The 64,387-nt window shown below is 37.7% G+C and overlaps 3 protein-coding genes across 4 annotated transcripts; all 3 read right to left on the reverse strand.

Moving 5' to 3' along the window:
* Positions 1-15,900: 15,900 nt before the first annotated feature.
* On the reverse strand, positions 15,901-27,166 carry LOC127179112 (terminal nucleotidyltransferase 4A-like). Of its 2 annotated transcripts, XM_051132406.1 has the most exons (13): positions 26,346-27,166; positions 25,330-25,453; positions 25,169-25,215; positions 24,956-25,076; positions 24,391-24,498; positions 24,028-24,156; positions 23,583-23,796; positions 23,181-23,307; positions 20,219-20,325; positions 19,973-20,118; positions 19,542-19,670; positions 19,111-19,224; positions 15,901-17,453 (listed from the first exon to the last, which is right to left on the reverse strand). In XM_051132406.1, the coding sequence occupies exons 1-13, from the start codon at positions 26,969-26,971 to the stop codon at positions 17,307-17,309; spliced, it is 2,139 nt and encodes a 712-aa protein (XP_050988363.1). In that variant the 5' UTR covers positions 26,972-27,166; the 3' UTR covers positions 15,901-17,306. The 2 variants fall into 2 exon arrangements, with proteins under 2 accessions (XP_050988363.1, XP_050988364.1); XM_051132407.1 differs by lacking the exon at positions 19,111-19,224.
* A 1,237-nt stretch (positions 27,167-28,403) lies between these two features.
* Positions 28,404-45,698, reverse strand: ice1 (KIAA0947-like (H. sapiens)). Its single transcript, XM_051132393.1, has 22 exons — positions 45,488-45,698; positions 44,990-45,048; positions 43,833-43,868; positions 42,504-42,521; positions 41,553-41,664; positions 41,126-41,202; positions 40,996-41,033; positions 39,118-39,200; positions 38,836-38,912; positions 36,793-36,830; positions 36,458-36,540; positions 36,289-36,325; positions 36,145-36,195; positions 35,927-36,001; positions 35,383-35,819; positions 31,926-34,265; positions 31,665-31,833; positions 31,340-31,500; positions 29,589-29,779; positions 29,404-29,504; positions 28,996-29,094; positions 28,404-28,822 (listed from the first exon to the last, which is right to left on the reverse strand). Exons 1-22 carry the CDS (start codon positions 45,575-45,577, stop codon positions 28,641-28,643), a joined length of 4,554 nt encoding a protein of 1,517 aa, XP_050988350.1. The 5' UTR covers positions 45,578-45,698; the 3' UTR covers positions 28,404-28,640.
* A 12,198-nt stretch (positions 45,699-57,896) lies between these two features.
* LOC127179126 (uncharacterized) lies at positions 57,897-59,681 on the reverse strand. The gene has a single exon (XM_051132425.1). The coding sequence runs from the start codon at positions 59,237-59,239 to the stop codon at positions 58,370-58,372; it is 870 nt and encodes a 289-aa protein (XP_050988382.1). The 5' UTR covers positions 59,240-59,681; the 3' UTR covers positions 57,897-58,369.
* Between the last annotated feature and the right edge of the window lie 4,706 nt (positions 59,682-64,387).

Below are 64,387 nucleotides of genomic sequence, written 5' to 3' on the forward strand. Positions count from 1 at the left end.
CTTACATATTTGTCCTCACTAGAAGAGGTACTTCTTGGTCTTCCACTCCTCTTTCTGTCTTTGCCTTTCGTTCCAAGCAATAGTGGACACCTTTCAGTGGAATTTTCAACTTTTTGGCTATATCTCACATTTTTCCTCTTCCCCACAACTACACTTTCAGAACAAAACACCAGACTAAAGTATTTCAGCCCTGCCTATCATTTCATAATGCAGATTGATATTTTTAATATTCTATCATCACTTTTGTCTAACTATTGAAAGTTTATGCAACCAACATTTTCAAGCTATAAAAAGTATATAAATCAGGGGTGGTTCTGGAGGGCCACTGTCCTGCAGAGTTTAGTTCCAACTTGGCTCAACACACCTGCTTAGAAGTTTCTAGTATGCGTAGTAAGACTAGCCAGTCCAGATGTGTTTAATTGGGGTTGGAGCTAAACTCTACAGGACATTGGCCTTCCAGGAGCAGGATTGAACACCCCTGATATAAAGACTTAAGTAGTTTAATCCAAGTCTTCTGAAGAGGCACAATGGCTTTAGCTGGTCCTGGCATGATACGCTAATAGTTGGCCATAAGGCATCTGTGGCGAGGGCTCATCTAGTCATTACATTTTTTGCTGAGGGTCTGTTTTAAGGGGTTTATCTCATCAAGATCTTTGCTAGCTATGAAGGATTGTGTTTTGGTCGTTCCTAGGTCAAGATCCACCATCTCGTCTGGATACAAACTGGATCCAGGGCCATAGCTAGTGGGGTGAAAGGTGATGACGATATAGGGCCCCCAACAATTTCAACCAACTGCCCAAGGTCAGCATGAAAGACGCTCAGGACAGTTGACAGGGACTGCTGTACATTGTCACAAACACACTGCATTTGCATTTATTTTTAAGCCTTGCCAATTTAAACATTCAAAAGATTTTAAAGCATTCAAGCAAGACGTAGAAGAACTTACTCAACACAGAGAGCTGAGTCTCAGACACAAGGAAAAACACTTAAAATAAATTCAATTAAATTCTCTTTCAGATCTTGCATTTGAACGAACAAATAAATCTCGCCAATTTCAACATGCAAGCACTTAAAAGAGCTTAATTCAGCACCCACGCACAATCGCACACACTTTAAATATGAGGCATGAACCACTGTTCAGGGCCGAGTATTGTCTGCATTTATCTTTCTCCTAGCGATAGCAACATTATGGAGCCACTTTGAGTTTCCTAAATTTAAGTCTAGTTTAGTCCTGTTCATTTCCTGTTTCATTTGTGATCCTAGCCTGGTTATCTCTTCTTGCCTGTTTCTCTGACTGCCCTGGAATTATCACCTGTCTGTTGGATTGCCCGTCTGCCTCATCCTTGGGTTCTGTTCACCGTCGATTGACACACCTGTGTTAGGATTACTCTTTTGTCTCGTCTGTGTCATACCTGTTTGTTGGTGTTCAACCCTGCCTGTGTTTTGACCATGTCTTTCAATAAAGCTATGCATATGGATCTGCATGTCTCATGTCACCCTCATTCCGTAACAACAGCCCTTGAACACCAAATTGAGTTTTGCCTCTTCTTGTGATGAACGGACAAATACATACAAAATGATGTCAAAATACTTATCTTGGTGAGGATCCTTAAAAAAATGTTAGTTATGTTTTAAGTGAACTTAAACAGTTGACAAAGAAATCAGATGTGTATTATTGTGTTGGATCCATGCATTTTCTCTTAAAGTGGCTGCTTCTAATTTACTAGCTGCTGTCGGTGTCTTTAATGTTAATCCAAGAAAATAAATGAGAGAAAATCACTCAATGCTCTTGACTGAATTACTTTGTAGTTTTAACAAGAATTAATCTATATTAATCTATACTGCGTCGGGACCCTCAGTAGCCCATGAAATAGAGTCCCCCCATGATTACTCGAAGCAGACAATGAAGCAAGATGGTTTGAAAAACATCAATGACACTCCTCTTTTTCAAAACTCAAAACTTATAAACCTCATTGGCAAAAAACTTATGGTTCACTGTTTGCTAGATGGAATCCCTGCGGAAGTGTTGTGGGACACGGTTGCACAGCAACTGTTATCAATGAGGAATGGAGAAAAGAAAACATACCTCATCGAACAGTGAGACCTCTCCACGAACTGCTGGAGTCCAGTACCCTGGTTGGGTTAGCTGTAAACCAGACTGTTATACCATTCCTGGGCTGGATTGAAGCTGAGTTTAGTTTTGGCCAAGACTCAAATGCTATATCACCGTTCCTGGTTCCGCTGACCCATATGTAGCAGAACAGCCTATCATTGGATTCAATGTAATTAAAGCAGTTCTCAGTCAAGAGAGGGTCAGAGAGAGATACCATCTGCGAAGTAAGTAGAGGTTTCTCTGTGCCATTTAAGACTGCGAAGTTGGTGCTCAAACTAATTCAGTCCAAAGATTCTGGAAGTGAAGCAGGTATTGTGCAGACAGGAAGAGCACAAATTAATTTAGCAGCTAACCAAGTCAGGACTGCATTGGCTAAGATCAATACAGGATCTCACTTTAAAGGTCACAGTCTACACTTAGTTCCAAACAAAGAGCCCTCACTGCCAGAAGGGGTCACTGCTGAAGAAGGATTAGTTACTGTTCCCACTCACAGATTTGCAGTTGTACCAGTGCCGATTGCTAATACCAATAATTATGCTGTTACCTTAGATCGTCGAGTAGTCCTGGGTCAGCTTCAAGTCATTAAATCTGCTTTATCTGTGGCTACGGAACCGGCAAACAGGGATAATTCCACTGACCGCAGAGACCCAGACAACATTCACAACAGAAAGAAAGAGGAGACGATGAATAAAGGTGATTCTGTGAAACAAAAACCTAACCAGTGGGATCCTCCAGTCTCCTTGGATCACCTGAGTGGAACACAGAAGGAGATTGTGAGATGACTGTTAAGGGAGGAATGTCATGCATTCGCATTTTGATGAAGATGACATCAGCTGTATTCCATCACTAAACCTGCACATTACACTTCACAACACCACTCCTGTGAAAAAGACATATGTGTCGGTCACGGTCACCCTATGCTTCACCAGTGGAAAGAAAGATGGGACATTGAGACTCTGCTGTGATTACAGAGAACTAAACAGAAAATCAGTACCTCATCAACATCCAATTCCATGAATCCAGGACATGCTGGACTCTTTAATCGGTAGCTCCTGGTTTTCAGTATTGGACCAGGGAAAAGCACACCACCAGGGGTGGGGAAAGAAAGTAGACCCTTGACTGCCTTCGTAACCCTGGGGGGTTTATACCATTGGGTGCGGGTCCCCTTTGGTCTCAGTTCGGCACCAGCTGTATTTTAGCGGAGCATGGAGGAGTGTCTGGCAGGTCTTAGGAATGTTGTTTGTCAATCCTACCTTGACGATAATCTCGTCCATAGCCCTGGTTTTGAAGACTATGTCAATCACCTATGAGCTGTGTTACAGAGATATCAGCAGCATGGTGTAAAGCTCAGTCCTCGTAAATGTGAGATCTTTAAGAGGAAGGTGAGATTCCTTGGACGCTTAGTGTCAGAAGATGGATGTACCATGGATCCTGCTGAAGTGGCTCCCATGCAGGCCTTGAAAGATCAAATTCCTGCTACTGTTGGTGATTTGAGGAAGCTGCTTGGATTCATCTCATACTACCGGGCATATATACCTGATTTTTCCAGACTGGCGAAACCCCTTTACCAGCTATTGTCCTCACCTCCTGAGGAAGCATCACCTGTGGAGAAAAGAGTGAGAGGAAAAGGTATCAGTGGACGATGCAAAGGTGGTCTCCTATCAAACATACCGATACAGTGGACTCAAAGCCATCAAGAGACATTGAACTTTCTCATTGACAAACTGACCTCCCCACCAATATTGGGATATCTAGATCTCACCCAACCGTTCATTCTGCACTGTGATGCATCACAGAGGGGCTGGGAGCTGTGTTGTACCAGAAGCAGAACAGCAAATTGGTGGTGATTGGTTATGCCAAGCATGAAAATATGTGAGACTAAGTGTATTAATGTTTATAACGTCTGTGTGTATATTTCCCGATACGTTTGAATAGTAAGTGAAGCAAGTATCTGTGGTATTAACCTTGTTATGCATTGATTTATAAGTTTGCACATGTTCATGTGATAACACGAATGTTGTTTTTTAAAAATATAGCAGAAATATTGTTCTAATCAATTTTGGTTTGCTGCAATAGACCTGAAGGATGCGTACATTTATGTCTCGATCCTTCCAGAGAGAGGGTGGACCCAGAGCCAGCTGTAAGACCGAAGGGGAGGCAGTTCCGGTACCCGAGAAAGATGGGACTCCGCCCTTCCAGTGTTGTACCAGATCCAAAGCAGCATTCCTGACTGGGGTGGTCTGAGGGGGAAGCAATTTTGTCTTGCTGTGTTTCACCTGCCTGTTCCCTCGCATGTTGCAGGTGACCGGAAATATTTATAATGAATAAATCAATAATCAACCCCTCTCTCACTATTTGGACGCATGTCACACACTTCCAGGTGTGTCAGAATGGGTGCTGAACATGCAGACCACCCGCTTTAGTGGCATGTTTATGTCCAGTGTGCAGGACAGGGATGCACCGGTTTTGCGGGCAGAAATTTGTTCTCTCCTTGCAAAACAGGCAATAGAAGTTGTTCCCCCAAAAAGGACGGCCGTTTTCACCCTATTCTGGATTTGAGACTGCTGAACCAAAATGGTAACAGTATTCAGCCCGGGGACTGGTTTATCTGGATGGACCTAAAAGACGTATATTTTTACATCCAAATAGCCCCTCGTTACAGGTGCTTTCTGAGATTTGCGTTCAAGGACAGAGCTTATCAATTCAAAGTTCTCCCGTTTGGCTTGGCTTTGGCTCCAGCTCCAGATGCTAGCCCCCTGTATTAACACGAGGATGTTTAAGCAGGGAGTCTCGATGGGCAGAGTGGTCAGCAAAAAAAATCGTCACTACGGATGCCTCATTGGCGGGCTGGGGAGCCCTTTGCGACAGCAGACTGGCTTATGGCGCGTGGACAAGTGCGCAAGCGAAGTGACATTTAAACTGCCTACAGCTACAGGCAGTAATTTTAGCTTTGCAGGGCTTTCCTCCACTGATTAAGCATTGACACATCCTGGTCTGGATTGCTTTCTGGAGAGATCTCTTATCTCAGGCAAAAGGCTCTGTGTGGCACCCCAGGCCGGAGCTATGGAACCTGCATGTTTGTCAGGTCAGCGCAGAGGGCAGACGCTAAACATATCTCAGCGAGTCTTGGATACAATTGCATAAGTGAGAGCTACCAGACATCTGTACAATCTGAAATGGAAAGTTTTCTCATCATGATGAATTACAAAAGATAAGGACACAGCCAGCTGTGATGTGTCTGTCATTCTGTCGTTTTGGATGCTGGGTGCACGCCATCTACTCTAAAAGTGTATGTGGCCGCTATTTCAGCTTTCCATTTGATTCAATGTTCATTCGGTCAGTAGGCATCATCTGGTGACAAGTTTTTTAAGAGGAGCACGGAGATTGTGCTCATTTCGCCCTGATATGGTACCAGTTTGGGATCTGTATCAGTGATGTATCAACAACTTGGTAATTGGCTGTTGCCCTCACCTGGCCACACCCCCCACGCGACCAGGGTGGTTTCCGACTAGGTCCAGTAGACCCAGGATATGACTATAATGGAAAAATATAGTCATTGCTCTCTACATGCGTTCAAGCTGTTCCGACAGCGGTACGTGCCCTGTTTTTCTTATGTATTGAGTAGTTGTAAACTGTATATATACATGGCTCCAGCAGCGCTGCAGCCAGTCAATATCTAGTGTTGTGCTGTATTACTGTGCTTAGTCCCGCTCGGCTAGAGCTGGAGGGCATTGTTTTCCCTAAGTGTTCTATGAAGCAGTTAATGGGCTCGGCTCTATTTGGTCTGGCTCATTAGAATCTTGTCACCAAATATGGGGAATACAACACAGCGGGATTGTATGCTTTCCCCAAGCGTAAACCCTGTGCAAAGTCAGGGAGAAGAGGGAACAGGTCTTGTTTGTGGTGAGCTTGGAGTTTCTCTGAGCTTGTGCTGTTGGCATCAGTTTGGCTAAGGCTAGAAGGAATACAGCTGTAGCTACTGGGCATGTGCACATCAATCTAACGTTATTTTTGTCACACTGTACAACAATAAAACTGTTTTTGTATTATAGTAAGGGCTAAGTTTAGGGTTGGGGTAGGTGTAGACGTTAAAAAAACACAGTCCAATAGGTAGAACAATTCATTTCACATTGTTAGTTTCCGGTAGGTTTGTTTACAGCGGTAACCATAGAAACGTAATATCACTCATATTCCATAAGCGCCACCTGGTGGCAAAGAGTTTGCATTCTTTTTGCTGTTTTTCCCATAAGCATCTTTTCATTTTTAATTAAATATTAATAATAAACATTTTTTTTGAACAAACAAATAATGTTTGGACTTCAGTTAAGCTAGTAGGTTTAGGTGTGGCATCATAATTAGAATCGAGAATTGTACAGTTTTATTTGGTATGTAAAATTTTGGTGTCATATAAGCTTATTTATTAAAATAAAAGATAACATGAGTCAAAAACAATGATAACAGCAACTATTTAATTTTTTTGTGGTAGGGCCAGTGAAAATTTTGACAGGGCAAGTAAAAATTTGAACCACTGGCCTGACCGGGCCAGTAGAAAAAATCCTTAGCGCTGAGCCCTGATTAAATATATTTTGTATGTGCTTACTAGGGATTTTTAAACAATCCAACCTTGCAACATGCACGATAGTACAGCATACAGTAACAAAGATGTTTACTATGGTCAAGAAAATACAATTTCTTATATTCTATAGAGAATTACACTGAGTGGACCATGGACGAACAGATTTAATAATAATATTTATTCTACTACATCAAATAATTCTTATAGCTAATGCAGAAAAAAATAAAATAAATAAATAAAAATAAAAAAATAACCTCCATTGTTTCAATGCCAGAGCAGGGATGTAAGTTAGATAAGAATATCGCAGATTGAGGTGTTGTGTTGCTGGATGTAATAATGAACGCAGTGGTCGTCATTTATTCCCGACATCTGAGCCGCTAAAGATGCAGTGAATTATGTCTGTTTGTGAATGGAATGCGCCTCCCGATCTGTACACAATTCCTGGAAGCTGAAAACATCCCAGTTCTTGCATGGCCAGCATACTCACCAGACATGTCACCTATTGAACATGTTTGGGATGCTCTGGATTGGCGTATATGACAGCGTGTTCCAGTTCCTGCTAATATTCAGCAACTTCGCACAGCCATTGAAGAGGAGTGGACACACCTGTGAGGTGGATGGATTATCTCAGCAAAGGAGAAGTGCTCACTAACACAGATTTAGACAGAGTTTTTGTTCTGTTTCAGAATGATATTTGAGAGAAATAGGCCTTTTGTGTACATAGAAAAGATGAGTTCAGCTCATGAAAAATGGGGGCAAAAACAAAAGTGTTGTGTTTATAATTTTTGGTCAGTGTATATGTATATATATATATATATATATATATATATATATATATATATATATATATATATATATAAAGTTAAATCCACTATTTTTGTTCTCTATTCAGTGATTAAATGAAAAGTTTATAGATCATTTACAGACCATGCTCACAAATTAGTTGCTAAACCATCTTGTCAAACTTTCTGATTTGCTGACTCTGCTGTTCTTGATTTTGTTCAAATTTAAACTTCCCTCATTAGATCTCCTCTGGGAAAATGGAAGTCTGTGCAGAAACTATGAACAGAGCAGCTGAAAAACACCTTTGAAGTAAACTGGTGCACACACAGACTGCCAAAACATTCCCTTATTACTACGCCTTGCAGTATTTTGTAAAATGATCAATTTAATCATCATTGTATGATAAAAGTTTTAGATTAAAGATTAAAGTTTATGTGCACTTGGGAGTTTGTGCTGCTGGTTATTTTTCTGTTATGTTTTGGGGAATCAGTGACATGAAATATGCCATAAATACAGTATTTGATACATGAAACTGAATTATATTAATTACTAGATTTTTACATTTTCTGAAGAAAGCAGTTGCCAAAGCATTGGTATATGATTTCTAAGATGTTATGAGTGTATTTAGGCATGTTGTTTTGCAATTTCCTGGGCAAATTCTAGGGTGTCATTGGTGGTTGCTTACTAGCAGGGGAACCCAATTATGTATTATGGACCCTCATGATTCAGGGTCTCTACAATTTACAAGAGAACTTTTTGCCCATTTATCATACACCGGGACAAAATTGTCATTTTGTAATAGCACAACTTTTTTCAATGAGTCACATGATTTTAGGTTTCATGCATGTCCAGCACAAATATTGTATTCGAATCAAATGTTAATAATGACCAATAATTTTGCAACTAATGAATAAAAACAAACTCATCACTGTGTGATGAATGTGAGCTAAAAGCTTGAAAATTGCATGGATTATGTGTGTACCATTATTGGGAATCTGTTCCTATTGAAAAATGAGTGTTGTCTAGGAGCAAACTACAAACTGACCGTAAACAGAAGCAAAAGGCAGATATTTCTTCCAAAACTTCCACAGGACAGCTGTGTGCCAAGAGCTTGCTCAGGTTAGTTGTAATTTCCTTAAATACAGAAGAAGAGAGGTAATTTACTCACTCAATTTATGACTTTATTTTCAGGCATCTGATTGCTAGTGTGACTCATTACATTTGCCATGTTGCTAATGCAAGTAAACAGTGACAGCTGTTTTTTAGCTTTTTATATTTTAAAAATAAGTCAGCATTCATTAGTACATTCATAAATGTTAAAAGACCCCATATATGTACACAGCCTTTCATCAGCCCACAATGAAAGTACATTAGTGCTCAAGGATGATTGGATTTATCATGTATGGTGCTAAAATATAATGCCCTGCTGAACTGAAATCATGTACTGCTCAATTCAGTTTGTTTGAGAAGAGAAGACAAAGAAAGCTGCATTCAGAATATAAAAAGAAACAGTTTTTGAAAGGCATAAATTTCAATTAATTGTTTCTTTTTCTTGGTATTTCAGGTAAATTTGGCTATTTAAGCCTAATTATTCTGTAAACTTTGCATTTAAACACATTAGATCCTTTGCTTGGGTTGAAATAAGTTTGTGTTGATGATTCACTTTTTTCATGTTTCCAAAGATAACACAAGGGCAAATTATTAAGGAGCTGAAGGTCAGTGGTATCACCATGACTACTTTATTCTAATCCAAATCTAATGCAAATTATGTTAAATCTCTACAACTGTGGTCATAGGTTTTCAAATTATCCTTACAGAATCTGTAAGATGTTTATTAATATTATTATTATCGTTATTATTATTATTATTATTATTATTTGGGTTTGGTTTGTGGGTAGGGGTGTTTGCTGGGGCAGGCGAACCTTGTGAAATTACGAACATTATTCTGTTTGAAACCTTACAGATCATTGGTACCCTGACAGTGTGTTATTTCCCTTATTCACATAAGGCACTTTCCTAGAAAACACCTTTATTGGAAAGTAGTCACATCTTATGGTTTCATAGAACATGCTTTTTAATGTGCTTAATTATCCAGTGTAAAGAGAGCTAATGATAGACTTGAGATCAATGCTTCCAGGGAGATGAGACAGCACTATAACACTAAAGCCTACCTGTGTGCTTTGGTCTGACTAATGTTCAGTTTGATTACACTCTAAAGTTCTGTGATACGGGCTGAAATTTTAAAAGCTTTAAGTGTGGCTTTAAGTATATATATAGAGAGAGAGAGAGAGAGAGAGAGAGAGAGAACAATTTATAGTATACTATAGAATAAAGGCCATTGCAGCACATAACTCAAATAAGTAAACAGATGTAATAGAGGAAGGATAATGCTTTAACTTTTATTTAGGTGATTTCACGATCACTGTGATTAAGGGCAATTCAAATACATTGAACTGAGTTCATACTATAGCTTACATTTAAAGACTTGTGGCCACATTGACGAGGAGAAAAACCTGAAGTGTGGTCACACTGGTCTCAGTTGCATGGTATAAGCAGTGCTTCAAACTGCATAGCAAGAGCGCCTCTGTGTGGTTCTCAGACAAAGTGCAAGACAACGGATAGTTTAAACAGCTCTGTGCTTGTTATGGAAAGGTTAACATTACTATTAATTCTTTTAAGAATCTATATTAATTTATTTAAAATGTAATTTATTTCTATTAAGCTGTATTTTCAGCAGTCAGTACTCCATTATTATATTGTGCATTGCCTCTTGTTCAGTTTAATTAGGGCTAATTAAAATGAGCTAAAGTAACACGATAACATGGAACTTTTTGTACCAACTTAATTTCATTGTGTACACTCTACTTAATATATTTAAAATTGAAGTTTACTTAATTCATTTGTATTAAACCTAAATAAATTATTTTTGTTGACATAAGTAACTGGGCAGTGGATCTGTAGTTCCCATCATGCTTTGCAATGAATGCATTAGGAGAGTAAATTTAGTGTTATTTTTAAGTGTTTTTTTTTTTTTTTTTTTAGTAAAGGGAAAGACATGTTAGTGTTTAATGCTCAGTTATGTTGGACATTAAGAGGAGTTTCTGTAATGTTTTGAATTTTGTCTTTAGCATTATGCAGAAGAGTTGCCTGTGCTTAGGCTGTGGGCACTGAACCTGCTTGTTTTCATGATTGTGTGCTACTTGTTTAAATATAAGAATAATGTAACTTCAATGAAGTACCTGAAAAAATTTTTTTTTGATTCTCTATAAGATGTTTTGATAAATGGTAAATTAAACATACTAGATTAAAGTAATTTGTGTACTAAATAAAATTGTAAAACTTCTACACTAAATCATCAGTGTAGAATAATTGGGGGATGTGTCCCCCGTAAATTCATTTCCTGCTCTTTTTCGGGCAAGTGTATTCACATAGAAGTTTTCAGGGGCCAGTGAAAATAAATCTAGATTTAAATTCAAAGAGAAAAGATAGTCTATGCATGCCTGGCATTTTATTAGTATCCAAATGAGATGTGAACATAATGGAACGCTAAACACTTTCATGCAGTGTAGAATATGTGTGTTTTTCAAGTCTGAATAATGCAGAGCTAACTGCCATAGCATTTATTACAGTAGAGAAACTATAAAATATATTTTCATCCTTATTCTGTGATAAAAATTGAAAAAAGTGTAGTCTATGAACAAACCATATAATTGCTATAAGGAAACACAGGGAAAAATTGTCCAGCAGTGTATTTGGTTTCTTAGTCAATTAAAAGAAAGAGATAAGGGAAAATAAATAACTAAATAAATAAATATAACAAATAATAAAACCTATCAGACTATCAGACTACATTTGACATTTTGGTCTAAGACCACAATGTGTAATTAACATCAGAAACAGTATGTAGCTTACTCCTTTTTATCATTTACTTACTCATTTTTGGAATGCAATACTTTTACCCAATGCATTACAGTTATAACACATTTTCCCAGTTGTGCTACTTAAATACACTTAATATAAATAAAGTAATTAACACTAACACTTAAATTGATTTTAAGTGTAGTCAGATAAAATACACCAGAAATGTTTTACAACTGCATTGCTTAAAAGTGTGCTACTATCGCTTTACTTAAAATTTTAGTGGATTTGTATACTATCACTAAGGTTTGTTTGGATTTTTATTCAAAATACAGTAGAAATGCATTACTTAAGGTCCGTTTGGATTTGTGTGGTGTGTGTCAAGGCATTTCTCTTTTGACTAAAGAGATACTGCTATGTTTGTTTGTACATTAAATACCATAAATGGCTGTGAATTTGACGGTAAAGACTGTGCAAATGTTACAGTAGAACCTGTTAAATGGTTAACGGTAAGTTCCCCTACTATATACGGTGAAAAAGTGTATTGACCTCTTTCCTGAGTGAACGATGAGCGCCGCCATTACGACTTATAACTTCCGATTGGATGCTCTTCTGTTCCGGTCTCCATAAGAACCCATTCAAATAGCGCCCATCTGTTTTAATGTAGATAACGTCGGCAGCTTTGTATGATCTACACACTCATTAAACTTTGAGGAGCGAGGCACTGACAAATGACGGTCATTGCGACAATGCAAAGTGATGGCGCTATGGAGCCGTGTGCTTTTTAAAAACATTTTAATAGGTTTAACATTAGATTATCGCTAATTTAACTAGAAACACTGGACACCGGAAAGGCACAGCATTCTTCAGGTTAAAAGTCAGGCTGACTTCCGCGTTCAGGAAAAATGTCTATTGGACATTGCATTTAATTTTCCAGTAGTATGCCATTTTTGGAAGTGTAAAAGAATGAAAAATTTACAGTGAATAACTGTAAACTGATATTCTCAGAATTCTCTGCGTTACATTTTTTAACTTTGATGTTTTTTTGTTGTTGTTGAAATAACTGTTTCTTTGTAGTTCTTCTTTGTGCATTATTTCAGTTTAGTATGGGTGTTTACATGAATTACATTTACAGTAATTTTATTTAAATGTATTATTTCTAACATTCAAATAGTTAATTTATTACTGATGGAAAACAACAGCTTCATGAAGTGACTCATAGTAATTTTACACAATAATAATTTTAGAATGTGTTTAGATGTGTACCAAAATTCACAATTTAAAGGAGTCCTATTATGCTCTTTCACAAAGTGTTGATTTTGTTTTGGGGATGTACTAGAACATGCTCTCATGCTTGGTGGTTTGAAAAACACATTATTTTTTTATAATTTACATTATTACAATACCTTTCTCCTGAGCCTGTCACAAATGGCTCGATTAGATCTGGGTTTGATGAAGGCCTGTCTTTCGAAAAACAAAATGTGTTGTGATTGGTTAGCTGTCCCTAATGTTTTTAATATGACTTAATTTGTATTTAACATGACAACAATTGAATAAAAACATTGTAAGTTTCTAATTATAATGCTTAAATTTCCTTAGTTATTCAAAAAGCAGCTACAGAAAATGAGCAAAGAACATTAACATTATCACTTATTAGCCTAGTCTAGTGCAAGTTTATGCATTTAAAAAAAAAACGAAAAGAAAAACACTTGCACTTGAAGCGTCTCTCTGTGCTGCATGGCTAGTTAGGCTAATCCCCCACCTCGTCCCTACCCACCTCCCAACCATTTAAATTTTTGTAGGCGTTACTTATTTTAATAATATTCTAATGATCTTTCTGACATCACAACACCCAGAAAACAACGCTGTAGTCCAAAGGAGCCATTCGTTGTAGTTCTTGACAAGGGATTTTTTAAAAACAAAATATCTCCCTTTGGTAAATCATAGGGATTGTTAACAGTTACAATACATTTGAATTGCATTATTCAGTCTATAAAATATGCAGACACAAGTTTAGGAATAAGACAATACATTGATTTGTGCATCGATTCTGAGATCTTCTGAATGCATCGCCATTCTCTTCAAGTATATATAACTGCAGACCAGAGATCTCCAAAATGGGGCAGGAACTCCAAAAGTAGGCAGAACCTCCAAAATGGGGCAGGCTCTCATCGCGCAAAGACTTTCCCCATTGGCTCTGGCTTCAGCCTATTGTTATTGCCTTACATTTCAAAACTAAACTTTATAAATAAACATTGTTTGTAGTCAATCTCAAATAAAATAAGCTATGCTATATAAATAAATATGCTCAGTGAGAGCAGAGCCCCAAAGCTCGTGGCCAGTGGTTAATGATATAAACGGGAATCACCCACGAGCTATCCCGCAAGCCGTCCCAGTGAAGTGCATGGGAAAAGTTTTACTCTATCGCCCGGGGCTTAAAATTCGCAGGGTAGGATGGTGTAGTGATGCTGGATGTAAAAAAAAAAAAAAAAAGGGATTGTGCATGCATGTCATGTGCCTGTCTGTAAAAGGGAGGAAGCCATGCCCTATTTTGCAGCGCACACCCCATTTTGGAGTTCTCGCCCCCATTTGGAGATCTCCAGGCTGCAGTTATACACCTCTCATTCTCTTTGAAAACGAATCTGAGCTTAGATTTTAACAGCAGATGGTGCTCTAATCTAGTTTTTATCTGCACACTCAAATGCTCATTTAGAGTGCTGAAGAGAACTTGTGCCTTCGGCTGAGTCACGTAATTTCACCTCGGCTCAAAATGCTTTTATGACGCGAGATTATTGTAAACAGTCCACTGTGAAAACCCTTGTAATTCGCTTCAACCTTTTCAAATTGTATAAATGATTATTTTAGGTTCACGTGCGCGCAGGGGCGTCGTTAGGGATAATCATAATCAAAGTTTTTTACTCCAGCCCCGAATGTTTATTTGTATGGCCCTATGATTTCCACGGAATTTGACAATGTTTGAATTATTTAATCAAAAGTTGGTCATTAAACTTAAATCAAGTAGCGATATGGACTGGTATCTGTAAATATTATGCCGCAAAAGAGTATTTAAATATGAATCCTGCATGTTCTGCGTGTCTTTTTATGAATGAACGGCGCGGATGCGCGGTTTCGTTTTCTATAGATGTAATACTGACGCGCAGTCATTTCAGCGTCTGCCGTTTCACTAAATAAGGGCATAAACACGTTAACAACATCTCCAGAACTGCTCTGAGAGTTTCATTTGAGTAAAACAAGCGTCAAATATATACACAGAAATTTAAAGGATTTAAAGGTATTCGAGGCAAGTTGGCAACCCGTCAACATAAAAGTTCAGTTTAACTTTATTAATCATTCAGTATAATGTACGTGCCTACTACTACTACTATTAATTAATAAAAATGTATTTTTTTTTTTTTTTTCACACAATATTTCTTCCATGTTTAACATTTTAATATTAAATCCCCTTTATTTGCCAAAAATAAAATATAATTTTCTTTAAAACATCAATTAAATCAATATTTTAAACCTTCATCTGATAACCAGAAAAATACACAACACAGAATTCCATAAGACTATTGTAAAAATAAATAAAAGTTGTTTTTATGCACTCAAATAAACAGACATGCCAAAACATATTTGGTAACAATAAAACGTAAGGTGAAAAAAAATTAAACCTAGTTCCTAAACATGCTATTTTTCTTAACTTTTGATAAATTGACGGTAAATTGTATAAGATTCATGGTTTTAATTAATTACACATAATTAAATACATTTTGATTAATAAAGTTAAATTTGACCATTAAAAAGAAGACCAGAAAAATGAAAACAAAATTTGGAAAAAATAAAATAAAATAAAACGGAATTTGGGGAAAAAAATAGGGCCCTATTTTTGCATGCAACTTTATATTTGTTACAGTTATAAATACATTTTCAAATGTATTATTTTATTGGTCTAACATATTTTTGTAATGCTATAATTTTGTTATAATACTTTGATACGTTTGCTATTTGCAGTGATTACTATTTACTATTGTTAATAGTGTGACAAGGTCTTTAACACCCAGTTTAATGCCCCCGGACCCACCTAGAAGTATCCAGGTTCAACCACTTGTGTCTAACAAAATCTCATGTGAGCATGATGCGAGCTCCCACCCACTACCACTAGCCCCTGATGTTTTGGCACCAGCCCCGGATGTTTTAAAATCCTAGAAACGCCCCTGCGTGTGCGTAAGGATTTGGAAACAAGCATGGCTGTTTCTAAAGCAAGCAGTGCCATCTGCTGTTCAAAACTAAGCTCAGAATCGATTTGAGAAAGAATCAGATGTGTTCGGAAAAAGTCGAATGGATGCTGAATCATTTCTCGATTCGCCTTGCAACGACTTATCGTCCCATCCCTGGACATAACATAAATACGTTTTGTATATTCATTATATATTGTTCTTATATTTTAAATAAGTGTGTTTTCTATGTATAAAGAGTATTTTTAAAAGTGTATAAAAGATGGTTTCAATTATACTACAAGTGACACGCACAGACCCCCGTCATTTATCTACTTAAACTGTATGCCAAGTAATAAGCAGCTTAAGATGTTTATTTTAAAATAATTTGAGTACAAAACATAAAAAATGTATCAGAAAAGTCTTAAACTTAAGACATCATTACATTCAAACAGCACCTAGATGCAAGTGAAGACTCATTGTAGAGCATTCAGCAATTGATTTCTGGAATTACTGCACTGACACAAAACTCTGCTCATTCAAGACACATGAAACAAACCTCTCTGGTGGTCAAACCTCTAACGTTTCCTGTGCATTTGCAGTTAAGAGTGAGCTGTGTGATCATACTGAAAATGGTCAAAATGGAGTCTATATGAATTAGAGAGGCCCTAGAAACTATAATCAAGTGCCAAATCTTGTCAAAAGGTGTTTTGGAACATAAATATGTAGTGTAAAATGTTGTTGTTCCAGCATAGTGAACTCTATATGAAAATATAGATAAAATTAAATAAAATTAAAAAGGTGGATGCAAGGTCACCATCTGGTGGCAGAATAGGAAGACCAAGATAACAACATTCAGACCAGTGTAGATGGAGAAAACAAGTAAATGATTAAGGAGAGCAATGCTACATCTAGTAAAAATAGTACATCCTTAATCAGGAGATCACTTACGCAAACAGAAAAAAAAAAAAAAAAAAAAAAAGAAATAAAAATTTGGTTAACTTAAAACATATATGCATATTCAAGTCATCCACTAGATACTTTTAAAGTGTTAAAATACACGCAACATGGATGGTCTAAGAAAGGGGAGATGATTTTGATACAGAGCAAACAATTGAGCACTAACCCATTTGTCAGCTGAACTGCAAGCAGATGCGCAAGTAGTATGTAGTACACACAAGATTAACATGCACAGAACCACAATAATGCTGGCTGCAATATAGATCTGAACATCATAAACATACAAAGTGATTCTTACTGTAAAGTGATTCTCACTGCATAAATGTCAACTTACATTCAATTCGAGAAAATTAAAATTGGGGAAAAAAAAAAAAAAAAAACCCTTGCACAACAATAAAAAAGCCATATTGCACTGATGGTATTTTACAGAACGATTTACAGTACAAAAGCAAATCACAGCCCAGCAATGCTGTGACAAGATTTCTGTTATCAAAAATATTCTGAATACAATTAGAGATGAACTACTAACTCAATATAATTGTAAACAAAGAATATCAGTAAATAAAGAGCTCCCAGATGTTATTTATACAAAAATTTAAAAGACAACAAAACATAGTAAGTAGAAAAAAAAACAAATGAAAACAGGTACATCCAAATGTGTAGTCACAGATAAAGCACTGGGCAAAACAAAAAGTGCAAATTGAGACATTGTCCATTTTAAGCAGAATAATTACCTTTGATCAGTGAAACCAAAGGATTGTGGCTCACATTTTGTCTTGGGCAGGAGAAATGGTTAGCACTACCTGCTGAGACTCATGGGAACAGTGTTCTTTTGCCGCCGCCGCAAGCTGTTATAGCCATACTGAGGATAATGTCCTTTGAGGACAGGCAAAGTGTTACGCTCTAAACAACTGGTGTCTGGAGGCCCCTTGAATCTTTGGCCATTCTGAAAGAAAGAAAGAAAGAAAGAAAGAAAGAAAGAAAGAAAGAAAGAAAGAAAGAAAGAAAGAAAGAAAGAAAGAAAGAAAGAAAGAAAGAAAGAAAGAAAGAAAGAAAGAAAGAAAGAAAAAAAAAGAAAGAAAGAAAGAAAAAGAAAAAGAAAGAAAAAAAAAGAAAAAGAAAGAAAGAAAGAAAGAAAGAAAAAGAAAAAGAAAAAGAAAAAAGAAAAAGAAAAAAAGAAAGAAAGAAAGAAAGAAAGAAAGAAAGAAAGAAAGAAAGAAAGAAAGAAAGATTTAACTGCATTTAACAACCAAGCAAACACCCAACCACTGATACGATCAAGGATTAATACCTGGGGCCTCATGTATAAATCATGCATTTTGTAGCGTATGCACAAAACGGCATAGAAATGTGTGTATGCCGTTTTCCATGCATATATCTGGATTTCTAAAAGGAAAAAAAAAAAAAAAAAAAAAAAAAAAAAAAAGCGCTACTTTGCGTAAATGTGCGCACTGTATGGATGCCTGTGCGCAAGCACTTTTTCCTGGAGTGAGAAAAGTATTGAAGTAACTGAGTTTAAAATTCTTGTTTTTTTATTTCAATATGCACATTTACTCTCATTAATGGAGATAAGCACTGAAATTACATGAAGTCATTCATAGTGGATCACATTTATAGTGGATGCGCTTGATCACTTTTCCTGTGGCTATGTTCTAATGACAGCGAGGAGTGCAGGTGCACAATAATACATCTTTAAACTAAACTGCAGATCTAAATATAAATATTTATATCAAATAGTCCATTGTCCGGTTTGAATATGTCCAATGATAATAGCTTACTGTTCAACCACAGCTGAACGGAAGCTGATGTCGCGTGTAGGCATCTCCACAACATTATGAAAAATACCACTGTATTTGAAGGATACAGCTTAAGAAAACAGTAAGATTTGCACATTTCCTTTTTATTTTGTAAGTAACACGCCAAGTCAGACAACTGTAGGTTACACTGCAATAAAATACAGGTATAATCGTTTCCACTAAAAATAGCTAAAATACATTAACCTTACCAGCAAAAATAAATAAATAAATAAATAAATAAATTTGTATAGTCTAAAACAATTGAAATACTATTTGGCCAGATGTAAGGCACAAGATCAATTCTATTCTAAAAAAAATTATCTGAGAACTATTTTAAACAGTTTTGTTTTTATGGATATTTTGATATATTTGTTCTAAAATATAACAATGTTACCAGATTATTTTAAGCAATGTGGTAAGTATGGCACAAATGGCACTTATAATCCGTATCTCACATTTCCATATTGTCTTGTATCTTTGATGGTGTTAAATATGGTGTCAAGTGGATGGGAATATGCATGGAATGATATGCAGAAGAGGTTATGCATAGTAAACCTAGGCGTTGTAAGCACCATACCATATATGGGGATTTCTGGGAGGAGACGGCCTGGAGATGCACATATGCATAATCTTTCCCTGACAGGGATTTATAATAGGATATTTGTGCAGGTTCTGGCATACACATGGTTTTTATAAATTTGAAAACATACGCAAAATCTAGCTTTTGTGCATACGTACACTTTTAGGATGGAAATCTATGGAGAGTTTATTTATATGAGGCCCCAGACGTTCACACTAGTTTCTTACATTAGTGTAGTGACTGGGGCTGGGTATTGAGCCAATGTAAACGGGAGACACGCGGACTACTCCATTCACATGAGTCAAACCATCCATACATTGTTTGCTGGGTAAAGGATGTGACTTAAACAGGGGGAACATAAAAGGGAACATAACAACAGTACATGAGTAACTACAACCACAACTGGAAGCAAAAAAAAATAAATAATAATAATATTGTGTAAGAATACTGACATCTCTGAATGGCCATCAATAGAAAACAAACAACCCGTTCTGCCACTACTTCACGTAGATAACTCCCAGAAAAACATTTCAAACATGGTGGATGTCACCAGAAGATCAACATGACAATTAACACAAAGTTGACTAGCTGAGAGACGCATCAACTTCCTCTCATTCTTTAATGACTGTGCGAATTAACTAAAAATTGGAGGGATTACCTGACTTCTGGAGTGGAGAAAAGTTCCAGCTGCATTTGCTTTTCTCTGTGGTTTCTGTTTGTCATCAGTCATGCAAGACACTGTAAAGAACTCCTGAAGAACTGAAGATTTGCATGATGTGTCAGAATCCTGAGCAAGCAAGAGGGGAGAAAAGGGAAAAAAAAAAAAAAAGCCATTTAATGGCAGATGTCAAATGTAGTAAATTACAAAGCCCGTAACCCATCAGATCTTTGCTTATATTTGGAACACAAATAATTACATCAAACTTAATGCTTTTGTAGGGGTAGACTTTATGCAGAAGTGTGCTGACATGTGCCTTTAATGACTTCTCTTGTACTCCTTAAAAACAAAAAAAAACAAAAAACAAAACAAAAAAAAAAAAAAACTAATAAAAAAAAAAAGCACACAACAACACTACACCAAGAGCTTACAATGTCACTCCCAGAAAGCGAGGACATAGAGGAAGACGAAGATGATGAAGAGTGCTGAAGGCTGGACAGAGATACAGGTGAGCCTGCATTGTGTGGTGACGAGGAATCTCTCTGCTGGTCCTCTGGGTCTCTTTCATCATTCTGGACTTAAAATGACCAGAAACAATTAAAATCCACTAAACCTAGCCTTATTCGCAAATCATAAAAATTGACATGACTTTTTTAAAATCCATAAGACTGGCTTACTGTTACTGTCAATCATTCTGGCATTGTATCTGTTTCCCCACTGCTGAATGACCCACTCCCTGTAGTCAATTACTTCCTGGGTCACTTTAATGATACGCCCCAATGTGCTTAAGAGAGAGAGAATTAAAATAAATTAATTAATTCAGAATTAAATAATTAATTAAATACGATTTCACCAAGACATTGAATCTGACAGACTATAACTCACTGAAAAGTGTCACCATTTAAAAAAAAAAAAAAAAAAAAAAAAAAAAAAAAAAACCACACACACACACACACACACACACAAAGTGTTAAAGGAGAAGGCCACTTCAAAAACAAAGATTCACATACAATGTACTCAAATGTTTTTTGAGGAAAACATTTCTGCATTCTGATAAAAGATCCTAGCAGAGGAAGAAGGGTCTTATCTAGCATAGCGATCAGTTATTTTCATTAAAAAAAAAAAAAATAGTAATAAAAAAAATAAAATACAATTTAAATACTTTTTATTCTCAAACGCTCATCTTGCCTTTCTCTCCCTGAACTCTGTGTATTCTGACTCAAAGTCAACTCAACTTCAAAAATCATTTCAAAATCATCCTACATCACTGTTCCGACCCAGTCTTTGCAAAGTGAACATGCAAAGATGATCAAACACCCTTAACAAAAAAGGTAAAAATAGCGATATATGGCGATTTCGAAGTTGAGGGAGAACATGAGATGGGAGTTTTTCGACATATCAAAACTGTCATGAACCAGAACAAAAACAGTCCAGGCACAGTAAGACAAGATAAGCATTTGGCATTAAAAAGTATATAAATGGTATTATTTTCATTAAAATAACCGATCATTACGCTAGATAGATGGGATCGTTTACAACCGCATTTGGGATTGTTTGAAGCCGCATTTAAACTGCATTTTGGAAGTTCTAAATCGGGGCACTATATCAGTCCATTATATGGAGAAAAATGCTGAAACGTTTTCCTCAAGAAAAAAAACAACAAAAAAAAACGATTTCTTTACAACTGAAGGAGGAAAGACATGAACATCGTGGGTGACAAGGGGGTGAGTAAATTACTTGTAAATTATTGTTCTGGATGTGGACTTCTCCTTTAAGTGAATTAGGTGAACAATTAATTGGGGGTGGGGGGGGAGGTTGATCTTGATGAACAAAATGTCCAAGCTGAAAATCATTACTTGCATGCATTGTGTACTTCAAGAACAAAATGTAACAATGGTCAGTGGAAGCCAAATATCATCAACTCACTGACAGCTGGATTCAAAATAACTGATCGCTGATCCAACTTGCACAAATTTCATTACAGCAACTTGTAATGCAAGCCAGTAGTGTGCATGATATCTCTGTATGCACTGCCGATAACATCTAGGCATGGTCCTGACGAGATGGTGAATGGAGTCCTGAGTGATCTCCTGCCAGACCTGAATCAGAGCATCAGTGAGCTGAGATCCTGGACAATCTGTAGTGCTACTTGGCAGCTTCGGATGCTCAGACATAAAATCCCAGAGGTTCTCAAATTTACCCAGGTCTGGGGAAATTGAGGGCCATCAATGCCATTACCATCCAGAAACTGCCCAGCCTCATGTGGCCAGAATGTGTAGGCCTGGTCATGCACCAGAAGAAACCAAGGACCCACTGCACCAGCATAAGGTCTGGCAATGGCTCTGAGGATTTTATTGCGGTACCTAACAGCAGTAGGGGTACCTTTGGCTAGTATGTGGAGGTCCGCGCGACCCATCAAAGATAATCCTTCCCAGACCATCACCGGGTTCATGCCGGGGACAAAATGGTCATGCTGGATCATGTTGCCACTTGCCAGCAGTATAACGTTCCCCACAGCATCTTCAGACTCTTCATATCTGCCACAAGTTTGAACCTGCTATTATCCTCAAAAATAACAGGGCACCAGTGGTAGACCTACCGATTCTAGTGTCCTCTGGCAAGTGCCAAGTGAGCACAGGTCCCACTACAAGGCGTCAGGCCCTCATGGAATCCATTTTTGACAGTTTGGCTCCAGCAGTGCTCCTCCTGGTTCCAGTTACACAAAGGCGCAGATAAAGATGCTACTGCTCGATTGTTACCCTTCTACAGCCATGTCCAGCTTTTCTTGTGTAACAGCCCATCTCCCAGTATCTCCTCAATACTTTCGTGGCGGTGCTGGGAGACAAACCAAATGGTGTGATGGTATGTATGGATGTGCCATCCTGGAGGAGTTGGACTACCTGTGCAACCTGATTGGGTTGCAGGTACTTCCTCACGCCAAGTAGTAAAAAAGGACTGGTGCCGCCTTTTTTTTTTTTTTTTTGAGCAGTGTAATAGGAGGTAACACAACAAAAACATAATAAGTTGTGATAAAAACGTACATAACTTATAAAGCCTGGAATATACTACATGATTTTTGCCCTGATTTTCCACCGGTTACCGTTTTGGAGAAGTTGACGCTAGTTTCTGAAAATCAGAGCCAGTCTGCAGATTAAAGTTTACAGATTTCACAGAAAAACAAATCGTGTAGCATATAATGGTGACCATCTCTGAATTTTTTTTTAGCTTTTGACTATGATTCCATTCATTCAGATGGTAAAAAAACACGTTTGATATTTTGAGCCGATTTTAGAAGACATTGTTTTCATTTGTCAAGCATTTTCTAGCAACAAGGCACACGTTTCTACTACAAAGTCGCTAAACGTATGATGCCCAGTGTTTTAAAATATGTTTAAACACAAACCTTTTTTTTTTATTAATTCATTTCTGTTTTGGGAAAAAAAGAAAAAGAAAACACAAGTCTTATGAGTTTAGAACACGAGATGGAGTAAATAACAACATACTTTTTTGGGTGAACTAACCTTTTAAGACTTCACTGGCCACCATCATTAACAAAAAAAACATTCAAGCAGCACAGAAACATTTGTGGATGCCATTTTCTTTTATGATCAGTGGTTGGTGGACTTGTATTGGACTAACCTTTCCAGATTTCTGTTAGGGTAGGAGCAGGATAGCGGAGATATAGCATGACTTAAGACGATGTATGCATAGTTAAACACGTCCTTCACCTGCATGGCACCATAAGAGCTCCGGCCAACATCATTTCCTAACATACAGAGAACAGTTCAAATTCAAATGCTTTTTTTCCTTTTTCACTTTCGTATGGATAAATCAACAATGTTGCCATTAATATAGCTTGTCAAACTTTGAAAACTTTTTTTGTCCATTCTGCAACTGTACACAGTGCCATTTCAAGCATACAACTGCAGTTCTGATTATGTATCAAGAATAGAAAACTTGACAATGACAACAACGACAACATAATTTAATTTAACTTGAAACCAATGCAAGGGGATAAAACTGGATGATCTATGATTGTACCTGGCAAGTTTGGGTCCTCAATACAGAGCATTGAGGGTCTATATCTAGTCTCCATGACCTTCATGATCTCCTCTTTTGCAAGATAAGCTCCTCCATCCTTCACACGGATGCCTGTTTTCAGATAGTTAAAATGGCGTCCATACAAATCAAAGAATTCGATGAGAAGGATGCCCAAATTAATATTGGAAGCTCTGCAGTCTATTCTGGGATGGAGCTGAAATAAACACCAAAAGACATGTAACGGTTTATTTTCATAGTATTTTAATAGTTACATTATCAAATTTGTGTATATCGGATCAACCATAAAGTAGAAGACTGCCAAGAGAGGTACTTTTATATAAATTAGGGTCAAAAGACAAATGGTACCAATTGGCAGTAGGGAAAAACTGGCTGGAAATCGCCATGCATAAAAGCACATTAAAACACCTTTTTCTTGATGCCTCACCTGCAGGAAGCTGATGACCATCAAAATGAGGCTGTAGGAACTGATACCACCCGTAAACACCTCGTTCAAATCTCTCTGAAGCAGAAACTGCTTCAGCACAAAGATCAAGTATGGCAACACAGAATATTTCTACATTTAAAAAAAAAAAAAAAAAAAAAAAAAAAAACACACAACACACACACACAATAAATATTTGTATTTTGATGTCAGGACAGGTTATGGATAAAATCATTCATTCAATATCAGTGCAAATTTGCTTTAACGTCTACAAAATTCAGCGGCTACATGTTTTCAGTTCTACCACTGGGTTCAAATGTGCTCATTCAAATTAACTACAGTATGAATTACAAAAGAATCTCTCACCTTAAGATGATCCTTAATAAAACGAGCTGCTTTGACACCAGTTTCAACATTAAAACTGATGTCTACCTTCACATCTGTCTCTCTGTCAGTCAGTTTAATTATTGGTACCTGTAAAGAAAAAGGCTCTGATAACCAAACTGATTCCTCTTAATCCTCAGAAAGAAGGCTTATTAGTTTTGGAATGATTATATACAAATTATATAATATTATATATATTTTTCCGATCATTAGTGAACCACTAACGAACAGTGCAATTTATTCAGCATTTCTTGTGGACTTTCACCTCAATAGCAATCCTGTTTGCAAAAGAAGAAATTCTAGCAAAATGCAACTTTATATTTAACCCCATGCATAATCAGCATTTGAATGCATGTCATTCACAATCTCCCATATCACTTGCGTGTTCATTCCCCTTTTCCCCCTTTTTTTGTTACACAGACCTGGCAACCCCGTATTCCTGGCTGCATACAAAATTATTTAATAGATCCTCTGATCATTTCTGTCTGAACTTCACTTTATTATTGGTCAATTACAGGTGCTCAGTGAAAAACAAATGATGACTAACCGTAGCCCTGTCAAGTAGTTTAATGGAGAATGGCTCAGCCACTCTATTCTGCCTGAGTGCCTGGTCCAGCTGCTGTAGAGGTGGTTGTTCCCATTTTCCACACACCACCAGGTCAATATCACTATATAATGCAATTAAAAACAAAACCACACAATAACAAAATAATATTACAATATTTATCACTGCAAACATATAGATGATCACATACAATACCTGGTAGGAAGATAAAGTCCTGTACTGAAGCTGCCAAATATTTCAACCTGAAAACAGAAACAGCACTTTAAAAAGACCTGGCCAATGACTGCATTTCACACTGCAATCAAAAATATATATTTTTTTGTCCACCATTGTTAAACTCTCTGTGCTGGACTCACCTTTGCCATAGGCCACAGGTCTTTGATTATGGTCTCTATACGATGGACAACATCTCTCCTCATTTGTTCCTCTTCTGGACGTGGTGACATGAAATGATAAAAATCCACCATCTCCTCATGGAGGCTGGGGAGGATAAATATTTGTGTCCTCTATTACATAGGGACTTCTGAACACACATTCAAAAGTTAATTTTAAAATTCCAAGTATTAAGTCAAAATGTTTAAATAGCATTGTAAAAAATTTTTTTTTTTTTTTTCAGAACTTGAGGTTGCAAATGTGTCCCAACAGGTAAACCAAAAGCTTTACATACACATACATTCCAGTCTTTACACCTACTTAAACACTTGGGCCAAATACAGAAAATGACATGCAAGTAGTCGTTCTTACAGGTTTCTGAAGACCAGATAAATGGAATAATGGAAAGGTGTGGGGAAAGCTGCTTCCTCACCAGACTGAATGTATAAGTGGGTTGCAAGTGGAATTATCAAATGCAATTATCACTTTTTGCAGGTTGTAAAAGAAATGGAATTAATCAATCGTCAAACCTTAACTGTGCTTTAAAAACAAATAATAATAATAATAATAATAATGATAATAATAATTATTATTATTATTATTTTATTTTTTTAACAATAACAAAAAAATAAAATAAAATATACACAACACACATCCAAAGAAGCACAGAAAAGTGTATTTCCTCTCTACAAGCTAAGCTGATTGGTCTTCAGAAACTCCTCCAAATATAAAACTAAAATACCTCAGCAGTAACTGATGAACTAATACAGACCTGCATCACTGCCAATGTGTTACAACTCTGGGGCAAAAATTAAAATCGTTGGAGAGGTAACACACCATCACATTTATATCATTCAAATTATAATGTTAGGCTGCATTAATTGCTCTAACACAAACTGCATTGTATCCTGATCGGTTAACAAACTAAAGAAATATATAAAATTAATGAAAACCTAAAGAAAAAAAAAAAAAGTGTCATTCAAAAGAAAAATGTTCTTACCCGTTGATACCTGGACTGTATCTTCTGGTTGCCCAAGGGGTCCCACATAAATGACTGCCATTAGAGTAGGACAGAGAGTAGTTCATTCCATTTGTGCTCGCTTTATGGTCACTTCTCTTTCTTATTGGATGGTGGTTAGGTTGGTTATCTATAATCATTTGTGTCTGATAATGTTGTTGTAAACGGTTACTGACATTGTACATATGTTCAGTAAAGTTAAAGTGAAGGTTTGCTGCATTTGCGCTCATACTGTCACCAGTGGCAGATGAGGAATCTGACGTCGGATTGTCACTCTCGGAATCTCCTGAAGATGAAGGTGAGGAAGAATCACAACCGTTGACTACGACAGGGGTGACATACGGAGGTGCAGGATCAGAACATGTGTTCGGAGATCGCGTGGCACCTCTGTCATTATAATGCTGATTGAAAGAACTGTTCAAAGACTTTCCAGCTGTGTTGGTGGGTACCAGCGATAACTGCTTCATACAACTGGCCGCCAAAGCAGGTGTATTTACCCGCAGCGAGTTACAGTGGTTTCGCCTTTGCGAGGTTTCCCATACGCGCATCCACAAAGCGTTGGCAGGTCCTTTCTGCTCGGGCTGAATCCAAGCCACCCGAGGATCCATCCAAATTTACCGTAACAAAGCTCACAAACACTCTCTCGCCTAAATGTAGACAGGCGTCCTCGAGAGTTACAGTACTCACGGGAATTTGCGAGACGCTGAGCTAAATTTAAAAATCCCGGTAAGACTAAATAAACCGAGACAGTTCCTCTACGTGAACTGGTTTTCAGCGAACTGTTGAATACAGAGCGTCCCAATATGGCGTGCAGGGAATCTGGACAATGCGCATGTCTCTGGGAATTTAAACTCTTTCTCGAAAAGTAACACACCCCCTTCAATTTCCCCAACCACTTGTCCAATCCAATAAAAATGTGATGCGAGAATTTACAGCGGAATTTTTAGTTGTTAATTTAATGTTATAAAAACTTAACCCATTAAATTAAAGCAACTTAGCATGTCAAAATTATGATAAACACCCAACAACAAATAGTTTATCAATATCAATCAGATTGTGCACCTCTGTATACATGTTTAAAACCCTTCATAAGACATTTGTTGAGCCTTTGCTGCGTTGTGAGGACTTCGGATTAGATACATTTATATTAGTATTTTATTTTGCTCTTACTGTATTTTTTATTATATCTCTTTTTTATTTTATTGTTTTATGTCATTGTACAGCACTTTGGTACACTGTGTTTTTTACGATGCTCTATACATTTTGATTTGATACACAAAATGGTGGTTCAGCGGCAGCAAGATTTCAGTGGGTCTGCAGGTGGATTCAGCTATTAAACCAAAATGTTTAAACAATACATATCATTACAAATATTTCAGGTCAGATTGACAAATTAGCCACCGGTTTTGCAAACAAGGTTTAAACCTAGTCCTAGACTAAAATGTAAATCTGAGTCTCAAATGAAAGAAACTTGCACTAACTGATCTTAAAATATATCAGTGCCTTTGTTTTGTCTCAAGATGCACTCCAGTAATGCTTTTTTTTCTAAGGCACGTTTATAAAAAATTACCTAATTTTTATATAAATAGATGTCCTAAACTGAACTATGGTCTAATCCTGGTTTAAACTAAGCCCTGTCCTAACTGAACTATGGCCTAATCCTGTTTTAGGCTACGCCCTGAAACCAGGCCTATTTGTCACAGCTTATTACGCTTAATAAAATGCAGTTAAGTCAAGCCTGTGAAACAAAACAATCACCACAACATGACCACAACACTTCTTAACTGGAATTTTAGGAAATGCTCTCTTAGTGTTTTAAATCAAAAGCTGCCGTGAAAATACTCAGAACTAAAATTCTAAAAGGATTACATAAAGAACAACAGTCTTAAGTGTCTAAGCAGATCAGGGAAAAAAAAAAAAAAAAAAAAAAAAAAAAAAGGTATCAAGAATATAATATTCCAAGCAGTAAATTGTCAGATTGTCAGAATTTGACACTAAAAATAGACACAAATCATACCACATTTCTAGTTTTGAATTTCTATTCATAACTAGGCAAAAACACAAACTCACTTTTTTGTTCAATACAAATCTTTATGGTATAAAGTTAATTTCTTTAATCTACAAAATATACATAAATGTACAAAAATGGCAAGATTTTCTTGATTTCCAGTTAACCAACGAACATGTATCCTGTCAAGTCACAGAACAAAACCAGATCATATTCACACACAAAAAAAAAAGAACAAATAGAACATCTGAAGTGAGAAAAAATAAAGTTTAGGATTTCATTTGACGACAAAGGGAGCCAATCTGAGTGATGCAACTGGTCACAGCAGTGGGTACTGGCTGTGTGGTTTCGCTTCGCCACGATGCCAAAGCCTCCAGGGCATCTTTGGGGTTGCAGGGTGCCAGGTCATAAATGGCATAGACAGCAGACAACTGCACCTCATTGGGCACCCCTGCAATCATATAACAAATAGTTATATTGTGATTCATGGTGGGCTACTAACCCTAAGGCTGTAGGTTTATGTGCAAAAAAAAAAAAAAAAAAAAAATATATATATATATATATATATATAAAATATGTTTAATTTGCTATTACAGTTATTCTACATTAGTAGATGTTCAGTACCTTCTGTAATTCCATGTTTTCCAAAAAGGTTTATAGCTTTTGCAACATTTTGGACTGATTTGCATAGCATCTGCTTCATTCCTAACTGACCAAGTCGTCCTGGAGAAATACAAACAAAACACAAAAATCAAATCTCTAAAAAAAAGGCTGTTTTATATTATTTGTGGGATTTTTGTACAATTATTTTTCATGACATTTTGACTCTGTTAGTGCTAAAGAAAAAAATCATTAATCAAGCTAGTAATTCAAATAAAAAACTTGAATGAAATATATTAATTAGAAAAAAAGTATGAAACAATTATAATTGAACTTCACAGAATTAACTTTTATGTTTAAAATTAACATATCTTTAAAATTATTTAGAACTAAGTACAGTATTAATCATTCCATGCAAATTTAACAACTTGCCAATCAATCGCAGAACAGATGCTACAGAAACATCACGGACTGGCGATTGCTGAAGCCTTGATTGTGTCACCCAAGTGTTCATGACGGGCCACAGCTCTTTGCTATTAAAACAAAAATATATATTTTTTTTATATTTATATTTATATATATTTATATTTATATATTGGTATTTATTTTTTTTATACCCAATAACATAATCATGTGTCCATTTCCATTTCATGTGTGTACACAAGAGATCCAAGGTATATATGTATTCCCAAGCAGATGGGCAAAGGTCATGACCATGACGATCATGCTTCTGGAATGTCAAATCTCTGTCTTCTTGCAGTGCCTTCAGCATGCTGCTGATCAATTTATGAATGTCATCAGGAGGACTCTAGGAAATAATGAGAAACCACTGATGAAATGCAACTTATTAATGTAGATATATAAAAACATTAGTTTCATGCATTGATTTAAAGGTTACAAAAAATTTACACTGTTATGTGCCCACTCTTGATACTGTAAGACTTGGAGAACCTCAGACACTTTGATCTTCTGAGATATGGACAATACACACAGCGCACTAACATATTATGTAGTGTGTATTAGCGTGTAGATTTCAGTTTCTGTACAGTCTAATCTCTATTTGTCATACAATTTGAATTTCATATAAAGAAATTTTTTTTAGCCCAAAAAGCATATGATTCTTCCTTAGAACCAGTTCTCTTTAAAATAAAACACTTGTGTAATCCCACGTAGGCTACTGGAATATAATTTAATTTCATTTACATGTGTTTCATAAACACATTTTTGGATTATAATCTGCCATCAACATGATAAATTATTCCATCTGCTGTGAGAAAAGACTATAAATGATCTGCCACCTGCAGCATCCTCACATATATAGCCTACTAGCTGGGATGCCTTCTTTATGTTTACAGATGTGACATATTGACGCAGCAGCATGCTCGAATTTTCCGTGAAAACCTACCCATACCACTCAAGTTAGAAAACAATATATTATAAGCTAACAGTCATGAACCAGGCTAAAGTAAGGCAATAGTTCTAAACACTAGCTGGTTATGTACTTATTTAAAAGCTGATTCTGTATAATGCTCAACCAAAAAAAAGTTACGGACTGCAGCTCTAAAGAAATCTTGCAAGAAGATCAGGTCGATTCTGTAGCCCAGTGGTATTCAAACCGGTCCATGAAGTACCCCCAGCACTGCACATTTTGTATGTCTCCCTATATTTGACACACCCACTTCAGGTCTTGCAGTCTCCACTAATGAGCTGATAAGTTGAATCAGGTGTGATAGATGAGGGAGACTGAGGGTACTCCAGGACAGGTTTGAGAACCACTGCTGTAGTCAGATAAGCCTATAGAATGAAGTGTGCCCACACACTCTATATTATGTATTTTTCTATGCGCCCTTTACTCTTAGATTTATCTTTGAGAATTTGATGTTTTGTATTTCTATGACTTGATATCTCTGTATCTATGTAACTGCATTTACCTGACTGATAATAAATTATCACGTTTGAATTAATTCTGTTTACTGTAATATTATTGACTCTAGCAGATTACGTTGTATGCATTTCTGCATCAGGTTAGTAATGGACTGAAATTCAGTTGAGATGGAGCTTAGGGCACACCAACAGGATATTTAGAGATCCAGTTAACACTTGGTATTAGTTCAAGCGTACTTAAACTAAGGGCTAAAAAGGAATTTATGTTTAGGTTAACTGGATGTTGTTTGAAAAATAGGGTGAGCCTAACCTCTGTTTACTGTAATGTTACTCTAGCTAAGTGTACGTGGGAAACCATGGCTTAGGAGAGAAGTAACATCATCTATAGGCTTTGTGATGATAATTATTGGTAATGGAATAAATCAAGGTACAACTGTTAGCTCAGAGGATGCATGCAAAATAATAAGCCATGAAAACTGCATACCTTATCCCAGTGTAGATATTTAGTCAGGTATTCCAAAATGTCATCTTCTGCTTTAAGCTTGGCCACTGTATGAATGGCTTTGCACAAGGGGGTCTCATGAAAGAACACGTTTGGCCATGTTGTGACCATGAACAAAATTAGCTTGGAGGCATTAGGAAAATCTGTAAAGAATCCAGACTGAACTCAATATAGCATACATGCTTCATCTCTGAAAGACCACTTAAGTTTAGTAAAATAAAAACCTAAAACGAGTAAAGAGCAAAAAGGAAATATGCTAAATGAGCATATCATATAATTATAAAAGAAGTAGTTGCTGTGAACTCACCCTCTTTGAGAATGTTGCATGCAAAGGCATGGGCCTTCTGATAGTCCCCCATCTGGCGACATATCCCTGTGTAGACTCTACAGAGAGCCTGTACATTTTCATAACTCAGAATGCTCTTCTCAGTCTTTAATTTAGTCAAGATAGCAGTCATGAGCTTTTCTGCTGAAGACTAAAGAAAGAGAAAAAAAGATGTGGGTTAATATCTTCAAGGCTGCATTAACTAGAAAAGCCATCTGAATTATGCAAAGCATAAACACATACCTGATTCACACAGAAATCAGTGATTACAGACTTTTCTTCATCAGTCAAAATTGGCACCCGAGATATTCTCCCAAGGAACACATGGCTCTTAACAACAGGCAAAACATCAAAACAGGACATTCCAACTTTGGCCAGCACTTCTGAGATCTGAAAATTGCTGTCATTTGTCTTGTTGTCTTTCACAATCCTCCGCTCTTCTTGATTGCTTTGTATTTCTTGGTTAGATTTGATGGACTCCCTTTTAATAACAGTTTGATGATCCTTTACTTGTTCTGCAGGAGACGCAACACTGGGAGGAGCAGGTGAACAGTTGTCGAGTCTGAGTCTTTTAGCACTCTTTGGCAATAGCATATTCACACCTGTCCTTTTTGGTTTCTGCTCTGTTTTGGTAAAGGCAGTAGATGAAGAACTGATTGTTTTGTTTCCTGATATCTGGTTAACAGACGGCGGGGAGGTACCATTCTCATTTCCAGCTCGGGTCAGGTTAACATTCCCACGGAGTATATTTAAAGTGCGGGCTCGAGCGGAAAGTTCAGGGTACATAGTATCCAGCATCTGCATGGAATTTTCCTGACAAGAAGCAGGAGGGGAAGAGGATAAGGCAGATGATGGGAGCCTTCCTGGGACTGGAACAGCATGTTTTGGAGTAGCTGATCCAAACTGCAGTGGTGAAGAGGGAACTCCACAAGATGGTGATGGAGTGGTCAAGCAAGGAGACATTTTTGATGCATCTGGAAGAGCTGAATCAAAAACAGGCACTGACGGCATCTTTGGTCCATCTGTTGGTAATCTTGGGGATATTGAAGCAGGCTTTAAAGGAGTGTGATGTTTTCCAAACCTTGGAGGAGTAGCAGTCAGTGGCATAACAACTGGAGGCAGGGGTGGACCCATCTCTGTTCGAACCCTTCCGAGAGATAAACATGAGGCTGGAGTAATTTGGGTTTTTGAGTTAAGACCTGGAACAACTGAAATATTGGAACCTTTTTCAAAGGAAGAATATTCTGGGTCCAGAGTATCTAGGCATGGTGTGCTGGTATCCTCAAGACTATCCACTGCAGAATCTCCTGATGTTTCCTTGTGGTTGTAAACATCACTGACAAAATTTTCAACACCAGGGCAATGGGTATCAGCTGACATCCCATCTACCTGCTGATAAGATTCATTGTTCATTTGCACCAATGTTTTTCCTGGGCTCTCTGACTCATATTCTTTAGAATCCTTAGAGTTGATTTTGTGACTCAGTAACTTGCACACGTTTTGAGCAGTTTTGTCATTTTCTGGGTGTTCAGAATCTTTTTCATCCTTAGACTCCATGATCACTGTGGAAAGTCCAGAAGGAGATAATGCGGTTTTCTCGAGAAAAGTTTCCTGATGCTCATCTTTGGATATCTGCTTTGCAATGGAACACTGCTTATTCCTAGAAACATTGTCCAACTCTTCTGATGGGATCCTTCCCTCAGACCTTGAGTGAACACCCCTAACCTTTCTCATCAAGCCAAAGAACCCTTCATCTTCTGATGATGATTCTTCATCCTTTGAAGGTCTTAAAGGGCAAGTACCTCCACTTTTTCTCACATCCAAACTTTTCTGATATTCCGTAGGCTTTGAAGTATCATCCTCTTCAGACTGATAAGCCTTGTCAGCCAGTCTGCTCTGAATGACATATGTTGATCTATCTGCTACAGTCTTCATTTCTAGTGGTACGGAACTCTTCAATTCCTTATTCTCAACACTGTCTGATTCACTATAGCACACATCAAGCGTTGAAACACTCTGGACATTAGATGCCTGTGGCACACTGGGTTGTACCTGAAAAATTTTGCATTCTGCAGACTGAACAGAATTGGCGTGTACTAGCTCAGATTCAACATGATGCTGCAGATCTGAGTTTTCCAAAAGATTTTTTAAATTATTCGTTTTTGTATTCTCCAACTCTGTACTGTCACTACTTTGATTCATTAGCGGAATTTGTAACACAGTTTGGGTGCTGTCATTTTCTAAGGAACTTTCCACACTGTGTCCATTTTCTATACCTGATTTTGCAGTTTGACTCTGTGTACTGCCAATACAGCCATGCATTACTTCAAAAACATCCTCTACCTCCATGTGTTGGCTGTCAGATAATGTGTTTTCAATGTGAGTGCCTGGGGACAAGAGTACAGAAGATTCTTCCACTTCTTTTTTTAGTAATGACTTCTGATCCTCAATATCTGAAGGTTCTAATTGTGCGTTGTTTTGAAAAATGGCTTTATGTGAACTTGAAAGTGCTTCTAGTTTTTCATTATGTGACTGATATTCCTCTTTAGTATTGGACATTGGTTGGTCATCATTCCCACTGACCTGAAAAAAAATAAATAAATAAATAAATAAATAAATAAAATTGGTATACTCGTTACCAGAACTGGCACACAGGAACATTATTATACAAACAATTGCCTTAGGCAACATAATTATCCATATCCATAGATACCACTACATTTGGGGAATACATGCAATGTTTTACAATTGCTAGCTAAAATTATTTCAGTCAACTACAACCGACTTGTTCTACAAATGTTTACAGCAAAATTTTTGAGGACTAAAAATAAATGTGTTGAAGGTGTTGGCATGAAACATCAAATACATTTTTTTCCCAGTGATGCACATTTAATGTCTCACTTTCTTAAGATGTCTTCACTGATCTCAACAGAAAGGTTCAGAACGAATGATTGGTTATAAGCTATAAAGTGAAGTCCAAGAAAAGTCAATAATATATTGCTTCAAAACAGATGTGTTTTAATATTTGCCAATTATGCAATAAAGACCAAGGGTGCTTCTCAGTATTCAAACTGATGCTTCCTCCGTCCTCCAGCCTGTGACATGTAAACCAATCAAAGTTAGCCATCTTGAAAGACATCTCAAATCTCTAATTGCACTATGAGGAGAGGCAAGGCGCATGAAGTGAGGAAGCTTCCAGAAGAGCCATGAGCATAGATACACAGGTGTGTGGACGTCTTTCTTGTTGAAAAACCTGATGCTCATATAAATTCTACTCCCCCTTCACATCTGTCATAATAGTTTTAATTTATGTTTTATTTTGCAGTTCAAATATGCCATACATCTCATTTTTCAACAGGGCAGATCCCTTGAGCGTAGCTGATAACACTTTGAAGTGATGCTTGAGTAATCAAGAATATTCCAATATACAAATAAACTTTTGTTTGATTCCTCCTCATTTTCCTTCCTCGCGTCCTTTCCTCACATCCTGAAGGTGGTGGAGTTAAGACATGAGGAAAGGAAGCTAGGAAAGAAAATGAGTATATACAAATAAGAAATGCGAAGCACCTTAAGTCTCAAGTCCACATTTCTAAAAATCATATTACCAGCACCGGCCTTTCATTATAGTGATTCAGGAGGACTGTCATAGAAATTGTATCACTTGAGCATTACAATGTAACTGAAATAAATTCTAACTTACCAGCTCTGTTGAAGGGCTGTGTACAGGTGATAAAGCTGTGGGCAAAGGCTTGAACCACTCTTCAATGTCCTGCAAATCCATACAGTAATCTCCATGTAACAAGTTATCTCCAGTTCCAACTGTCATTTCCTTTAGTAAAGATTTATTAGCATCATCAGTCCAAGTGTTCAAATGTTCAAGCACATCTGAACTTACTTTCCTCTTTCTACTTGGTGTACTGAAATGTTTATCATTACTGTGCTTTTTCAGTTTCGGAGATGATTTAGGCCTATTGACCTCAGGAGGTGTTTTAGGCACGGAGTGTTCTGAAGATTGCAATAGCGTATCTGGACTGGAATTTCCTGGAGACAGATGGGAAACCTGTCTTTTTAAAGGACTGTTAAGCAGTGGTTGAGAAGATATTCTCTGAAGTTGGTTTTTCAAGGGTGTTGCCTCTTCTATAAAAGAAATATGCACTGCCTCCATCAGAATTAAGCATGACCACTTCATAATAAATACACTGTAGAAAAGAAAAAGTTTGCTTAATCAATGCAAGAATGATTACCAGAGAACAAATTCTCTTGCGTTTGGGAAGTTTCCACACAATGCCAAAGCTCTTCAAGTAGCATTCTAACTTTGCCTGAGAAAAAACAAAAACAAAAACAAAAAAAAAAAAAAAAAAAAAAAAAAATATCAATTGCTATGCTATCAGCTGTTTTCTTTTAAATATCTAAACATTTTATTAAAGAAAGGAAAGTATTAAGAGTTTTAAACAATAAGTACCTTTGTCAATTAGTGGCTCAGCATCCGTTTGAGAAGACATACTCCTTTTTTCTAAGATAAAAATTTTGTTTAATTACTTAAAACAATGTGTCAAATTATATACAAGTTACTAGGTATAAGAATTTATAAGTTATAATATTGTACCTTTGTTGAATTCCTTCTCAAGTTTGTTAAGTCTTTGCTAAAAAAAAAAAATAATAATAAATAATAATAATAATAATAATAATAAAATCTGTAAAAACTGTAACCACATTAAAATCGTAGCCTTTTACTTTACATTTTACCAGAGGATATGTTTAAGCAAAATTCAAACCTGTGTTGTGTACAGCATGTCTTCAAGTCTTCTCTTCTCATTTTTTAGAACAATGATTTCATTGTCCTGTTGAAAATTTGTCTCTGTGTACAAATAAACAGTTATATTTTAATTTAGATTTTATCTCCAACTTATACAGTGCACAAAACCAGTTGCTGAGAATATATGGAGATTAAAACCATAATCCAAGAAGTTACATATTTTAATATGTATGAGAGTCCAATATGTTTTAACGTGCAATAGCCCACATTCATAAAAAGCTAAAATCTAAAGCAGAGCTCAAATTTCATTTATGCCATGTAATATGATTAAAGTATAAGATCACTAAAACAGACCTTTCAGCACCAAAATTTCATTCTCAAGGTTTCCTTTCCTGAGAGAAAAACACAAAATACATTCAAATATTTTTATGAAGTTCAATTTGAAATTGTCCAACACTATCAAAACTTATGTACACATCAGCAACACCAAAAAGGACAAGCATCTGGCATTGTTTCAACTTGTAAACGATTACAAATAGGTGTAGTACACCAGGGGCCCGTTCTTCGTAATAGGATTACTCAGCTGGATTTTACTCTTAATGATTTGACATGAACCAGGATTGTTAAACTCGTCTAGGTTCATCCTGGAGTTGCTGTCACATCAACAGGTCCATAATCTCAAACCTGCTCAGAAGCAGGCATATTTCACGTAAATAGGGATAGGCTTCATAATTTAAAATGATACTGTGCAAGCCACTGTCCCTGAACCAGGGACAATAACAATTTTAATGCAAGTGGATTGATGCAGTGCAGGAGATGCACTGATGTAGGTAGCCTTGTAAAAATGCATAGAAAAAATGTTCTCGACTCTTAGGAAACCTTAATTAGTGCTATCACATAATAAATACACTTCACAAGTAAAATCAAATGAATTTCTAATTACAAAACTACAATAAAAATGTAAAGCCTGTACAAACACTGGAAATTGTGAAGTAATGTAAATAATTGGGAACAATATTTTTTAAAAATTATATTATAATTTTTATGCCATTTTAGTCGCTTGGCTGTTTCCTTATAAAGGTGTAGAAATTCATCAAGTTTTTCGCCCGTTGTGTAATGTTTTTTTTTTATTATATAAAGTATGAGGACATCACATTTCTGTCTTGACACCAGCCAATCACTGCATTGCTGATCATGGTTTCAAGTATTAATATATCTGCCCTTTCCAATGCATACAAGAATGCACAGAAATCTCAAACATATTCAGAATATTTTAATCAAATCTGTAAATTAGTTTGAAGAACCAAATTAGCCAGAGATCAGTCATTATAATTAGAAGATCTTGCATCAGTCAAATCATCATAGATGTATTAAGCGAGGAATGAAGAACTGAGCCCAGCACAGTGTTTGGATAGAAAATATTAGGGATGGGACGATAAATCGTTGCAACACGAATAGAGAAATGATTCAGCATCCATTCTAAGATTTTCCGAACATATTGCGATTCTCAAATCGATTCTGAGCTTAGTTTTAAACACCAGATGACACTGCTTACTTTAGAAAAAGCCGTGCTCTGCTTGTTTCCAAATCCTTACACGCACTTGAACCTAAAATAATCATTCATACAATTCAAAAAGCTTAACGCGAATTACAAGGGTGTTCACAGTGGGCTGTGTTTACATTAATCTCGCGTCATAAAAGCATTCTGAGCCGAGGTGAAATTACATGACTCAGCCGAACAGCACTCTTCTTCATGAGCGTTTGTGTGTGGATAACAACTAGGATTAGAGCACCATCTGCTGTTAAAATCTAAGCTCAGAATTGATTCCAAAGAGAATCGTGATGCATTCGGAAGATCTCAGAATGGATTCAGAAATTTATCATCCCATCCCTAGAAAATATAAGCAATACATGAAAGCAACATATGTGACCCTGGACCACAAAACCAGTCTTAAGTCGCTGAGGTATATTTGTAGCAATAGGCAAAAATACATTGTATGGGTCAAAATTATAGGTTTTTCTTTTATGCCAAAAATCATTAGGAACTTAAGTAAAGATCATGTTCCATGAAGATATTTAGTAAAATTCCTACTGTAAATATATCAAAACTTACTTTTTGATTAGTAATATGCATTGCTAAGAACTTTATTTGGACAACTTTAAAGGTGATTTTCTCAATATTTTGATTTTTCTGCACCCTCAGATTGCATATATTCAAATAGTCGTATCTCGGCCAAATATTGTCCTATCCTAACAAACCATACATCAATGGACAGCTTGTTTATTCAGCTTTCACGTGAAAATTGATCCTTATGACTGGTTTTGTGGTCCATGGTCACATATAATTAACACAGCAGCACAGTTTATTATGACTACAACAGACACAGTTGAACTTACAGAATTAGTGTCTTGGCATTCTCCAGCTTGAGACTCTCATGTTCCTCTGCAGTGTGAACATATTTTCTGAGAGAATCCTTAAAATAAAACCAAAAATATGGGGGGGGAGATGGGGGTTGAGCACACACACACAATGGCACCATCATTAAAATATCAAACAAAGAAGCAAAGGAAAATGGTACAATCTAAGGTGGCACTGACACAATAACTTGCAATTAGAAGCCAGTATTCCATTTTAATGGCCAATGCTTTGATCACAGAGATAACTTCAAAGAACCTAACCTGAGTTTTCTGTAGATCCTCCTCCAGTGATTTCTTTTCAGTTTTGAGTTTCTCATTCTCCAGGTTTTGCCTTTGCACAGTGTCTGTGAAAACAATGGTCCAATGACATGTTTATGGGCAACACAGATATAATCCAGTAATTCAGTTAGTGCACACTACATTGTTGGCTTCAGCTTTGATTACTTGTATTTAGACTGAAGAAACAGTTCACCCATAAATAAATTCTGCTACAAAATTGTGTGTGTAAGTAACCAAACAGATAACAGTACACTCTGACTTCCACAGTTCTTCTGTTGAACAAAAATAAGGTATTCTGAAGAATGTTAAGTGTACCAATCAGTTGAAGGTAGCCACTGACTTTTATAGTATTTTTATTTAGTTATTTATTAAGGAAGTCAACAGGTGCTGTCACCTGACTGGCACAAGCATTCTTCAAAATATCTTCTTTTGTGCTCGACAGAAGAACTATGAAAGTCATTGAAAGTTGGCTTGGAAGTCAGCTGAAATCAGTCTGGAGCACACATGAGGGAAGATAATGACAGAATTTTCATTTTTGGTTGAACTGTCCATTTAATATTATTAGCAGTCTAAAGTCTTTAAAGGAGACCTATTATGCAAAAATCACTTTCATAAGCTGTTTAAACACAGCTGTGTGGGTGCAGTGGCCACAAAACAACCAGCCTATAATGGTAAAAATGTACTATTTTTATAAAAAAAATAGTTAAAAATAAAAATAAAAATTTATTATTTATTTTTTTTATAACCCCAATAAATCATAAACAGTCTCTCTGAAAAAGCTATTCCAGATTTCCCTCTACGAACACGTCATCGTAGGGAGAAATCCCCACCCATTTGTGACAATATCTGCCCTATTAGCATAGACACAGCACTGAACGAGAAGCAGCAGTCCGCCATTACTATGTTTTTGCTGTAGTTGCTGGAGATATACAATGTCAGCGCCAAAGACACATTACAAGTATTGTGTTCTGGGATGCTCCAACAAACAAAGGAGTCTCCATAGACTCCCTTCATCTGAGCAGCTGAGAACACTGTAGCTAAATTTAATTTTTGAAGGAAATGTCCCAGAAAAAAATCTGTAAAATCCCCTATATGTTTAGGGATCAGACCCAACGCTTCGTACACGAATGTCAGCTCTACACAAGTAAGCCTGTTTTTCTGAAAGAGCTTCTTGGCACTCTGTAAAGCTAATGTTGCTAAAGCTACCATTGTCTCTACCTGTTTTCATTGATGCTGCCTTCACATGCTACCAGAATGATCATAAACAGGACTGTGGTAGTTAAAAATTGCATATGAAGCAATGTGAAGTCGACCACTTTAATTTGTCGAGCTCATAATCACAAGTGGGACTGTGATAAAGTTTGCAATGGCACCATGAGAGCAGCTATGTCATTACTTTTATTGTGCCGTGCTCCCCATCTGTGTAATTTTAAATGTGCATTTATTATGCACAGTACAATCAGATGACTGACTTGATTCTGGTTCGAACATATAAGGCTGAACACAGCTACTGAGTTTGACATTTTCAATGAGTGAGATTGTCTTATTTTGAGTTTCCCGGCTCTTGAAGCTCCACCCCTCTTCTGAAAAGAGGACCGGGAGCACCAGCTCATTTGCATTTAAAAGGACAAAAACAAAAATGGTGTGTTTTGACATACCCTAAATGGGACAATTTTAACAAGCTATAAAATATTATCTGTGTGGTATTTTAAAATAAAACCTCACATATACACTCTGGGGACATCAGAGACTTATTTTACACCTATTATACAAAGGGGCATAATAGGTCACCTTTAATATGATTAGCAGCCTATAGGCCCCGATCTAATTTCAACCTAAAATAATTTGTGATGCATGTACCCTCTGCTTGTCTTAAAGATTCTTCAACCTTTTCTTTCCTGGAAAGAGAGAAAGACAAATACTGTGAGTAGAAGACAATCACGTGCAAGAGCAACTAATCCACCACTATACTACAGTAAAGTGGTCTTACAGAGTAAGTGTCTGAGCATTTTCAGCTCTCAGTCTGTTGACATCTTCACACCTCATCTGATACGACTTCAAATCAGCCTGAAAAAAAAGAGAGAGACAAATTAACATGCACATATTTCCAGCCCACTTGGAGTCAGCTTTACCAACTTTGCAAGGAATTATTATTTTAACTTGGATTTAGAACTGTTTTCCTACATTGGTAGTACAGGGTACCAAAAAATTCATCACAGAAGTGCAGTCATTCAATTGCTTTAATATCAGTGAGCTGATAGGTAGTAAACATTTCTGTGAAGTGCGCTTATGCCCAATTTTTTTTACTGAAATTGGTAAAGAGATTTAGAGAATTTCACTGGTATTGGTAGCAACTACTGAAAAAATTGTGAAATCTAGAAATGGTTTTAAAAAAAAAAAAGGGTGTTTGAACACACCTTAGTTTTCTCCAGCTCTGTCTTCATCTGTTCATACTCCACTGTCTGTTTTTCTAAGGGCTCAAGCTTCAGCAACACCTCATCCAACTGTTTGTGCAGTTTGCTGCTCTCTCTTTTAAAAACACATTGTGTTTCACAGACATTAATTTAGTCACATACCACAATTAACACATTTTTGCTCAAAATTGTGATTCTGTGCACATTATCAAACTTCTAAAGCAATATTGCATGGCAAATGACCTGTGCTTGTATTAAGGAACTTATCTGCCACACAGTGCTTAACAGGGCTCGCAAAACTTCAAAATCCCTGGTAGACCTTAGGGCAGGTATTCTTCAGATTTTGGTAGCCCAAAGTGAATTTAACTAGGCTCGAATAAAAAATAAAAAATAAAAAAAAGACATTGGCTGAACTTCACTGTAGACAAATTAGCATGATCAAAAACATTTTTGTCTTTAAATATGAGAGTAGAGGTCAACGGATCACAAAATTTTAGTTCGGATCACATTACGGCCTGAGTCACAGATCGGAAGGTTCTTTATTACTTAAATAAACGTTTTAAAAAGCTTAAATGTTTAAATCGGCAAGACTTGTGAAACACATGCAAATGATCAGTTACGATCCGTTTCACCACTACAAGCAAACGACACAAATCAAGGAAGGAATTTTATATAACTTTCTAAGGTCAGTGATATGTTTTAGAAGCCCAACTGGAAGATACAACAGCCCTGGGATGTCGGGCTAGCGATTTTGCGAGCCCTGCATAATGTACTTGTACAGCAGCATCCAGGTTTTGCATTAATTCAGTTACAACATGATAAAAAGTACAATGCCTTTGCAGTTATTATACATATGCCATTTAGGCCTAGGTTCACATGCATTACGTAGTCACCAGTTCTTATATTACACAGTGTGTAATATAATTGCAGCAAAAACAGAAAATAAAATCTTACCTCTGTGATTTCTGAAGCTGTGACTTTTGGTCAAGAAAAACAAAGATGGATCCATAGAGAATAAAATACATTTTCAAGTTTTGTTTTCAGGGTGTTTAAAGCCAGTGTAAATGAATGGTGCAGAGCAGGTCACAAAGTATAACTGTACATGGGTTTTTTTTTTTTTTTTTAAGTTGGAGAATGTGTGTTTTTTTCTCACTCCGGGATCAGACATTTCTCTCACCAGCAAGCATTGAGCAGGACATAGAAAATGTGGAAAATGGTTTTTATGGCCTGCGAAAGGATATTGGTCAAGTTTGTGTTTTCTGTGTCCAGAAATTTGATTAGAAATTACATTTCTATGAATGTATTCTACCAAATTTTGTCTGTAACAATTTATTTGATATCAGAAATTAGAAATGGCTCAACAAAACTTAAAAACAATTATTTTGGTAAATGTAACAGAAAACAGGATCAAAATACCTTTCTGTTGTTTCATAGTGCAAATACTACGTTTCATGCCAATAACTGGTTAAAGGCCTTATTATTTTTTCCAAAAACCAAACTTAGTTGTTTTTTTTTTCTTCCCTTTTTCGTTGCCTTAACTGTTTTATTGCTTGCCCATTCTTATGAGGGCAAACTGTTTCACACATTCCAACTCTATGCCATGTAAGCCTTCAGACTAGCAGCGTTTCTACCCTGTAACAGAACAGTGATTGTATCAACCCTATTTTAAAGTTAGAGCAGCATGAAAATGTGTAACTTGAATGTGCTAGGCTTCCAGTGGCATCCGCTTCTAGTTATTTTTAGCTGTACAAAACAAATCATATTATTTTAAAGTATTGTCGGAATTTATAAACACTTGTTTGTAGTGCAAATAGTTTTACCATTCAAAACATTAATTTATTTCATCCTAACCAGTTACTATTAGTAAATGATGTCGCACAATAGTCAGTAAAAATTTAATGTGCTTAGAATAAAACTCAATGAAAAAAAAAATTAATTCCTGTTTAATACTAATTTTGTTTCTTGAACTGTTGTATAAATGTAATATTTTCACAAACATTCTGTTGCAGTGAATATCAGTATGGCTGTGATTGATTACCTTCAGCTTAATGTGGCTGGTCTGACAGTCAAAACAACAGATTACCTTCAGCTTAATGTGGCTGGTCTGACAGTCAAAACAACAGCACTCATGCTCATGTGATACTGCTTAATTTAGGACCCAAAAGGCTCTTATTAGCAAACCAGATGATATGCTTATAGTTTACAATAAAAATCAATCAGTAAATCAACAGAGAGCATGACAAAACCAAAACGGTATCATCTACATAGCTTTATAAAAGGATATCATCACACTTCTCTTTGTATTCACTCAAGAGACGGCTGGGGAAAAAAAAAAAAAGATTAAAAAAAAAAAGTTACCAGATATAATAATTACCTTCATAGTTTTTGACACTGCAAATAAAACTTAAAAGTCAGCAAGTAACAAGTTAAGAAAACCTCCTTTACATTAAACATGATTTCAAGGGTTCCATGAGTTTAAAAAGTAGTAGTAAAAAAAATAATAATAATGGAATCAAAATGACACATTACACACAAATTTACACATTTACATCACATGAGAATTAAACTCAGAATCTGAACCTATTTCAGGTTGACCTCATCAAGTTCACAACACATTACAACTTTCAAACAAAGATGAATATCAAAATTCTGTCCAAAGATCACATCTCCCAATTTTTTGGAAGAAGAATTGGACCAATTTTGAATGAGTGGTAGTGGAAAGAATAAAAAATAAAAAAATTAAAAAAATAGCACTGTACTTTTCAAAATGGCCTATACTGTCATGGGTGAAGTCTTAATTTAAGCTACTGAATGTACCACGTTTCATTTTTCTACAACAAAGGGTTTAAACATTTCAATGTTGAATTTTTGAACTGCTCGTAGTGCTATAGAGTTGGTCCTAGAAGTTCCAAATTTGGTCAGGTACTTTTCATGACAATCACTACAAGTGTGCCTAATCTACTCATTTTCCTGTTTCCTTCATAGGGCTATCACTGACTCCCATTCAGGGACAAATTTATTTATTTATTTGTTTATTTATGCATACAATAGGGGCTACAGCTATCTTTTTTTTTTTTTTTTTTTATCTATTCACTGTGAAATGTATCTGTAATGTATGATTAAAATTCGAAAATCTCCGACTGAATTGGCCCACAATCAACTTTCAAATGCAACTGACGGCTGTCACTGACTGTTTTTTTTTCTTATTTGCATACTTACAAACGAACTGCATACATTTTATAGTGAATTTTACTCATAGCCACAAAACAACACAAATGCTGAGTGTCATGACAACAAAATGACTTTCTATACAGAACACCAAAGTCAGACCTAAGCTTGAGTGATACCTTTATACTATTATTTTGCTGGCCTGAAAGTGAGGTAGCTGTGAGGTAAACATCTTGAATTGAAACAAAATAGTTAATAAGAAAAACACTCACTCTGTGTCGACGATCTTTTGCTTCAGAGTTAACAAAGCAGCCACATATTCATCTAAGCTCTGGAAAACGCAGAAACCACAGAAATACAAAATCAGTTTGTAATCAACATAGAGTTCAATGAATATGGAAATTCGTAAAAATGGAGGGATGACAACTTTTACCTGCATTAAACACAAAATTCATAAAATTACATCAACCTGTATTCAGTTGCGTGCCACTAACTGGAAATCACATTTATAAGATGTGGCTGTACAATTAGTTACAATCAACAGTCTAGAACTATGACAGACTAGGACAGATGTAATATAAACAATGTCTATGACGTATTGATATACTCAATCTCCATGTATTTAATAAGAAAGAAATAAGAATTACAGTAACATATTACAATATTAGTTTTCCCTAATTCTCGTGAAATGCCCATTATTACTGAGGTAACCAAGTCAGTTAAAATTTAAATTGTGGACACAACCTTGGTGTGAGGAATAAACTTCTCACCTGATTTAAGACAGTGCAGTTTTGACAAGTGCCAGAAGTAGCTTCAGAGGCGATTCCCACGACTTTTGACTGGTTCTCCCCCGGCATCATTGTATTAGTTCAAAAATATTAGTGGAATCTTACACGTACCTCCAAATACCTAAAAACGTGCAACCAAAACAAGCCCATCAGCTCATTGCACATACAAACGTTCAGCAACACGTTGACTGAGGACCCCAGGTAAAGGCCCCAGCTGCCCGCTGTAGACGCCGGATTGAAAAGTGAAGTAGTTTAAAAAATATATAATGATTTTGAAATTATTGCAGAATAAAACTGAATGTCACTTAACAAAACAAAATGTAATTTACAGCTGTAGTTTACTTTAATATAATCGGAATATAACAATATAGTTTAGTCTAGGCATCATTTGGGATGGGAACAGTTTCTGACATGAACTAGTGTTGCCAGATCACGCTTGAGAAAAAAAACGTCCTGGTCTCACAAAACAAGAAATAAATTTCTCGATTATAGATCAGCGGGCAAAGCCGAGTACTATAGAATGCTAACAACATCAGATACGCGTTTTGCGTATTTGTACCTATGTTTTAATGCGAATTTATGAAAAATAAGTCCTGCGTCAGGATGTTTTTCCTTCCGATGCATTTATAATATGCGGACATGGCAACCCAAAAATGGCTAGGAACCTTTTCTTGGCGCTAGTCAAGAACGATTGACCATTCAAAATCATCTCTCTCTCTCACTCTCTCTCTCTCGCTGTCGTTGTTGTTGTGCTGCGGCGGAACATATGTATGTTTGTTTGCTTTATTAGACAAGAATAACCATACATTATTTCAAAACTGCCCAGGATAACATACACAAAAAAAGCCTCAAGATTATTTCTGAAACCAGTCCTTGCAATTCATAATTTTAAACGTATACTGTGGTGTACAATGTGAAAAGAAAGCGAGAGAGAGAGAGAGATAGAGAGAGAGAGAGAGAGAAAGAGAGAGAGAGAATGCAATGACAAAAAAAAAAAGTGATATTATTTTTATTTATTATTTTTAGGGTTCATTTACAATGACTTCACGTAACATTAAAATTAAATATTAATATAGTTCTACCAGGACAGGGAAACTTTAGCCCTCAAAATCCACTTTTTTTCAAGGTTTAGCTCCAACCTCAAATATAGCTGCAAGCAGCAATTGCGGGGCCAAGCACAACAGAGGCAGGATGAGGAGCTAAGCATGGCAAGGAGCAACTGACCGACTGTAACAATGAGTAACTAAAGTCATTTTAGGATGATATCAGTTGAAATGGCTGAAAAATCATAAATACAACCAATAATATAATTTAATGGCTTATCACTTTTGACCAATAGGTGGTGCTGTTTTCAAATTGATGTGATGCGTTCTGTGTGAGGTGACAATGACACACACGAATTTTGGTGTCATTATGCCAAAGCTTTACAGAGATACAGCCTCAGAATCATTTTGGCATCAAGCCTAAAATCTGTAGTGGCGCTGTATGAAAACGGTTTACTCTATCGACACGAAATCCATAACTTTGAGTCAGGACAGTCCGAAGATGATCTGACTCAATTTTGGTGAAAATCCGATCAACGGTCTAGGAGGAGTACGAACAAGTAGGTTTTGTACATTAATCAAAATGGCGGAAAAGAAAGTTCAGCGAAGTGTGGTATATTTGGTATGCATGTTGTCGGCATCACCCAAGGAATATTTTGACACCCGTTTTATTACAATAGGCTAATGCAATCAGAAGTTATTAGCATTTTTGGAAATTTCATTATTAATGTTTAATAAATGGTGTATTACTTCTGACCAATAGGTGGCGCTGTTACCAAATTGATGTGGTGTGGTCAGTGTGATGTGTCAATGGCACATATAAAATTTGGTGTCAATATGTCAAGGCTTTGCAGAGATATAGCCTCAGATGTAGTTTGGCACCTTTCCAGCAAATTCGTTGATGCGCTAAACGGAAACGGTTTCGTGTATCGACACGAAATTCATAACTTTTTGCCAGCATGGCCTGAAGATGATCTGAGTCAAATTTGGTGAAGATCAGACTAACGGTCTAGGAGGAGTTCGAAAAAGTAGGTTTTGTACATTAATCAAAATGGCGGAGAGGAAGTTTGGCCAATTTCGGCATAATGGATATCAATGTCCTCGGCTTGACCCAAGGAATCTATCAAAATCAGTTTTATTTCAATAGGCTAATGTACGCAAAAGTTATTAGCATTTTTCGAAATTTCGTTATAACTTTTGACCACAAGGTGGCGCTGGCCCAAAATTTTTTATGTACATTCAGGGCATGGTGCCGAACATTTTTGTAATTAATGTCGAAACGATACGCTAATCTGTTCTCAAGATACAGCATTTTAAAGCTAAATTCCGGATTCAGTTGGTATCCAGACCAGATGGTGTGATGAGAGATGACCACAGAAGCCCTAGAAGTCAGCGAAGATTATGACAGCTAGATGAGCCCTAGAGACAGATCCTCTGTGAAGACCTTGTCAACTAGACAGTCACTGGCACAAATCCTCAGCAAAGACAATGAGAACCAGACAAATCCTCTGCTCAGACCACTCCATATGATGTATTTAATTTTCAAGCAGAAGGAACTGGATGGATGTTCTGACTGATGCCAGTCCACATTGTAACTGTAATCCTGAAATGTTTTCCCCAAAAACCATAATTTCTTCACGACCGAAGACCGAAAGACATGAACATCTTGGATGACAAGGGGGTGAGTAAATTATTTGTGAATTGTTGTTCTGGAAGTGGACTTCTCCTTCAAGATCCCCACATCAACCTGTGTTCCTGCCATCAACATAGCCATTGACAACAGTCTCATTGGCTCTGGAATTACAACCACAACACAACCCTTTACTCTTCATATTGGACTCTTCCATAAAGAAACTATAATCTTCTATGTAGTTCTGTCATGTAAATACAAGGTCATTCTGGGTCACCCTTGGCTAGCCATCCACAATCCTGTTATTTTCTGGAACCAGGGCAAACTCACCCAATGGTCGACATTGATTAACTAACACCTACTGATTAACTAACACCCTGGGCCCTATTTTAACGATCTAAGAGCATGATCTAAAGCGCAGGTGCCCTTGGGGCGTGTCCAAATCCACTTCATGGGCCGAGCCTACTCAAATGAGTTACAAATTAGTTAAATGAGTTAAAAACAGCCTGCTTTAGAAAGCAATTGACTATCCATTATGACGTGGGCATTTTATATTTATGTACACAATAGTAATCTTTTACATTGTAATCCTTTCATTTTTAATATTTGGCAAGTTATATGTAGATAACAATATGTAGACATATTGTTTAAATCAAATTTATGCTTTAAAAGTAGAGTAATAATAGCAATTTTCTTCCATAGTCTGTTTATTTAAACATCTGCATTTAACTTCAAAGGGCGTCTTTGACAACAACATTCTATAAAAATTATTTGCATTCTGATTCTGGCATTGAACAGGACTTTTTTTTTCTCTTATTCCATGGATTTTATTTGTTTCCCTCCACTTGTTACCAGTGTTTTTCTGCCACCACTGTGCACGAGCTGTCAGGAAAAAACACGGATTCAGTTGCAGGTACAACTAAAATATATTTATTAGTCTCAAAAACACAGCCGGGGCAGAAGGCCGGGAGCCGTAATCCAGGGCAGAGAGGGATAAAGCGTGGAGAGAACGGAGCACAGAGTCCTAGTGTCAGTGTAGATGCAACATCAGAGTGGGGAGATAACAGAGTCCTAGCGTCAGTGTTGATGCAGCCTCCAAATGGGGAGAGAACAGAGTACTAGCGTCAGTGCTGATGCAGCGTCAGAGTGGGGAGAGAACAGAGTCCTAGCGTCAGTGCTGACGCAATGTCAGAGCGGGGTGCTCCCTGTTGATTGCGCTGAAAGGGGCAGGAGTAGAGCAGCCAAAACATATGGCTCTGGTAACACCAGGGCAGGAAGTGGGGAACAGGGATCTGGAGAAAGGGGAGAGAGGGGCAAGAAGAGAAGTCAAATAGCAGAAACTAAACTGTACTTGGAGTCTGGGAAACCACTGCAAGACATAACAGGACACGAGCAGAGCATAGCGTGATCACACAACAACGGTCAGACACAAGACTGCACACGAGAGGAGCCTAAATAGAGGGAGAAATAAGGGACTAACTAGTCACAAGTGTGACAGCAGCTAAGGTAGTTAATGAGATAACGATGGGGAGGGTGAACCACAACAAACACATGGCAAACTGTCAAAACACACATGCTCCTGACAACAAACACATACAAGACAAAACAAAACCATAAACCCGCCAATCAGACTGAAGTCATGACATGAGCAGCTGGGGGATTGAATAATGTAACAGTCAAGTATTGATATCCATTGCCTTTAGTCCCCTTAGCCTTGGAACAGTTGTGAGTTTTCACCAAACTTGACCTTAGAAGAGCCTATAACTTGATCCGTATGTGGGAAGGAGATGAGTGGAATTTGATTTAATTTGATTGAATTTATTAATCCCAAAAGGAAATACATATGTCACAGCAAAGCTCACCACACAATAAATAAATAAAATACAAATAAAATGCTGCACAATACTGCATTTCATACAGCACCCCTTTGTTTCAAGCATCAAAGTACACACTACTCCATGTTTATGCAATATACTGTATACTGTATAAACATAGAGTAGTGTGTACTTTGAGTAGTGTTGTACTTTATTGTACTTTATTATATACAGTTAAAATTCTACATCAGTCATCTAATATGACATTGATTATACAATCTAATAAATGTTGGTAAAAATGACTTTCTATATCGTTCCTTGTAACATCAGGGCTGAATTAATCTTGAGCTAAAATAACTCATACCAACCTAACCAGATGCAACCCTATTGAAAAAAACAGCATATGCTGGTTAGATATGTTTTGAAGCATGGCTGCTGGTTTGAGCTGGTTTAAGATGGTCCTTAGCTGGTCATGAGCTGGTTTAAGCTGGTCCTGAGCAGGAGCTAGTTGCTTGGGACCAGCACATAACCAGCTAAGAACCATCTTAAACCAGCTCATGCTGGATTTTTCAGCTGGGATGAATAGGGTGACAATCATGTTACATTATACTGACCAATTTATCAGTCATTCTGTTCTGTGCTATATCATCTATAATGGGTAACACACCCCACAACAGAACCTGTCTTTTTTATAAGCTTGTTAATTTTGTTCTTCTCCTTCTCCAACAATCCCCCTCCCCAACGGGTGACAGCATACAAGATCACAGATGATACTACAGAATCATAGATGGTCCTCAACAGAACTTGACATACACCAAAGGATCTCAGTCACCTTAGTAAATGAATGCAACACTGACCCTTCTTATAAATCTGTATCGTATTGTCAGACCAATCAAGCTTGATGTTCAAATATAGGTACTTACACCAAGGTACTTATATGATGTGACAATCTCAATTTCTGACTCTTGTATATTCACTGGCACCACTTGATGAGGATATCTACTAAAATCAACCACAATTTCCTTGGTCTTACCAGCATTTAGCTTGAGACAGTTTATTTCACACCAGTCCACAAAACTCTTTAAAAGCACCCTATATTCACTCTCATCATGATCTTTCATACAGCCAACAACTGCAGACTCATAAGAAAATTTCTGGAGATAACAGTTTTAGGAGTTGTACTGGAAATCTGATGTATAAAAAATAAATAAAAATGGAGCTAAAACCGTTCCGTAAGGAACACCAGTGCTACACATAACTACTTGGGACACACAGTTATGCATCCTTACATGCTGTGGTCTATTTGAGAGTCTGTTAACCAACTGACCATACTCTGGTGTAATCCAGCATTTTCTAACCTGTTCTTGAGTAATACATGCTGGATAGTGTTGAATGCACTAGAAAAATCAAAAATATAATTCTAACAATGTTACATGAAGTCTCTAAATGACTTAATTGCATCATCTACCAGTAAACATAATTTCAAGAAAGTTCCCATTTCACCAAGTACAACATGTTTCTGGATCATTTCAACATTTCTACACCCTTGTTAATCAGCTATCATTTCCCTCTGATTTCCCTCTGATTTTAGGAATATATTATGGGTAGGGTTAGTTTTAGGAGTAGGGAATGGGTTAAGTCTATATTTTTTGGACAATAATGTTGATTCAAGATCAACAAAAGATTTTGTCTTACTTGGCTAAATCACGGTGACCATATTTCAGTACTCCAACGGTATTTCCATTACCAAACATACTGTTTTAATCAATCCATACCTCTCTTACATTCTTTTGTTGTAATTTTTGTTCCATTTTTAATTTATAACACTCCTTCCCTTCCTTAATTTTAACTTTTAATCTGTACTCCCTTCAGCTCCTCTCTATCACCCACTAAGAAGGCCTTCTTTTAATACTGCTTACCTGACCACTAGGGGGTACTACGAATATCTTGTTATGCCCTATGGGCTTGTTAACTCACCAGCTGTCTTTCAGTCTTTTATTAATGCCATCTTCCATGATCTATTGCAGTGGTTTTCAAACCGATCCTGTGAGCACCCCCAGCACTGCATGTTTTCTGTGTCTCCCTCATCTATCACACCTGATTTAACTAATCAGCTCATTAGTAGAGACAGCAAGACCTGAAATGGGTGTGTTGGATATGAGAGACCTACAAAATGTACATTGTTGGGGGTGCTCGCAAACCTTGCATGGTGGACGATTGCATCAAATGTAGCGAATGGGTGTGGGACAGTGCTCACTTGAGACTTCAGAGAGCTGTAAGGGCCCAACGGTAATAGGAGTCAGAAGCAGACAATAGGAGTCATCCCCACCCCGACTATCAACCAGATCAGATAATCTGGCTATCCACCCGAGATCTCAGACTACGACTGCCGAGCAGGAAGCTCAGCCCGAAGTATGTGGATCCTTTCAAGATTTTGAAACAAATCCACTCAGTGACATTTCAAGATCGCATCTCTCCCTCCTGAAACCAGTCCACCCCACATCAGCACCTCAAATTCTGAGCCTCCTTCTCCCTTGGAGATTGAAGGCACACCTGCTTACTTGATTAATGAAATCCTGGAGTCACGCCATAGAGGGATCAGTCGTAATATCTGGTGGACTGGGACATTGCTGCGGCATTGAGTGTAAACAATGGCATTGAACCGAACGGAACTCATGTATGGGCTTGGCGAAAGAACGAAGAAACTAAAGTAATTCACTATGTCAGGATAAGAAATATTGCACGAAATATTGGAAGAAACTTATAAATAATGAATTGGGGGTAGGAGTTTATATGAATGTGTCTCTGAGGGGAATTGTCTGTTTTCAGAAAAGTTTGCATGGCGTTTTCTTTTCATCTAGCATCTGTATAATGCATTATAAAGCGTAGCGCATCTTTGTGTACAGCAGTAACCAAGGAAACACTATCACTGCTTAGCATTGAGCCCTGTATTAACTTTAGTTTGTCAAAATAAAACAATGGTTCCTGCTTACTAAGTCCTTCTTTTAGCAGCTCCCACACACTTACCGTGGTTTAGACAGCATAAATTAGTAGAACAACATCTTCAGTGGTCCACTAACCATGCAATCAATGCTTCTGTTTACATATGAGTATCACTGCAATAGCTGCGCATCTGGGTAACTGACTGGAACATGACGTCTTTATTGTTATGATTACTGTGCCTGCCTTATTTGACCACTGCCTTTTGTATTACTGTTTTTGCCTTGTATTAATACATTGTATTAACACAGTTGTATTAATATTAATACAACTTTTTATTAACCGACCATAAATAGTTTTAAAAAGTCAATAGGCAATTTTAAGTTCACAGTAGGTGGTCACAGACTGTAGCAATAACAGATTGCTCACAATATTATATCTTACTTTATCTTAGTGTCTGTTTCACAAACTCAGCTGTTAATGGACAAATGAATGCATGCATGACAGTTCAGTCTTTTCCCGTCATGTTTGGACTTAACCCTCTGGGGTCTGCGGGTGTTTTGGCACTCTGGAGAAGTTTTGACATGCCCTGACATTTGTGCTTTTTTCAGTATCTTAAAAACATATTAATGGCTAAAATCTGATTACATTGTAATCAGCACAAACTGGGCTACAATAATATGCAAGCAACATTAATGTACATGTTTGTGTTTTTGAGAAAATGTTTATGCATGGTTAGTGAAAAACTAAAATTTTTAAGTCACTGAAATAAGGCCATGAAACACATTCAGAACATTAGTTCACAAGACTTTTGAGAACTGGATGTGATAATTTAGAGTTTTTTTTTTTTTCTACAAAATTATATGAAAATCATCTCATTCACTCGTTTACAGAAAACAATATATTGATTTAAATTTTCTAAGACTTGTTTTGTGATTGAAAGGGAATATGCGAGGGAGTGACAACGGCCGTGAATATATATGGCCCATCAATAAGACTCTGACTGTCAGGTAGAAACAATGAGAGATTCAAAGAATGGAGTTTTAGACTATCAGCAGTGCAGTGGGTGGTGCTGTCCTCAGCACCCTCACGCCCCACTGGAACATTCACTGTCGCGGGCATTGTGGACGGCTCTCGCACCTGGTCGGACTCGATAGGCTCAGGCTCCGTAGCGATCTCTCGCGCTGTCACTCCCATTGCTGATGGCTCTGTCGCTCTCGGCTCTGGCTCTCTGACTGCGGGGGGCTCGGGCTCTGGCTCCGCGAGTTGGGGTGTGGGTTGGCTGGGCTCTGGATGGGCCGGTGGGCTGGTTCTGGATTGGGGCCTGTCACTCTCCAGACACCGGAGGATCCCTTCCCTCCAGCTCATCCTGTGGTGTCTGGGAGGTCCACAGGACAGTAGTAATTGGCCCCAATCCAGAACAGAGAGTTGATGGGGGCGTCATCCAGCCCTGATCTCATTGGCAGCCTGCAGAACTCCCAGGCATACTCCACGAATGGGAGGTCTCTGCGGGCTAGGGCAGAGAAGCGAGCGGCAATTTCCATATGTTGTAGGTCAGATCTTCTGTCACGGTTGTGTGAGAATGAGACGTAGGAAGATGGAATATAACAAAAAGGCTTTAATAAAATCCACAATAGGAAAATCCAGACAGGAACGGCAGGGAAACAAGTCAAGTCACCTTTATTTTTATACCGCCTGTAACAATACAGAATTGTGACAAAGCGGCTATACAGTATTAAATAGGAAATGGTACATCAATAATGCAAAAGGGCAACAATAAACACTCAATTTTCAGGTAAAGGCAGTTAATCAAATACAATGAAATAAATACAATATCGTGTGAAGAAAAAGTGTCCCCAACTAAGCAAGCCAGAGGCGACAGGGGCAAGGAACCAAAACTCCATTGGTGACAGATGGAGGAAAAAAACCTTGGGAGAAACCAGGCTCAGTCGGGGGGCCAGTTCTCCTCTGGCCAGACGCAGAGGACTCATCTGGTTCCCGTGGTCTTGTGCCGACGGCCGTCTACGTGACGAGGTCTTCACTGGGGATCCGTCTCTGGGGCTCATCTAGCCAATGTGGTCTCCGCTGACATTCAGGGCTGTAGAGATCGTCTCTAGGTGCTGATTCACCGTCTGGGCTGGGTAGGGACTGGATCCAGGGGACTGCAGTGACCATCTGATCTGGATACGGACTAGATCTGGTGGTTAAGGTGACCTCGGAATAAGAAAGAAACAGACTAATATTAGCGAGTAGATCGGGTGTTATGGGAAGTGTTCCCGGTTCTGGTTGACCTAATTAATGCAGCCTAACAATCCTTTAATGGATTTGAATTATAGGAATATGTTGATGTGTTATGTGTAAGCCAGGTTAAAGAGATGGGTCTTTAATCTAGATTTAAACTGACAGAGTGTGTCTGCGTCCCGAACAGTGTTGGGTAGATTGTTCCAGAGTTTGGCGCTAGATAAGAAAATGATCTGCCGCCCGCAGTTGATTTTGATATTCTAGGTATTATCAAATTGCCGGAGTTTTGAGAACGCAGCGGATGTGAGGGACTATAATGTGATAAGAGCTCGCTTAGGTACCGAGGAGCTAAACCATTTAGGGCTTTATAAGTAATTAATCTATATGATGTTTAATAGGGAGCCAGTGCAGTGTTGACAGAACCGGGCTAATATGGTCATACTTTCTGATTCTAGTAAGAACTCTAGCTGCTGCATTTTGGACTAGCTGGAGTTTGTTTATTAAGCGAGCAGAACAACCATACAATAAAGCATTACAGTAATCTAATCTTGAGGTCATAAACGCATGAATTAATGTTTCAGAATTTGACATTGAGAGCATAGGTCGTAATTTAGTTATATTTTTGAGATGGAAAAATGCAGTTTTGCAAATACTAGAAATGTGGTTTTCAAAGGAAAGATTGCCATCAAACAGCACACCTAGGTTCCTAACTGATGACAAAGAATTAACAGAACAGCCATCAAGTATTAGACAGTGTTTTAGGTTATTACACGCTGAGGTTTTAGGTCCAATAATTAACACAGTAGAACTAGAATTTAGCAGTAAGAAATTACTTGTCATCCAGTTTTTTAACTCAACTACACAATCCGTTAGTTTTTCAAATTGGTATGTTTCGCCGGGCCGCAAAGAAATATAGAGCTGAGTATCATCAGCATAACAGTGAAAGCTAACACCATATTTCCTGATGATATCACCCAAGGGTAACATGTAAAGCATAAAAAGTAATGGCCCTAGTACTGAGCCTTGCGGTACTCCATACTGCACATGTGACCGATATGATACCTCTTCATTTACTGCCACGAATTGATGGCGGTCAGATAAGATTTGAACGCCAATGCACTACCACTTATGCCAACATAATTTTCAAGTTTGTTCAAGAGAATGTTGTGGTCAACAGTATCGAACGCAGCACTAAGATCCAGTAGCACTAACAGAGAGATACAACCACGATCAGATGAAAAGAGCAGATCATTTGTAACTCTAATAAGAGCAGTCTCAGTACTATGGTACGGTCTAAAACTTGACTGGAAATCCTCACAGATATAATTTTTCTGTAGGAAGGAAGATAATTGTGAGGATACAACCTTTTCCAATACCTTTGACAGAATTGGGAGATTCAAGATTGGTCTGTAATTAATTAATTTGTTGGGGTCAAGTTGTGTTTTTTTAATGAGAGGCTTAATAGCAGCCAGTTTGAAGGTTTTGGGGACATATCCTAATGACAGTGATGAATTAATAATATTCAGAAGAGGATCTATGAGATCTGGAAGCAAGTCTTTTAGTAGCCTAGATGGAATAGGGTCTAGCATACAAGTTGTTGGTTTAGATGATTTAACAAGTTTATACAATTCTTCCTGACCTATAGTAGAGAATGAGTGGAATTGTTCCCCAGGAGATCTATAGCGCACTATCTGATGCGATACTGTAATTGACGGCTGCATGGTGACAATTTTGTCTCTAATAGTATCGATCTTGGAAGTAAAGTAGTTCATAAAGTCATTACTGCTATGCTGAGGGGCACAGTCAGTGCCTGTTGGTTCTTTATTTTTTGTTAACTTAGCCACTGTATTGAATAAATACCTAGGGTTATGTTTGTTTTCTTCTAAAAGAGTCGAAAAGTAATCAGATCTTGCCGTTTTTAACGTTTTTCTATATGATAGGGTACATTCACGCCAAGCAGTACAAAAAAACTCTAATTTTGTTTTCCTCCAGCTGTGCTCCATTTTCCGGGCTGCTCTCTTTAGGGCGCGAGTGTGCTCGTTATACCACGGGGTCGGACTGTTTTCCTTAATCTTCCTTAGGTGCAGAGGAGCGACCGTATCTAGAGTCCTGGAAAAGAGAGAGTCAATAGTTTCTGTTACATCATCAAGTTTTTCTGAGCTATTGGACATGCTGAGGAATTCAGATAAGTCAGGAAGATTACTTAGAAAGCAATCTTTTGTAGTAGAAGTGATGGTTCTACCATACTTGTAATAAGGAGTTGAATTTACAGTTTTAGTTATCTGGAGTATACACGAGACTAGATAATGATCAGAGATATCATCACTTTGCTGCAGAATCTCAACGGCATTGACATCAATTCCATGTGACAGTATTAAGTCTAAAGTATGATTTCGACAATGAGTGGGACCTGACACGTGTTGTCTAACTCCAATAGAATTTAGAATGTCTGTAAATGCTGCTCCCAGTGCATCATTTTCATTATCAACATGGATGTTAAAGTCACCTACTATTAAGACCTTATCTGTAGCTAACACTAACTCAGATATAAAATCAGCAAATTCTTTAAGAAAATCTGTATGGTGCCCTGGTGGCCTGTATAAAGTAGCAAGTACAAACGTCATGGGGGATTTATCATTAACAATTGTTTCTCTGGATAATGTTATATGAAGCACCATTACTTCAAATGAGTTATACTTGAAGATTCCGCTCTCTGAGAAACACTAAAAATATTGCTATAAATTGTAGAAACACCTCCCCCTTTACCTTTTAGACGTGGCTCATGTTTATAACAGTAATCATGAGGGGTAGACTCGTTTAAGATAATGTAATCATCTGATTTTAGCCAGGTTTCTGTCAAACATAGCACATCTAGATTATGATCAATGATCATATCATTTACAAAAAGCGCTTTTGTCGAGAGGGACCTGATTTTCAAAAGGCCAAGTTTTATCATTTGTTTCTCTGTATTATGTAAGTTTTTTATTTGTTGAACGTTGATTAGATTGTTACTCTTAAATTGGTTTGGACGTCTTTTGCATTGTCTAGCTCGGGGAACAGACACAGTCTCTATAGCATGATATCTAGGTGAAAGGGTCTCTATGTGCTGAGAATTAACTGATTCTGGTGACGTGAGGCGGCTAGCAGACGGTCGGATTAGCCAGTCTGTCTGCTTCCTGACCTGGGCCCCAGTTAGTCAAGTGCAAACTCTAAGACTATATGCCATATTACTAGAGAGAAGAGCAGCACCACCCCTGGAGGGATGAAGACCATCTCTTTTCAACAGGTCAGGTCTGCCCCAAAAACTTGTCCAATTGTCTATGAAACCTATGTTATTCTGCGGGCACCACTTAGACATCCAGCCATTCAGTGACGACAGTCTGCTATGTATCTCGTCACCACGATACGCAGGGAGGGGGCCAGAGCATATTACAGTGTCTGACATCGTACTTGCAAGTTCACACACCTCTTTAACATTATTTTTAGTGATCTCCGACTGGCGAAGTCGAACATCATTTGTGCCGACGTGAATAACGATCTTACTGAATTTACGTTTAGCATTAGCCAGCACTTTTAAATTTGCCAAGATGTCAGGCGCTCTGGCTCCCGGTAAACATTGGACTATGGTGGCTGGTGTCTCTATTTTCACGTTCCGTACAATAGAATCGCCAATAACTAGAGCACTTTGATCAGGTTTCTCAGTGGGTGCGTCACTGAGTGGGGAGAACCTGTTTGATGTTCTGATCGGAACGGAAGAGCGGTGTTTTGACCCGCGACTATGCCGTCTCACAGTCACCCAGTTGCCCTGCTGCAAAGGCGAAGTTACCGGAACCGAACAATGTACGGGACTTCCTAAGCTAGTCGCATCCAAAGCCATATCTAATGCCCTCACATTCTTACTATCCTCGATTAAAGTTTGGATGCGTGTCTCTAGTTCTGAAATCTTCTCTGTCAGCCTAACTATTTCCCTGCATTTATCACATGTGAATCCCTCGCTGCCGACAGAGATTGATAAACTATACATATGACAGGTGATGCAGGTTACCAGGAAAGGAGAAGAAGCCATTACTCACCGTAGATGTAGAATGATTTCAACTCACCACTGTTGTCTGATGAACTTGTGTAGAAAAAGGCGTAGAGAAAAATTAAAAGTGAATGGCAAGCTAACCGGCTAACACTACAAACACGCTGCACTCGCGGTTGTACAATAAAAACGAGCGATCAACGAGAGCGAGGGAAGAAAGGAAAGCGGTAGTAGACGTGAATAGAGACGTGAGTGGGAACGCAAATGGCAGGCTAACCGGCAAACGGAATGCTAACGCACAGCGCGGCGTTGCACTGGCGGTTATAGATTAAAAACGAGCGATCGGATTAGTTTGATGGATAATAACAGAAATCTGGTGGGGAAAAAAGCTATATTTTATCACTTTAAACAACAGAAAGTAATAGTAAAATAGAGATTTCCTCAGAAGAATAAAACTCTAGGGAGCTACAAACGCACAACACTCTGCAACCTAGTCTGTCTAGACATATAACAACACATGTGGCTATAAGCACACAACTTTACTTGATCAAGATTTAACAATTCTCCCACAAAACAACGCTTGGACGCTCGCTCTGGGCATCGCGTTTCGGGTTCACTAGCTTTAAGTGACCAAATGGAGGAGCAGGTAGCTAACCTGAAAATCTCCGGGAGATTGTCTAGCTGTTTTCACACTGGGACACGCAATGTAAATCAGCCTAGCGTCAAACAAGGCCTTATAGGAGGAAAGGAGGAACACGTTCGCTTTTCTCCATGTGCGCTTTAAAGCGACTTCTCTTTTTGTCTCAGCGGACAATTCTTAAGTGTTTACTGCAGTTTAACTCTTTACGAGACAACTCGAGTTACTCTTCCATTCATTCAAACACACTGGCTGCCACAATAAAGTATACAGTAACACAACAAACCTTGTTTCTCTGTCTCTGCTCTATTTTCCGGAAAAATAGAAAAGGTACAACACAAATTGACTTAATTTTTATGTTCACAAGCTAGATGTGCCCGCCTGCATTCTCCACCATTAATATGTAGGGTTTTAGGTCAAATTTAAGTGATTCAATTGAGAATCGAATCCAAAGGATTTGGAATTAACGTGATTAACTGATTCAAAGTTAGTAATTTACACTTTTATCAACTGTTCGTCCACCGAACGTTCACTTAGGATATTTTACCAACTCTGGATGTTTATATTATTCCCGTGGCCATCGGATTATAATATAAACCAAAATATTTGTTCGTTATGAGCTAGGTAGCAAAATCTAGGGCACAGGCAGTAGCGTTATGAACAGAAAAACAAGATGTTCTTTTCAATGAAACAAGAATTTATTGAACTACTCTAAGGAACGAGTGGGCGGTGCTCCGGGTGGTGTGGCAGGTAAGGGTGGCTGTGGTGAATGCCTGACAGATACATGAACTAAACTACTAACAATTAAACACACATACACACACACACACACACGCATACGGTTCAAGGAATGAGAATGGAGTTTGAAGGGAATCCCAAAACTACTAGTATCTGCTACTAGTTCTTAAGTTGCAACCTGAGAAAACCATAAAAGCTTTATCTTTTTAGCTGCTTAAGGAATTTTAGCACCAGTTCAGCAAGAGATTAAGGAGACCTTGTCTTACTTGCGTTCGGGTTTTCCTCTGTGGGCTTGTCTTAGCAGAGGGAATCGCGTCACCTCTGGTTGGTTGCCTGGTTCTTTGGATGACGTCTCTGGGAAGCCTTCTGTGGTGATTGGATAGCTGGAGAGGCTGGATGAAGCTTCGGATGGTTGCTTGGTTACCCAGATGATGTCTCGGAGCTCAGGTGAGCGTTGGCGAGGGGTTTCTCTTGGGGCGAGGGGCTCACGCTGTTCACGCCATCGAGGTGTTTCAAGCTGGTTCTGCTGTTCAGTGTTTCACGCAGTTAGGTCAGTTCAAGCTTCGTTTGGTTGCTTAGTTACCGAGCGTGATGAGCTGGAAGTTCTTTGAAAGTCGGAGCTGCAGGTCGCAAGGACTTCAAGAGTTTCACGAAGCTTTAGCTGGTTCTGTAGAGTTCTGGATGGCACAGTCGCGTTGTGATCAAGCTGGGAGCGCTGATGAGAGCGAGCTGAAGACGAAAGGCGAATGCAACAGGCGAAAGGCACTGTGTTGTGCTGGACATTTGAATTTAACCGGGCCGACAAAGTCCGTCCCATGAAGTTTGCGTTCCAATCATTTGGGTTGCAAGGCGGGCGCTCCGCCCATACTGTTGCTCATTTGTGCATACTTTAGCATAATGTCTTTCTGTCACATGGAGGCAACTTTTCTGCAAGAGTTTGTTAGTCTCTTCAATAAGTGTTGAAATGCGAACCTTGTACATAATATCAACCTTTTTTATTCACATCGACATCTTGGAAATAAAATGAGCTTTTTTAATTTAATACCAAACATTGGGCAGCTTTCATTTAATACCAAACATTGGGCATACACACTAATAACTTTGTCTACCTAACTGGTTATACACACATTGGTTAGCTGCGTAGGCTACAATAAACACACCAAGCATATAAGAGACATAGACAACATATAATTATGGGTTATTTGCGCTACTAGTAGCGGAGATAAATGATTGTCTTTAGGATCGTTGGTATAAGTTTGTGTATTCTTTGTTGGAGGGAAAGAATATTTGGCGTATCTGAGAGGAGGAGAAAGGAATGCTGAGTGTCACGTTGTAGTGACCCGCGTACCCTGCGGGTGGGACGTGTCAATCTAAATCTGTCTTTCATGTTTGTCCGATTTCCAATTTATGCATTGTTGGTCAGCAGTTGCCCCGGCCATCTGTTTTGAGATGGCCTCAGAAGAGAGGGGGAGATTCCTCTTATCCTCTTATTCCTTATTATGGAATCTGGATCAAAGTCAAACATGCAGAAGATGTTCATGATCAACAAAAAAAATCAATGCTTTGCAGATCCTTCTCATGAAATTGGTTGGTAACCAGTATGTGTGATTTTTCCTTGTCCAGTATTTTCTTTCCACTTGTTATGAGCATGACAAGCTTTTTTCCCAGATTCTGGCACAGTTCTGGTGCTGTGAAATTATGCATTTTCTCTGCCTCTTCTCTCTGAGCATCCCTAAAACTGATGTGTTGGTAGAAGTCACTGAGGTCAGCCACTGGTTCGGTTTTAGAACCCACTCTGCGATAAGCAATTTTCTTCTCAAACTGAACTTTGTTTGCCTTCTCACTGAAAATTGGCAAGCTAACAGAGAAGCCCTATTCTTCACTATGCTCACTGCTGGCTTAATATCAACCTCCACAATGTAGAGTTCCTCATTGGGTTTGAACAGACTACTTGAACAAACTGAGGATCACCAATACATAATCGTATCAGTTCGCTATCAGAGCTAGAGAAACCTCTCTCTATGTAATCTACTGCATCACAGTATACATCTTTTTCATTAACAGGAATACCAATGATTTCTCCATGTACATAACCAGTGTCACCTCTACTGTCCATGACACCAAAATGAACTGTGCCATTTGTACGAACATTCATACAATCTGTAGCAAATTTCAGCACTTCCTTTGTGAACTTGGCCTGTAGTCTTTAGCGGTCCAGTGTTGCAGCAATGGCAAATGACTTATACTCATGACATGGACTAATATAATCAACAACCCCTGATTCTGGTAAGAGTACACTGTTTTTAACATATGTGAAATCAACACCTTTCATATCAAAAGGTCGTAGTTTTGAATCTCTCTTTGTTGTTATCACAGGCACAGAATCTTCTTTATGCTCTTCCTTGATGTCGGCTCTTGTGTCAACACGTTTAATTGCAGAAGTTTGTTTTGTGTAAATGTTGGCTCTGGGCTTTTTGTGAATTTACTAACTCATCTCTTTTTTTTGATTATTAAAAGTGCAGGCCCGGATTTTATTGCAATCTTTTTTCCAGATATTCTTCGAAGAGTTCACAAAGGATCCAGCCATCTACTTCCTCTTCATGAAGTTTTTTGATGTATGTCTCTTTAACTCCTATTGACGTTAACCAGTTGCTCATCATAGACTCAGTCCATATCTCTAGTGGAAGATCTTGTTGGTTTTCTGCAAACAAACAAAAAAGCTAAAGTGAGATATGTTCATTAAAACTACTTTAAAAAAAAAACGACTGGTATGTCCTTGCCCTTAGCATACTTACAGATTGTTTAATAGCTTCTAATGATCATTCACAGCATGAACACAGACAGACACGCTAACACTGTAGATCTTGAAAAACAGAAATGACATTGTTATAGAAGATACATTTTGAAGCCATCAACAATACATTCATCTGTATCTTGTCCAGCAAAAATGTAATTTCATTCAATAAATGCACAACAGTATGCTAATTTTCTGCTAAAGAAGCATTTCCTCTTTCTTCAAAACAGTTGTGATGCTTTTTATTTAGAATTGATCCATTAAAATGATCAATAGTACCAAAGACATTTATATATATATACCTGGATGCTATTTTCAACACTGTTAATAATACATGTTTTTGAACACCAAATCAGCATTAAATTGGAAAACACTACAGTTATTAAAGTAACCACGGTTCCCTGAGATAAGGGAACGAGCATTGCATCACTTACACCATTGGGGAAACTTCTGTTTACTCTGTTACTGAAGCCTGATTTGTTCATGTTTGTGTAGCTGCACAAACCAATGGTGCTTTAGCCCGCCAAATGGGGAGGAGCCGACTGCTATATAAGTCAGCCCAGAGTGCCATTTCATCAGAATATTTTGACTGAAGCGACAGACATCGATTTGCTTGGAGCCTTATGGCATGGCAACTAACGCAGTGCTTGTTCCTTTAACTCGCTGATACCAGTGGGGAACGCATCCATTCACATTGTGCTATAAGCGAGTGCAAAACGAAGCCGCTCTACCAGCCCAGCCACAGGCGCTCGTCTTGGGGGCTCCTGTAAGCATGAGCTGATAATGAGGCCCGAGCCGTTAAGGCTGTGGACTACATAACACAACTCTCTCCACATTACAAAAAGGGGATTAGGTAGAATTAAGCGGAGAAGATCCAAGCCTGCAGGGTAGGGATGTCCAAGTTATAGAACCTGGCGAAAGTGGATGGTGACGACCAGTCAACGTTCACACAAATCTCACCAATAGAACAGGTGAGAAGTTGTCCAAGGAGCCAAGACTTTGATGCAGCAGTGGGTTACCT

The sequence above is a fragment of the Labeo rohita genome, chromosome 16 (assembly GCF_022985175.1).
Source record: "Labeo rohita strain BAU-BD-2019 chromosome 16, IGBB_LRoh.1.0, whole genome shotgun sequence".
Classification (NCBI taxonomy): Eukaryota; Metazoa; Chordata; class Actinopteri; order Cypriniformes; family Cyprinidae; genus Labeo; species Labeo rohita.

Coding starts and splice junctions, on each gene's coding strand:
- ice1 (XM_051132393.1), bottom strand. CDS start 45,577: ATGATGCCGGGGGAGAACCAGTCAAAAGTCGTGGGAATCGCCTCTGAA. Junction 43,869..44,989: donor CAAAAGATCGTCGACACAGA/GTGAGTGTTTTT, acceptor TTTTTTCCCCAG/CCGTCTCTTGAGTGAATACA. Junction 39,201..40,995: donor ATCTTTAAGACAAGCAGAGG/GTACATGCATCA, acceptor TTGTTTTCACAG/ACACTGTGCAAAGGCAAAAC.
- LOC127179112 (XM_051132406.1), bottom strand. CDS start 26,971: ATGGATCCTCGGGTGGCTTGGATTCAGCCCGAGCAGAAAGGACCTGCC. Junction 24,499..24,955: donor AACTACTTGACAGGGCTACG/GTTAGTCATCAT, acceptor TTTTCTTTACAG/GTACCAATAATTAAACTGAC. Junction 20,119..20,218: donor CAGAATGATTGACAGTAACA/GTAAGCCAGTCT, acceptor GGTCATTTTAAG/TCCAGAATGATGAAAGAGAC.
- LOC127179126 (XM_051132425.1), bottom strand. CDS start 59,239: ATGGCTTCTTCTCCTTTCCTGGTAACCTGCATCACCTGTCATATGTAT.